General features: G+C 34.5%; 7 protein-coding genes across 12 annotated transcripts; 3 read left to right on the top strand and 4 right to left on the bottom strand.

Annotated features, from left to right (window-relative positions):
* The first annotated feature begins 22,059 nt into the window (after positions 1-22,059).
* On the top strand, positions 22,060-23,261 carry LOC141685639 (uncharacterized). The gene is made up of 3 exons (XM_074490735.1): positions 22,060-22,485; positions 22,599-22,683; positions 22,912-23,261. Exons 1-3 carry the CDS (start codon positions 22,060-22,062, stop codon positions 23,259-23,261), a joined length of 861 nt encoding a protein of 286 aa, XP_074346836.1.
* A 5,813-nt stretch (positions 23,262-29,074) lies between these two features.
* LOC141685633 (uncharacterized) lies at positions 29,075-31,049 on the bottom strand. The gene is made up of 6 exons (XM_074490728.1): positions 30,822-31,049; positions 30,594-30,692; positions 30,461-30,502; positions 30,230-30,359; positions 29,491-29,592; positions 29,075-29,379 (listed from the first exon to the last, which is right to left on the bottom strand). The coding sequence occupies exons 1-6, from the start codon at positions 31,047-31,049 to the stop codon at positions 29,282-29,284; spliced, it is 699 nt and encodes a 232-aa protein (XP_074346829.1). The 3' UTR covers positions 29,075-29,281.
* Positions 31,050-31,610: 561 nt separating this feature from the next.
* LOC141706988 (uncharacterized) lies at positions 31,611-41,012 on the bottom strand. Of its 3 annotated transcripts, none has more exons than XM_074509919.1 (6): positions 39,717-41,012; positions 39,473-39,571; positions 39,347-39,388; positions 39,122-39,251; positions 37,986-38,087; positions 31,611-31,960 (listed from the first exon to the last, which is right to left on the bottom strand). In XM_074509919.1, the coding sequence occupies exons 1-6, from the start codon at positions 39,942-39,944 to the stop codon at positions 31,860-31,862; spliced, it is 702 nt and encodes a 233-aa protein (XP_074366020.1). In that variant the 5' UTR covers positions 39,945-41,012; the 3' UTR covers positions 31,611-31,859. The 3 variants fall into 3 exon arrangements, with proteins under 3 accessions (XP_074366020.1, XP_074366018.1, XP_074366019.1); XM_074509917.1 differs by lacking the exons at positions 37,986-38,087; positions 39,122-39,251; positions 39,347-39,388; positions 39,473-39,571; positions 39,717-41,012 and adding exons at positions 32,072-32,173; positions 33,040-33,169; positions 33,266-33,307; positions 33,394-33,492; positions 33,657-34,221; XM_074509918.1 differs by lacking the exon at positions 31,611-31,960 and adding an exon at positions 37,659-37,875.
* On the bottom strand, positions 34,617-37,463 carry LOC141706986 (uncharacterized). 2 transcript variants are annotated; one of them, XM_074509913.1, is made up of 6 exons: positions 36,765-37,457; positions 36,512-36,610; positions 36,385-36,426; positions 36,160-36,289; positions 35,126-35,227; positions 34,617-35,011 (listed from the first exon to the last, which is right to left on the bottom strand). In XM_074509913.1, the coding sequence occupies exons 1-6, from the start codon at positions 37,116-37,118 to the stop codon at positions 34,914-34,916; spliced, it is 825 nt and encodes a 274-aa protein (XP_074366014.1). In that variant the 5' UTR covers positions 37,119-37,457; the 3' UTR covers positions 34,617-34,913. The 2 variants fall into 2 exon arrangements, with proteins under 2 accessions (XP_074366014.1, XP_074366015.1); XM_074509914.1 differs by lacking the exon at positions 36,512-36,610 and having other exon boundaries at positions 36,765-37,463.
* A 146-nt stretch (positions 41,013-41,158) lies between the features above and the next one.
* On the bottom strand, positions 41,159-43,752 carry LOC141706987 (uncharacterized). Its single transcript, XM_074509916.1, has 6 exons — positions 43,356-43,752; positions 42,832-42,930; positions 42,652-42,693; positions 42,428-42,557; positions 41,734-41,835; positions 41,159-41,626 (listed from the first exon to the last, which is right to left on the bottom strand). The coding sequence occupies exons 1-6, from the start codon at positions 43,581-43,583 to the stop codon at positions 41,526-41,528; spliced, it is 702 nt and encodes a 233-aa protein (XP_074366017.1). The 5' UTR covers positions 43,584-43,752; the 3' UTR covers positions 41,159-41,525.
* A 5,900-nt stretch (positions 43,753-49,652) lies between these two features.
* LOC141706985 (chaperone protein dnaJ 1, mitochondrial) lies at positions 49,653-57,907 on the top strand. 2 transcript variants are annotated; one of them, XM_074509912.1, is made up of 19 exons: positions 49,653-49,826; positions 49,916-49,958; positions 50,817-50,903; positions 51,032-51,123; positions 51,369-51,452; positions 51,641-51,679; positions 51,823-51,939; positions 52,033-52,074; positions 52,166-52,253; positions 53,735-53,799; positions 53,896-53,958; positions 54,031-54,103; positions 54,345-54,433; positions 55,048-55,119; positions 55,297-55,353; positions 55,586-55,634; positions 55,737-55,806; positions 56,454-56,540; positions 57,351-57,907. In XM_074509912.1, the coding sequence occupies exons 1-19, from the start codon at positions 49,770-49,772 to the stop codon at positions 57,376-57,378; spliced, it is 1,302 nt and encodes a 433-aa protein (XP_074366013.1). In that variant the 5' UTR covers positions 49,653-49,769; the 3' UTR covers positions 57,379-57,907. The 2 variants fall into 2 exon arrangements, with proteins under 2 accessions (XP_074366013.1, XP_074366012.1); XM_074509911.1 differs by having other exon boundaries at positions 49,655-49,826; positions 57,387-57,907.
* A 903-nt stretch (positions 57,908-58,810) lies between these two features.
* On the top strand, positions 58,811-62,925 carry LOC141705814 (protein DETOXIFICATION 27-like). 2 transcript variants are annotated; one of them, XM_074508702.1, is made up of 8 exons: positions 58,811-59,122; positions 59,876-60,417; positions 60,815-60,901; positions 61,012-61,068; positions 61,449-61,687; positions 61,790-61,908; positions 62,552-62,641; positions 62,742-62,925. In XM_074508702.1, exons 1-8 carry the CDS (start codon positions 58,868-58,870, stop codon positions 62,811-62,813), a joined length of 1,461 nt encoding a protein of 486 aa, XP_074364803.1. In that variant the 5' UTR covers positions 58,811-58,867; the 3' UTR covers positions 62,814-62,925. The 2 variants fall into 2 exon arrangements, with proteins under 2 accessions (XP_074364803.1, XP_074364804.1); XM_074508703.1 differs by having other exon boundaries at positions 58,993-59,122; positions 59,880-60,417.
* Positions 62,926-70,524: the final 7,599 nt, after the last annotated feature.

The raw sequence follows: 70,524 nt of genomic DNA, 5'->3' as shown, positions 1-70,524 counted from the left end.
TTAAAGAAGGGCAAGCACTTGTCTCCGGATTTGGAGATGAAACGTCCCAGAGCTGCAACCCTTCCGGTGAGTTTCTTAACATCCTTTATAGAACGTGGTGGTTCCATATCTAGGATAGCCTTTATTTTATCAGGATTAGACTCATTTCCCCTCTTGGAGACCATCAGGCCTAAAAACTTTCCGGATCCCACTCCGGAAGCACACTTTGCAGGATTAAGCATCATTTTGTGATATCTCAATACCTCAAAAGCTTCCCTCAAATGGGTTATGTGATCAGCCTTTAACAAACTCTTGACTAACATGTCATCAACATAAACTTCCATAGTTTTGCCAATAAGATCCTCAAAAATCTTATTTACCAACCTTTGATAGGTAGCTCCTGCATTCTTGAGACCAAATGCCATAACAAGATAATAAAATGCACCAAAGTCAGTGATGAATGATACCTTAGGGATGTCATCCTTATGCATCTTGATCTGATTATATCTACTAAATCCATCCATGAAGCTCAGTATCTCATGACCAGCAGTAGCATCTATCAATGTATCTATTCTCGGCAATGGGAAACAATCCTTTGGGCATGCATCATTTAGATCATTGAAGTTCACGCACATTCTCCACTTTCCATTAGCCTTCTTCACCATTACAGGGTTTGCTAACCACTCCGAAAACTATATCTCTTCAATGAAACCAGCCTCTAAGAGCTTCTCAACTTCTTGCTTAATAGCTTTTTTCCTCTCTGGAGCAAAGCTTCTTTTCTTTTGCTTCACAATCTTTCGATTTGGATCCACGTTCAGCTTGTGAGTGATCAGTTCCGGGTCTATGCCTGGCATATCAGCTGCCGACCATGCGAACACATCACGACTCTCTTGTAAAAACTTCACCAACTTCAATAGGCAGAACCTGCCCCCCAACTCCATCATCCCTAAGAGAGGCCACATAACAACTCATTGCCATTTTTTGATCTCCTCTCTCTTCTCCAATCCCATTCCAGGTGCGAAACTTTATAACTGAATGGTAGGAAGAAGGGACTGCCTTGAAAGCATGTATTCCCATTCTTCCCATGATTGCATTGTAAGTTGATCCAGCCTTTACCACTATAAAGTCCAACATTTGTGTTGCTTGTCTTGGCTCCTGACCTATGGTCATTGGCAACTTAATTATCCCTTCGACGGGGCACTCCACTCTTGTGAATCCATATATCGGCATATCGGTCGGGGTTAATTGAGAATCATTGTAACCCATCCTTAAAAAGGTATCATGGAGCAAAATATCCACCGAGTCTCCATTATCTACAAGGACCCTCGTCACTGGGTTGTTCCCTATTATCGGTGTTATGACCAGGGGATCGTCATGAGGAAATTTCACACCCTCTAAATCAGAATCAACAAATGTCATTGTTACTCCTGTCCTAGCCCTCTTCGGGGCTTCTCCGATAATATGCATAACCTCCCTGGTATATGCTTTCCCGGAGTTCCTGGATAATCTAACAGCAGTTGGTCCTCCAAAAATTATGTTTATCACAGGCCCTCGGGGTCGCGGTCCTCCAAAGATTGCATTTATAACCGGTCCCCTAGGTTGGGGATTCCGCCCTTGATCGTCTGGTACCTCCTACGATCTTCAAAATTCTTTCTCCCATTATTATTCATATCCCCTCCTTCCCCAGTGTACTTGCTCAATCTTCCTTTTCGAATGAGGAACTCTATTTCGTCTTTCAATTGCCTACACTCATCGGTGTCATGACTAGCATCTTTGTGAAATCTACAATATTTGCTCTTATCTAGCTTGGTAGGATCAGCCTTTAAGGGTTTAGGCCAGCGAATATCTCGATTTTTCTAGATTTCCATCAAGATCTGGCTTCTAGGAGCATTCAGCTTAGCATATTCAGTGAAATTTTGCCCAGGTCCTCCCTTCTTTGGGGTTGAATCAGGATTTTGCTCAGTTCTAGGATACTTGTCCTTAGCGATATATTCCGGATCAGTTTTCCGCTTCTTTCCTCCAGTGGGCTCGTTACTTACTACTGTCTTCCTCATGCTCTCCTCCATTTTGATGTACTTCTCGGCCCTATCTTGGAGCTGCAACATGCTTTCAGGGGGGCGCTTGGCCAAGGACATTTTCAAGAACTCGTCCATAGTTCCTTGTTGCAATGCTATCATGGCTACCTTGTCGTCAAGATCCGGGACCTTCAAGGCTTCCTTGGTGAAACGATTCAGATAATCTCTTAAGGATTCTTTTGTTCCTTGCACAATACTCATGAGGGATGCTGAGCTTTTCTCATGTACTCTCCCACTGATGAACTGCTTAATAAAAGCCTGACTTAATTCTCTGAAGGACCCAATAGAGTTCGGGGGCAAACGACTATACCATCTTTGAGCCATACCCAACAGGGTTTGAGGAAAGGCCCGACACTTAATAGCGCCATTCACGGGCTGCAACAATAGTGCATTGGAGAATGTCCTGACATGATTAGCGGGATCTCCCGTGCCATCATAAGCTTTGATAGTGGGCATCTTGAATTTCCTTGAGATATGGGCATTCATTATCTCTTCAGTGAATGGTGGAATAGGATCATCAGGATCTCCAAAAGGAAGAAGATTGCTTGGATCAGTTCTCGGGACTACAGCCCTTCTTTGTGACGGACCATCCAGGTCTATGATTGGAGAGGATTTCTCCCCATAGGTGGTAATGGGGGCCTGGGAGCCTGGTGCGCTTCTAAGTCGCGCTTCAGTCTTCGAATCTCAGCCTCATCCTGCACTTCCTGGGGATTCGTTCCTCGGGTGCTCCTGGGACGTTGGTTAGCATCAAGCATCGGTTCTTTGCCAGCACGCCTCCTTCTTGGGGCCACTTCATCATCCGAAGATTCAGAATCTCTCACAGTATAAGGACCAGAAAATTCCTGATCCTCCGGGATAGGAGCCAAACCTTGAATGTAGGGGGTGTTTGCCTTCGTGCTTCACTTTTTCCCGTATGTCCACTTCCTCCGACCTCGGGGTAAAGGGGTATCCCATACGGGGGGTTAGTAGTCATAACAGTTAGATATTCATACCCAACGGATTGGGAATTCACAGGTGCATGTAGCTGTTGAAGTTGGGGATTCGTACCTTGAGGAGCCAGGGGAATCGTCCCTTGAGATTGAGGTTCAGTTGCCCCTACCTAGGCTCCTCCTTGGGTGACGGCATAGGTTAAATGCGGAGGTATCTCCACTGTTGACGAAATTGCTTGGGTTGTCACAGCTGGTGTACTTCCATGGGTACTGTTGCCACTCCTTGTTCTCGCCATAATTATTATTGTGCTTTTCCACAAACGGCGCCAAATGTTATGGATAAAAACTTAAGATATATTAATTGCTGTATTTTATACTAAGGTTTGGGAGCTCTAGGCCTTTAATGGCTGCACTCGTATTTCGTAGCTTAACTCTGCCTTTACGAGATGCCTACATATCTCTGTGAATTAGAGAATCAAGGCAAAAACGTAGTTCTTGATGATGCCCTCGGGGCTATGGCGGCGAGGGCACACCAAAAACGTAGTGGCCTGAATGTCCTTAATCGCGGATTAAGCCAAAACGTAGTTCTGTTTGATGGGGTGAGTCCCTTTATATAGATGTTAAGAGTCCTTGAATTGGACTAGAGTTAGGAGACTTGGTGGGAAAGTCTCTGAATTAAAATGGACTTTGGAGTCCTAGGAAGCAGGAAACTGATTCCTTATCCTTTTAGGTCCCTTGGAGGCTAATCTACAAGGATTTATGTCCTCATTGGGACTCATCTTAACAGCTGATTTCTCCCTTATTAATTAATTACGAAATTAATTAATATTCAGGGTCTTGGGCCCTTTCTAATTGGGCTTCATTATTGGACCGTATCAGGTCTAATTAATTATATTCCTAGGCTAATTTTAGGCCCCTATCGAGGGTCTTGGGCCTCTTCTAATGGGCTTAACTTCCAGCCCAATGTTAATACGCAATCAGGATTTATTTTATTCCCTATCAGTAGGGTAGCTCGGGCAAATTATAAGTCCCTCAATGCTACACACTTAAATAAAGAAGTTAGCTAACCTCTGGATTATACAAGACCCTCTATCCTCTCAAGAGAGTCTATGAACAAATTTACATTTTGGAAAGCCCTACTCCCTCAGGAGAATAAGGGCAAAACTTACATTATTCAATGGTCCTACCCTCGAAAAGGGAGTCTAGGATACTTTACCTATTCAAGGCTCCACCAACCAAATTTGGGGATCGAACGAAGATGTCCTTATGAGGAGGCAACGACACTTCAACAGTGTGTACGCCAATTCGGGCTATATACAAAAAGCCAAGATCAGAACTTGTCAATAAAGACCACAATTGATTTCAAAAGGATATAACTTATACTCGCACTTTTGAAATCTTGGTAAAGTTATATCCTCTATATTGGTTCTCACATGATGTCATACTCTCACTCGTATACGGATTATGAGCACTGTAGTTCTTCATATGATTTACTGATCTATTAATTTTAGTTTTTTTGAGCGATTCAATAAATTTGGAAGCATGAAGAATTTTTAGTTCTCCACTGCAACAAACTACATTGAAGAACTGGGGCCTAGTTGTTATGCCACATTTTGGCATATCCTAATTATCCCCAAATTTCTAATATTATTAATTATTAATTCTGATTAATAATTATCATTTAATGCTCAAGTTTTATCCTCTCCCTGAAATGAGGAAAGAAATCAATCAGAACGAATAAATTATGGAAAATATCTCGAAACGATATCTTTTAAATCAGGAAGTTATCACAACACCTAGATTAAAACATATAAAATTGGTAATCAAACATTTTAACAAAACTTATCCCTGAAATCTCTTAGGGATAAATCCAATTTCACAGAACTGCGTAGCCTTGATCCAATATAAATTGGTACGCATGCATCTTGGCAAAGGGATCCAATACAATGAGACAAATCGAGACACCTCCCAAGTCCAGCCGCCCTATTTTTTATAAACCCTAATCCCTCAAATCAGTCACAAATCGCTCTAAATATCGTGTTGTTACGAAATTCCTCCAACAACATAATAATTTTATCATGAAACCAAAAAAGTAGATTACTTGATATTATCCCACTCGGAAGTAGGTTTGGTGAGGGTAAGATACAAACTGACCTTATCTATGCTCCAAGGATTTGAGAAGTTTTTCTCATTTTATAGACAATGTTAAATGATGGATGATACCACCATAACTTAGGGCCCATTTGTTAACAGTAGAATAGAATTTGAATGGGCTGAACTGAACCATTATGTTGTTCAGGCCATTTGGGTAAAAATATTTATTGGGCTGGACCAGTCAAAATCATCTGGACGACACCCCAAATCAACTGGACGAGTCGTATACAAACTCTTCCCTGAATCGTTCCTAAAATCCATTTTCCATAATTATCCAGCGGCCACTCCTGCATATCCCATCCGGAGGTCGCGCAATTTTTCTGTTATCTATACTCTCTAGTCTCCATCTTCCATACAAATTCTTCAGCTACTCTTGTATATATATATATTCAATTACAATTTACAAGTTCTGCTATCTGCTCCCTCCCCTAACTAACAACAGGTATGTTCTTATTCTTATTAATTTAGGTGAGCAAAATTATTATGTGTGTTGTATCATATGATATATGATTGTTTATAGGAACTAATTTTTCAATGTTTGCGATCTCAAAATTTTGCATCAGACAAACTTCCTTGCTGTGAACTTGGGAGTGGTGTCCCTGCTATCAACATTTAGGTTGCAAACAAGAGAAAAGGTAATTGTTTAGGTTCTCTTAACCAACCCATTCTTATAAGATGTTTTTACTTGATGTAGGATGCCTAGGTATTTTCTCTTTAGCAATAATTTGACCAGCTGGTTATTATATTCTTTTAAGACCTTTTGTGATCTGTTCCTTACAACATACTCGGGTTTTATAAGCTGCAAAATTAGTCAGTATGATAAAAAACAACCCTGCAGGCAGCCTGTATTTCAGACACAGAATATTAATTAGCCTTATTTATAGGAAAGAACCATTTAAACTTTAAAGAAAAAAGGGGAAATCAAGCAATCTGTTAGATGTCAATGAGCATTATGTCTTTCTTTAAGATATCAAACTCTGGTGCAATTTAGAAGCAATCAATATTTTGTCAATAAGACTCTTATATGTCTTTAAGAACTAGACTCTTATATTTCTTTAATACCGACTCTGAAATTTCCATAAGATTCACTTTATCTTTGTTGCACATTGTGTGTTTTCTGTTGATTTCAGGGTTTTTGTGAAGTTGAAAACCAAGCATATTGGTCAGCATATGATACTCATTGCCGGTATGTGATATTTAACTCAGTATATTCTTATAGCACTTTTTACTGCCTCTATGTATTGAATGAACTCGTATGTTCCTTCAACTATGCAGTGTAATTATATCATGAATTTGTGATACTAGTGTTGTTGTATTATTAATTTACTAGCTTAAATTATTTTGCTGATTTGGGTTTTAAGCTAAAAGATAAAAAGGTTAAATCTTGATCGATGATCTTGAGTTTAATGTGAAACTGGAGAATGGGTTGAATTTCTTGTAGGTGATTAGGAATGGAAATAAAACAGCGGTAGAAAGCTTCATGCTAGCATTTGAGAACATTCATGTGTCGTTATACTAGATATTTAGCCCCTATAAGAGCTATACCTATGTAAAAGAACCAAAAATGAACCTAATAGCACATCTATAGGTAAACTAGAAAATTAGATATTGGGTGAAAACTTGGCCTGACTAAGTGTACTAAGCAGTAAAACAGCTACAGTCAATAAACAGGCTGTCCGCCCAGATGTTAGTAACACAAAAATGAGAACATAAATTGCACAAGGCATTACCTGGTGCACAATGATCTCGGCTAGCAGTGTTTATAGTTAAATCAAGGAAAAAAGTACTTTCCTATAAATTTATGTAAGCATTTGGATACATAATTAATCAATCGTAATAAGCGGTAAAACAATAGTAATATATGGATTGAATTGATCATCACGCAAACAAATTACAAAAAGAAGAAATAAAATTTTAGTAAACCTTGAGCCATGTTTAGAATTAGTGTTTTGGAGTTTTGTTGTTGATGAATCTTGATGATGGTAATTATATATTGATAGTTATAGTGCAAGTTTGTGAATTTTCGGTAATGTTACTACAGGGGACTTGTCTATGATTTCTGTATAACTTATCACTAGTACTGATTTTGATGGCAACATCACCATCTCCAAACTCATCATCACCTTCTTCTTCTGCTGATCCACTAGTAAGCACCCCCTTAATCACCCCCTTGCCCCTTTTCCCAATTAAACCATTAATGTTGATAAAACAGACATGATCCTCGGGTTATTTGTACTATATATATATGTTAATGACAGAAGAGGCTATAGAAATTACAAACATTATTTGTACTCTATATTTTTACTTTATACCCTATGTGCATCAATTACTTCTGCCTATCATGCTTCCCTCTCTGTGTGCAATATATAGGAAGTTTGATTGTGAGATACTTTTAACTATAAATTGTTAAGACGCTTCATGTGCAAGTATATTATTTTATTTTTTACTTTTTAGGTATGGACCAATCAAACAAAAGCCAAAATCAACCCAATGAAACACAAAAGAAAGGAAAAGTATATTGGAGGGGCGAACAGTTAACAAAAACATTTCTTGAATCATGCATTGAGGAAGTTACTGCTAATGGTAGGTTAGGTAGCAATCTAAAACCACACCCATGGGTAAAAGTGGGAGAAATTCTAAAGAGAACTCATGACTTTGAAGTAGATGCGAGACAAATGAGAAATTGTTATGATTACTTAAAAAATAGATATGTTGCTTGGTGTCAACTCAAATCCAAGACTGGAAATCACTATAACCCGGTGACTAACTCATTCAACTTTACTGAAGAAGAATGGGATCAGCTTTGTAAGGTAATTCTTCCAAAAATAAACTTAATTAAATTCAAGTAATTTTATTTTGAACAAAATCTTTATACTACATTTTTGTATTCAGGGAAATAAATTTGTAGAAACTTTGAAATCAACCTCTTTGAGTTATCCTGATCTTTGCACCCAGCTTTACGATGGAACTGCTGCCACAGGAGTTAGTGGTTGGGGACCTAGCTCTAAAAGGAGCAGGAAAATTGACATAAATGATGAAAAAGAGATTCCTGATATCGAAGAAATTCAATCAAATCCGTCAAATAATTCAAATGCTCCAAATCTCGATCCTGAGGAAACTCCAAAGAAAAAAATTATGACCTAACACTGTAGAGGGGGTGAATACAGTGTAAAATACAATCAAATCGAACTTTTAATATTTCAAGTAACAGAAAACAAACTTTATTGAAACAATAAACTTTGTTACAGTATGGAACTGTTACCTCTCAGTGATGAACAAATATCACGAGAGCTGCTAGGGTTACAATGAATAATCTTCTCGAATATGATAACACTTTTTGGTGTAAACCCTATGTCTGTGTTTATATACTACACAGTTACAAGATAATCGCTAATTGATATGGAATATAATTCTGCTTCCTAAAATATATCAATCAGATATCTTTTCTTCCAAGTATTCTATTCTTCGTAGAATTCCTTCTTCATGCATATCTCTTCTTATGTTTATCTCGATCTTCTTTCCTTTAATCAGCTACTGTCCTTATCTGAACGTCCTTCAGCACTTAAGTTCTGATATCCATCTTCTGATGATTATCTCCTGATAATATAAGTATTGATATCCTTAAGTCCTGACTTCCAGTAAGTACTGATTTATCCTGTTAAAGTAAGATCTGAAAACTAAACATAAATCATATTAGCCATGACATTATCAAATATATCTAACAATCTCCCCCAACTTGTAAATTAGCATAATATACAAGTTTAACAGATATTTGATGATGTCAAAAACATTAAGTACAAATGCATGAGAATTGGACTAGATAACTACAACTTACAGTCCTTAAAGCTTTACCAATATTTAACTTCTGATAAAAACTTCAGTCTGTATCCATATCAGAATTTAAGCAGTTGTAGATCTTGATTTGGCTTCATCTTCTGATCTCTCTGATGTCAGGAGTTGTTCTGAGATAGTTCTTCAACAAACATCTCTCAGCATATCTAAGTTCATCAATCATCCTCCTTTTAGCATCTTTAAGCTCTGCATTATCTTCACCAATTTGAAAAATTGCAGCCCTGAGATCAATAATCTTTGCTTTTCTTATATCCTGATCCAGTTTGATCAAATAAGCTTTATCAGACTCAAGATTGAATTCCACAGCCCTGTAACCTAGAAAGGTAGTTATAATTTTAGCAGTGTTGGGCTTCATTTCAACTACATCACCCTTGTGATCTCTGTACTTTGGAACATATGTGCTGTCAGACTTAACAGAATAAAGCCTTTTCTGTCTCTGAATCTGATCCTTCAAATAGTTTGCAGCACTTCCTGTCAATCTGTCATCCACTTGAAGTAAGAATAGTACATGCTCCAATTCTTCAAAATACTTCAATGGAATGGAATTTTGCCTTATATGATAAACCCTACCATCTGTCATGAAGTACAACAAGATATGTTCTTTCAAGTAGGTATGGTAAACCATTTGTACAGATTCTACTTGATTCAATCTCTCAGGAGTTGCTCCAATACCTGGTTCACTCAAGGAAGTTGGATCATTGGTAGTGTTCTGTATTCTTCTTTCATCAGCACTTCCCAATCTAGTTTTATCTCTTGCTTCCTTTCCAGTAACTACTCTTGCTTCAAAACCACTTACAGCAGTCTTCAAAGGTTGAGTCTGTTTTGCTTTAGTGAATCCTGGTAGGAGTGTCTTTGGTCTATCTTCTGATATCAAGTTAACTTGAGCTGTGTCAGAGGTTACTTGCTTCTTTGGAATATCAGAACTTACTGTATCTTGACTCTGAACAACTTGAGCCATGTCAGAGGTTGTTTTAAGAACTTTTCTTGAAGTCAGAGCAAGATCATCCTTTTCATCAGTGATTTCTTCATTCTCAGGAGGCACATAAACCTTGATAGGTTCACCAACCTTTTCTTTACCCTTGGATCTTGGATCTATCTACGGTTGTGATTTAGCCAATGTTGCTTCAGCATTTGTCCTTTCTTTTATCACAATGCCTTTGAGTTTTGGAAGTGGCTTTTTACCAGAAGCTTCAGATTTAGATGTGACTTTTTCTGATTAAAGTCTGGCTTCTTCTTCCATTAAACTCTCCAAGTCCATTCCTGGATTTTCCTGAAGAAATAACTGTCTTGACATTTCTTCATCAAGATCTAAAAGTTCATCAGAACTTATCCTTTTACCAGTAGCAGAACTAATTCTTTTTCCAGCATCAGAACTTGTCCTGTGACTTGTGATTTCAGCTTTTCTTGATGAGAAACCTCTACCTTGACTATGACCTCTACCCATTCCAGAGTTTCCTTGGTCATCCTTTTCATCATCCTTTCCTTTCTGTGTCTTATCAGTCTTGCATTTGGACTTAATTACTTTCTCCCCCTTTTTGGCATCAGCAGGTAGTAGAAGAGAGACAAGCAATTCCACTGAGGCTTGGATTTCAGTAAGTTGAGATTGCTGAGAAGCTTGATTTTTCAGAACATCATCAATCTGAGCTTGTTGTTTCTCTTGAGTCTTCTCAATAAAAGCAATCATGTCAAAGGTAGGTTTGAAGAATTGTTTCTTATCAATCTTGTGAACTTGATCTTGTTTGATAAATTCTTCCCGAATCTTGTGTAGCTCTGCATGAGTAGTTGAATGAAGACCTTGTAGATGTTTAGTACTCAATGTAGTAACTCTAAGCTGTGTTTTGAAATCATCAGTAATTAACATTTCATCAGCTTTAGTCAAGTGCTCAGCAAGATGCTTTGCAGTTGGAACACGGGAAACTGAGTTCCATTCCTCAGTCCACTCCTGTCCTGCAGGAGTTTCACTCCAAGGCACTGGTGCTTCTCCGGTAACAAACTTCTTAACAAGTTCAGACTTAAGAATAGTTTGTTGAGGAGCATGTCCTGAAGGACCTGCTTCATCAACATCTGCATTTGGAGCAGCATCACCAGTATCTCCAGCATTTGCAGCATCAGAACTTAAAGAATCAGTATCTTCTGATAAAACAACAGTGTGAGTAGCAATAGAGGCTTCAGCATCCTGTAATTGCTGATCTGGTTCTAAGTTTTGATCAACAGCCATATTCTGATGCTCACCTATATTCTGATCATCAGCATCTAGATACAGAGAAGGTGTAGTAGATAACTCTGGAGTTTGTACAGCATCAGTAACAGGTGTTGTTGATGGATTATTTGTTGTTGGAGCTTCTAAGAGAATTACTTCAGGCACAACCAAGTTTTGAACATCAATATCAGCACTTGTGCCTGGATCAACAGGAGATACAGATGGTGTGTTGACCTTTTCAGAAACAGCTTCCTGAGATGGAGTTGATGAAGAAGAAATGACTTTAGCAAATTCCTTTTCTTGTGAGATCAGAGATTCCTGATCCACTTCCTTAGCTGCTGCTTCTTCATCATCTGAAACTGGCCTTTTTACCCTCTATTTCTTGTATCTCTTTGTAGGTATGGATTCCTTGGGAGTTTCAGGAATAGTCATTCTTCTTAGCCTCTTGAGAAGCCTAGATCCCCCAATTCTAGAATCCTTCTGAGAAGTCACTTTCTCAGCTTCTTTAATAACAGGTTCTGAAGAAGGAACATGTTCCTCAGTATCAGATTCATCTCTCAAAGCAATCCTCCCTCTCTTTTGAGGTGTTTGAGGAACAGTCTTTGTCCTCTCAGGTTTGGAAGATGAAGGCTTCACAGTAGGTGCTGAGGATGAGGGTTGAACTGTCTGTGAAGTGGAGAGATAGGATTTGATATATTGCCTGAGGGTTGGTTGTGTAGAATGAGTGGTAGGTGCCGATGGTTATTGTGGTGTTTGGGAGGTTGTTGTTGGTTGGACATCAGAATAAACAGATCTATAAGTATCAGGATCAGCATTTACTAAGATCTGTTTTACAGACTGAGGAATCTGTAAAGGTCTAACCACTGATTTCTTAGTGTCAGCATTTATCAGGTCATTAAAGTAACGTTTTGCAACCTTAAAAGGTGAAGTTGAGGAACTGACTAATTGAGGTTCATCAGTACAAAAAGTATATATAAGTTGACAGAATCTAGCAAAGTAAACAACATTCCTATCCTCTGTCATCCTATCCCCAATAAAACCAATTATAGCAGTTGCAAAATCAAAATGAGTTTGGTTTATAATAGCATACCCGATGTGCTGACTCATTATAGGAATAGCATCAAAATTCGAACACTTGTTCCCAAAAGCTTTAGTGATGCAGTCGAAGAAGAAGCTCCATTCCCTTCTGATATGAGCCTGTTTCAACTGCCCAAGCTTTGCCAAACTCTGTTCATACCCCAAACTGGCCATTAACTCCTGAAGAGCTGATTCCTCTGGAATTGAAAAGGTACATCCTTCTGGGAGATGTAGAGCCTTGCGTATTGTACCAGGAGTAATTGTATATGAAGAATCACCCACTTCGAAAACAATACTGGGAGTGCCATGTGTACCACCATTATCAAAGTGCCCAGTCCGCCAAAATGTCAGAACTTGTTGGCTCGAAAAGACTGAAGGATGGGTCAATGCATACCCAATCTCACTGTGTGCAAGAAGATCTTGCACAAAATGCAATTCAGATGGAGCTTCAGCATGATCAAGAATTGCAGCATAGTTGTTTGGAACAAATTTAGCTCCATCAATGATTAAATCCTTTGGTGCCATGAGAAAAATTGAGATTTAAGAGTGCCTGTTAGGTGTTTGATAAAATGTCTGTATGAAAAACCAACGTGAGAAGAAGAAAGTGAGTAAAAGCAAGTAGAGAGAAAAAGTATAAAAGGAAATAAAAGATTAAAAAATCCTCTCTCTGTCTTACTTATACTCAACAAAAAAATGTTACCGTTGGACACCTGTCAGACATGCAGTAATAACGGATAGTTACTGGGCGCGAGCAAACAGTAATCATTACTTACCCACTTGTAGTTTTTCAAGGAAAAACCGTTTCACTTACTCAGATATTCCATTAATCAAGATGAAACAGTTTTAATTCAGAATTGAAACCGTTCCCACTTATTTAATTATTGTTCACTGCAGCATCAATATTCTGAAAATAAATCGAGTGAAAATGACCAAGATAAATCAGATGAGTAAGTACTGATAAAGGAAAATCAGAACTTAAATTAAAACAGAATTTATATGGTCATCAGAATATGAATATGTATCAGGATTTAACAATGCATTAAAATATCTCAGAGACAAGATCTTGAAACAAAAACAAATTTCATTAATATATCAAGAGAATACATTCATGAAATTTAAATTACATCAGAACTTGTACAAGATTTCCCTAAGCTTCTAAACCTAACGTCAACAGCCTTTGTCCTAGCTCAAGAAGCAGGGCAAGGCTGATGATGAAGAAAAACAGGAAGAAGAAAATAAATCATTTCTTCTTCCTACTCTCGACAAACAGAATGGCGAGTCGTATGATTCGCTCTTGCTGGCGGAGAGCTTTCAGCCTTTCCTCCTCCAATCGCTCCAGATGGCGATGGTAATCCATATAGAAGAACAGGAGGTGGGTGAGTACCTCCTGGGGAACAGAGTCCTATATCTCATCAGGAATGGCAGTGACGTGCCATTCCTGCTGCCAATCGGTACAGCTTAGCTCCATGTTGAAGGTTTCGTAGTTCAAAAACATATTGTATCTGACCATGGTGTTTTTGATAGAAAAAGTATGAAGATGAGTTTGTGATAAAAGATTTGATGGGAGGGCTGATGTAAAGTGGTTGCTTATATAGGCAAGAGAATGCCAGGAGACGCAAAGAATTTTAATGCTGACAGGTGGAATTAATTCTACCTCGTCTCCCCAGACTTGGAAAAAGAAAAACATTCATTGGAAAGAGAAAACATGGTTTAATGCGCACAAGAAGCAAGTAAAAGTTGACTGTTCATGTACGAGTACCACTATCCCTAACTATAGTGACTGTTAATCTTCCACTTCAACATATTCAGGTTTGAACCGAGACTGTTTCCAAATTTTATCCACAAATAAGTCAAGTAAAGAATCATACGTTAATATCAGAACTTAGACTTATACAAGAACTTAACAGTCATCAGAACATAATTTCTTAACTCGAAAAAGAAATGCCTATCTTAGTAAGTCCTCTCACAAATTCTGATTTATATTCTTCAGAACTTAATCATCAGAACATGTAATCAGAACTTGTCCTCAGAATTTGTGCAATGTGACACAATGACTGTTCATCTAAAATAACATAGATCACCACAGTGATTTTCATCATTCATATGGAGTGATTAGTGTGTGCATTAAGTTAAATATCAGACAAAGAGTAAAGTCTGATTCACTTCAGTACATCTTAGAAATAAGGCATAACTAAAACTTTGCTAAAGAGCTGTCATTATTCTGAAACCTACTGTTGAATGAGTTCATGCTTGAGTCCACCTCAACTATTTTATGCTAATTTTATGCATCTTTTTAAATTCCATTTTACAGTGGCTTCTCAGTGTAAGTGAGTCACGACTGCTTATCAGAATTTATGCTATTATCAGAGTATTTCTCCAGTAATCATAGAGTGTGAAAAGTCACCAAGAAAATATTTTATTTGTTTTTCTGATGCATATTACTTAATACCAGCAATGCACTTGGGTCTTCCCTTCCACATTTTTACTCTAGATCTCAAAGGAGTGCCTGATTTTTAATCCTTGTTTCACTTTCTTTTTCTTTTGATAAGTGAGGTTTATCAGCACTTAGTTCATTCAACAGATTTACTAGCATCAGAACTTAACAGATGAGTAGCATTAGTCTAGTTTGTGACTTAGTAAAAAGATAGACAAAGTAAACTCAACTAAGCTCAATTATCAGAATTTGCTTGTGTCAATAGATTTCCACAGAAATAATTACTTCTTACATGGGATCCCTTGTTTATTGAAGACTACTAGTTCAGCATCTAGCACAATTATCCTCAAAGGATTGAATAGTTACTTAAACAGACATATCACTTATCAGAGTTTAGAAACATATATCAGACAACAGTCAGTACTTAAACATATTTTTCAATTAAGCACAGAATACACAAAGAGATTAAATTCTGTAAATACTGATCATAAAGTCTGATGCAACAGAACAAAACTAAGCAGATTTAGAAAAAGAACCTGAAATCATTCCAAGTTCATTTACCAATCTTGTAAAGGTAGCTTCACACAATGGTTTTGTGAAGATATCTTCTAGTTGTTGATCTGTTGGAACAAAGTACAACTCCACTGTACCTTCATCTACATGTTCCCTGATGAAGTGGTACCTGATGCTGATGTGCTTTGTCATAGAGTGTTGAACTGGATTACCAGTCATAGCAATAGTACTTTGATTATCACAGTAAATAGGAATTTTGAAATATGTTAACCCATAATCCAGTAACTGATTCTTCATCCAAAGAATCTGTGCACAACAGCTTCCTGCAGCAATATACTCTGCTTCTGCAGTTGATGTGAAGATTGACTTTTGTTTCTTGCTAAACCAAGAAACTAATATGCCTCCAAGAAATTGGCAGCTTCCACTTGTGCTTTTCCTGTCAATTTTGCAACCTGCAAAATCTTCATCTGAGTAACCTATTAGTTTAAAATCTGATTCTCTAGGATACCACAATCCCAGATCAGTTGTTCCTTTAAGATACTTGAAAATTCTTTTCACAGCTGTTAAGTGAGGTTCTCTTGAATCTGCTTGAAATCTTGCACAAAGACAGGTAGCATACATGATATCAGGTCTACTAGCAGTTAGATAGATTAGAGAGCCAATCATACCTCTGTAATCAGTAATATCTACTGATTTACCAGTATCCTTATCCAGTTTTATTGCAGTGGTCATGGGAGTGGATGCATTTGAACAATCTTGCATTCCAAATTTCTTCAGCAAGTTTCTGGTGTACTTAGTTTGACAAATAAAAGTGCCTTCTTCATTTTGCTTGACTTGAAGGCCCAGAAAATAGCTAAGTTCCCCCATCATACTCATCTGATACCTTGACTGCATCAGTTTGGCAAACTTCTTGCAAAGTCTGTCATTTGTAGATTCAAAAATGATATCATCAACATAAATCTGGACCAGAAGTAAGTCATTTCCATGGTTGAGGTAGAACAGTGTTTTTTCTATTGTTCCTCTGTTGAATCCACTTTCCAGAAGAAACTGAGCTAAAGTCTCATACCATGCTCTAGGAGCTTGCTTAAGTCCATAAAGTGCTTTATCAAGCCTGTAGACATAATCTGGATGTTTGGAATCTACAAAGCCTAGAGGTTGTTCAACATATACTTCCTCCTCCAATTCTTCATTGAGAAAAGCACTTTTCACATCCATTTGAAAGACAGTAAACTTTTTGTGAGCAGCATAAGCCAAAAATATCCTTATGGCTTCTAACCTAGCAACTGATGCAAATGTTTCATCATAATCAATTCCCTCCTGTTGAGAATATCCTTTTGCAACCAGCCTTGCCTTATTCCTTGTAATTATGCCATCACTGTCAGTTTTGTTTCTGAATACACACTTTGTACCAACAACAGATCTATTCTTTGGTCTTGGCACTAGGGTCCAGACTTTGTTTCTTTCAAATTCATTTAACTCTTCCTGCATTGCTTGCACTCAATCTGCATCTTGAAGAGCTTCTTCCACTTTCTTTGGCTCAGTCTGAGAGAGAAAAGAATTGTAAAGACATTCGTTTGAAGTACCTGTTCTAGTTCTGACACCTGCATCAGGATTTCCAATTATCAAATCAGGTGTATGTGATTTAGTCCACTTCCTTGCAGATGGAAGGTTTTCTCTAGAACTGGATGCTCCCCCATGATCCATGATGTGTTCAATTTCATTTTCTGATGCTCACCCTGAAACTATGCTCTCTGAGTTGGATTCTTCAGAATTTAGATTTTCAGCACTATCAGAACTTGGCTTATCAGAACTTGACGAATCAGAACTTGAAGAGCCAGATGTATGTTCTGATGCTTCTTGAGATGTGGTAAGATCTTGAGTATGCTTCCCCTGCATAGGTGCATCTTCCTTTGGCATAGTTACCACAGTTTCAATAACATCAGAGTTTAATCCATCAGAGTTTACAGTATCAGGACTTAGACTGTCAGGATTTTCAGTATCAGAATTTGAGTCTTCGTTTTCAAATCTCAGCTGATCATGATCAATAAAATCTTCAAGACCAGTAATCTTCTTGTCATCAAAAGAGACATTGATAGATTCCATGACCACTCTTGTTCTCAAATTATAGACTCTGAAGGCTTTTGTGGAAAGTGGATATCCAACAAAGATTCCTTCATCAGCTTTTAGATCAAATTTGGATAGCTGTTCAGGATGAGTCTTGAGAACAAAACATTTGCATCCAAATACATGAAAGTACTTCAGATTTGGTTTCTTTTTCTTCACCATCTCATATGGTGTTATTCCTTGCTTGTTAATGAGTGTTGCATTTTGTAGTAAAACAAGCAGTCTGCACAGCTTCGGCCCAGAAGTAGGTTGGAAGCTTTGCTTCTTCAAGCATTGTACGTGCAGCTTCAATGAGAGTTCTGTTCTTCCTTTCAATAACTCCATTTTGTTGTGGAGTTCCAGGAGCAGAAAATTCCTGCTTAATTCCATGGTTTTTGCATAACTCTTCCATTATCAAATTCTTTAACTCAGTGCCATTATCACTCCTTATGGTTTTCACAGAATCTTTGACCAATTTATCCAGATGTTTGACATGATCAATCAAGATAGATGCAGTTTCACTTTTTGTGTGCAAGAAATACACCCATGTGTATCTGGTGAACTCATCCACTATGACCAACGCATATTTCTTCTTTGCAATAGACATGACATTCACTGGACCAAATAGATCAACATGTAATAGATGATAAGGCTCAAGAATTGATGATTCAGTCTTGCTCTTAAATGAAGATTTTCTTTGTTTGGCCTTCTGACAAGAATCACAAAGGCCATCAGGAGCAAATACTGGCTTTGGCAGTCCTCTCACAAGATCTTTCTTGACTAGTTCATTTATATTGTTGAAATTTAAATGAGAGAGTTTCTTGTGCCAATTCCAGCTTTCTTCAATTGATGCTCTACTCATCAGACAGATTGCAGAACCATCAGTACTTGTTGAAAGCTTAGCTTCATAAATGTTACCATGCCTGTATCCTTTCAAAACAACTATGCCTTTGGATTTACTCACAACTTCACAGTGTTCTTCAAAGAAATCAACATGATAACCTCTGTCACGGATTTGACTTATACTCAGCAAATTGTGTTTAAGTCCTGAGACCAGAGCTACTTCTTTAATGATGACATTCCCAAGATTGATATTGCCATATCCCAATATTTTTCCAATGTTGCCATCTCCATAAGAAACACTTGGGCCAGCTTTCTCCACAAAGTCTGATAGCAGGGCTTTATTTCCAGTCATATGTCCTGGACATCCACTGTCCAGAACTAGAATATTTTTCCTGTTGCCCTGCATTCACAAAGACCACTAATGATTAGTTTTAAGGACCCAGACTTGCTTGGATCCTTTGGCCTTATCAAGTTTGTTAACATTTGCAGCGGATTTAGCATCAGAATTTACACTATTAGACTTTGTATCAGAATTTACACTAGAAGGAACAATGGAAACTTTCTTCAAAGAAGGTTTTATTTGATAATAATCATAGTACAAACTATGATATTCCTTACAAGTATAAATGGAATGCCATAAACTACCACAATGAAAACAAGGATTTTGTGGTTTATATCTAACAGACTGACTCTTAACTCCTGATTTTGAAGGTAAGGAGTTAATGTTCTTATTCTTCCTGCAAAAAGAAGCCAGATGGTTAGAATTTCCTCAGTTATGACATGTTTTCCTAGGAGCATCAGGAAGAGGTTTATAATCATTGCTTTTATTCACACCTTCCTTTCCATTCCTATTTTTCGTAGATGATTTTACCTTGTTTGCATTCTTAACATCTTTCAGCTTATGCTTAAGCGGCTTCTTAGTCATTAAGCCTATGTTTACTTCAGCTATCTTTTCCTGTTTTAGTTTGTCAAAAGTTAATTCCTCTTTAACTTCTGATTTCTCATTATCAGACTTACAGTTACAAACTTAACAGGTTTTAACTTTGGCTTTTGCTTAACAACAGGCTTAATTTCTACAGTTCTTTTATCATTATTATCCTCTCCATAACCTAAGCCCTCTTTCCAATTTTCACTACTTAGCAAATTTTGAGTTGTTCTGCCAGAGTTAGTCCAAGTCCTGATAATCTCTCTTTCCTTTTCTAACTCAGTTTTTAGAGATTCATTCATTTTTAGCACTTCATCCCTAACATAAAAAGCATCATCTCTATCCTTCTGAGTTTGATGGAACATAACTAACTCTTTTTCTAAGAAATCATCTTTTCTTAAAAGCAAGATTTTCAGAAGTTAATCTTTCACATGTTAGAGTTTGATCTCTATAACTAACAAACATGGTTTTAAGATATCTTCTCAACTCATTAATATCATCAGTATGAAAAGCATAAGTAGTCAGAGGTACCTTTGTTTCAGCAGCTTCAGAACTGCTCTCAGCACTTTCTTTATCAGCATTTGCCATCAAAACATAGTTCTCCTCACTTTCAGAGTCTGAGGTGTCTGTCCAGCTTTTCTTCTTTGTGACAAGAGCCTTGCCTTTGTCACCCTTCACTTTCTTGCAATCAGGAGATATGTGGTCTTTCTCACCACAGTTATAGCATTTGACATTGTTATAATCTCCTCTATCAGACTTTCCTCCTCTGCCCTCAGATCTTCTGAAATTCTTTTTATCAGAACTTGTGACTTTCCTGGAAAATTTCTTTCCCTTCCTGAACTTCCTGTATACAATCTTTGTGATCCCTTTCACCATAAGAGCACACAGTTTCATCATCTCCTCATCAGCATCAGTCTCAGGCAAGCTTTCAGAATCTGAGTCATTATCACTTTCAGAACTTGATGACTCGGTATCAGACTTTGTAAAAAGAGCTTTACCCTTGTCTTTCCTTGAGGTAGCTGCTTTGGGGGATTCTTCTTCAGCCTTAAGAGCAATTGTCCTTGACTTTCCTCCTTTCCTCTTGCTTCTTTGTTCCATCTCAAGTTCATGAGTCTTGAGCATTCCATAAATTTCATCAAGAGTTGTTTCATCAAGATTGTAGTTGTCTCTTATTGTTGTTACCTTCAAATCCCAGCATTCAAGAAGAGCTAACAGGAATTTAAGGTTTGAATCTTCAAGATCATACTCCTTATCAACCAATGATAAATCATTCAAGAGTTTGACAAATCTATCATATAAATCAGTCAATGACTCATTAGACTTTGAGTCAAAGTGTTCATACTCTTGCGTGAGTATTGTCTTCCTGTTCTTCTTAATTGTATCAGTTCCTTGACACCTTGTTTCCAGAGTATCCCATATCTCCTTAGCAGTCTTGCAGTTAATTACCCTGTTTGACATTACATTATCAATGGCACTATGCAGTAAGTGTCGTACCTTAGCATCCTTAGCAATTGATGCTATATCTTCAGCAGTATAATCACTCTTCTCCTTTGGTACAGTCTTTGCTGCTTCACCTGCAACTGCAACAGCGAGCTTGGTTGGTTTGTGAGGCCCTTCCTTGATTCTATCAAGATATTCTGGATCTGTTGCTTCAGGAACATGGTCATCCTCACCTTCCATATGGGATATTCAGATGGTCTCAGTATGGGAACTCTGATGGTCTCATACCGACTCTGAATTTGTGTCTTTGGTGGTTCTTCAGTTTTGGTAGGCTTAGTTGGAGTTTCTGTGTCAGACATGATTGTGTTTGGATCTTTAACTGTATGTGCGTTAACAGATAAGCTCTGATACCACTTGTTAGGTCACACACACTGTAGAGGGGGTGAATACAGTGTAAAATACAATCAAATCGAACTTTTAATATTTCAAGTAACAAAAAACAAACTTTATTGAAACAATAAACTCTGTTACAGTATGGAACTGTTACCTCTCAGTGATGAACAAATATCACGAGAGCTGCTAGGGTTACAATAAATAATCTTCTCGAATATGATAATACTTTTTGGTGTAAACCCTATGTCTGTGTTTATATACTACACAGTTACAAGATAATCGCTAATTGATATGGAATATAATTCTGCTTCCTAAAATATATCAATCAGATATCTTTTTTCCAAGTATTCTATTCTTCATAGAATTCCTTCTTCATGCATATCTCTTCTTATGTTTATCTCGATTTTCTTTCCTTTAATCAGCTACTGTCCTTATCTGAACGTCCTTCAGCACTTAAGTTCTGATATCCATCTTCTGATGATTATCTCCTGATAATATAAGTACTGATATCCTTAAGTCCTGACTTCCAGTAAGTACTGATTTATCCTGTTAAAGTAAGATCTGAAAACTAAACATAAATCATATTAGCCATGACATTATCAAATATATCTAACATAAAGCATCACCAAAACTTGCTAAAACCACAGAATTTGAAAAAGAGATGACTAGCGCACTAAAACTTATGGTTCAAACTAATAGTGGACCATCACTTAAAGAGTGCAAAGAGAAGCTGAATAGCCTAGGATAGGGAGCTACAAATCCTCTCCACCAAATGGCTCTTGGGATATTTTGTGAGAGTGCGAAGTACAGGGAACAATGGATGCTTCTTGAAGAAAATGAAAACGAATATTGGGTTAGAATGGTGGCGGGTAAATTAGGATTTAATGCGTAGTTTATCTCTTTGAAGTCATTGTTTTATTTGCATCTTGAAACTTGATATTTTTTAGCGGTAGTGGATGTAGTTTTTTTTGTATCTTGAAACTTTTTCTTAGTTGTAATGCATGTAGTTTCTTGAAACTTGGATTTAATGTGTTTTTAGTTATATTTTTTGTTAATTTGATATGTAGTCTTTACTTATAGTGTCATTTTCATTATTTAGGCTAGCAATGGAAATCTAAGATTAGCTTTTGTGTTTGATGATTATGTATTGTTATCTGAGAAATTTGCGCTCGAGAAGTGTGCCAAGAATAAAAGATAATAATTCAATTTTGCCTGGATATGCTTATACATCGGAGTTGTTAAATGGTTCTAATACCCAGTGTCAAGATATGATGCGCCTTTCTCGTGTTGCCTACATTGAACTTTGCAACCTTTTTAAAGAACGTGGTTGGGTTCAAGGTAGTCGATATTCAACAGTAGAGGAAAAAATAGCTATGTTCTTGCATGTTATAAGCCACAATGATCGCTTTATAAAGATTAAAAATAGATTTCAACACTCCACACAAGCAGCACATAAATATTTTCATGAGGTTTTGAATGGAATGATGGAGTTTGCCAAGGAAATTATAGTGCCTACATCAAACTCAAATATTTCAAGGAGACAAAGAGAGCTGCTAAAAAAATTTCCAGTAAGCATTGATTCATTTTTCAAGTTTCTCGAGTTATTTTTTAATAATTAAATATTTAATTCTTTATTAATTTTTAGTGACACGTTTAACATGTATATTTTCTTTGTTATAAGGGGGCAATTGGAGCACTTGATGGTACACTTGTTCATGCAATCATTCCAGCCGACCAGCAAGCTCGATATAGAGGCCGAGGAAGAGGTGATTGTTATCAAAATGTTTTAGCTGTATGTGATTTTAATATGATATTTACATTTGTTTGGGCTGGATGGGTCCAGAATATTAACAGAAGTTGCACTTGATCCGTATTCCGGGTTTCCGGTTCCCCCACCAAGTATGTAATTCCTTATCTTCTTACTAAAGTCAAAATTGAAATATTTTAAGTACATTGTACATTATATAACTATCATATTATACTTTATATGACAGATAAATATTATCTTTGTGATGCGGCATATACAAATACTCGTGGATATTTAACCCCATATCGTAATACAAGATATTGGTTAACAGATTTTCGTCGTCAGCGTGCTTTAAGTAAAGAAGAAAAATTTAACCATGCACATGCAAAATTAAGAAATGTTATCGAGCGTGCTTATGGTGTGTTAAAGGCAAGATTTTCGATCCTCAAACAGATGGCTCCATATTCATTCTCTACGCAGCGAGATATTGTGATAGCTTGTATTGCAGTTCACAATTTCATAAGAAAGAAAAAACTAGAAGATGAATTATTTGATCGATGTGATCAAGCTTCCTTGTCGGTTAGTGATGGAGAATGAGATGAAGAAGATTTAGAAGGACCAATGAATGACACACAGTGGGGATCTCAAGTCACACAATATATGAATGATCTTCGTGATCAAATTGCTCAGAAACTTTAAGGAAAGTTCTTGAAAATTTTATAGTTATGTTTTTTCATTGAATAATTTTTAAATTGTATTAGCATCGTTAAGTTGATTTGTCATTTTTCAAAACTATTAAAAAAATACTATTTTGGTATCATTCAGTGATAAATAGATACTGTTTGTCAAACGATATTAATCATTCAGTAATAGCAGGGTGCAATAATAAATTACTACTATCCAGATAAATTTTAAAAAGAAATTAACAAACAGCATGAATCATTTGGGTGTTCAGAATAACCATTCGTTCAGATTGTCCAAAAAATTTACTGGTTCAGCAAATGTGATTCAGATTTAACAAATGGGCCCTTAATCTACTGAAACCAGAATTAAGACTTGGAAATATGTATGCGATTATTTGCATCATTTAGCAGCTAGCATGAAAAATAAAACAACCATAAAATTCTTAGAGAATGCTAGTTCATTTTGATTATAATTCTTGAACATTGTTCTATGTTGACAGCGCAACTCTGAGAGGTTTAAAGTTCGATTAAAAAAAATAAATAAAAGTGTGTGTAATATCAGGTGACAAAGTGGAGGTCCAAGTAGAGCTCTAGAGTAAATTTCTCTGTCTAAATGTTTACCAAACTGTGAACTTCTAGTTAAATTAGAGAGAGTCTCAGAGTTTTAATATGAACTTGTTAACAGTGGTGATTAAGGCTAAGTAGAAGACTGATATACCACTTGTGCATGATAAGTAGCCGTTTCAGACACCGGAATTTGCATCTTAAGTCTTAAATTTCGGAAAAGAAGCTAGACTATGATGTAAAGCACATCTTGGAAAGAAAAAGTAGAGTGCTAAACTGATATGGATATTCTTGTTTCTCTATATTAATCATTAGACAGAGCGCTGTACAAAAATTCTAGGGCCAGATTAATCAATCATCCGTATGTGTTAGGGGACTAAGATTCGGTTCCATACCACCCCAGATATTTTCATAATAATACGAAATGCAAATTTATGCCTCAAATAATATGGGGCTCTCGAGTGAGAGGGAGTATTAATTATATGATCATATTGGATCCTTTAACCTTAACCGGTTACTCTACAAGCACAACAAGATTTTTTATTTATTTAAACTTTTTCGGTTTTGCCTAGGGTGCATGTCACAGCGGCACGGGCATGCCAAGATGAGCATGTCATGACGTCAATTAGCGCGGCATGCCTTTTCATGATTCGGCATGCCTTTTTACTATTTTTTTTTAATAATTATTTTAATATTAGAAATATCAAGAAATAACAAATATAATTTTAAAATATTTACATATATTTTAATTATATCCTTATTATATCCTTAAGACGAATCTTATCAAAATATTTGGTAGTTATGGTCCTGTACCGCCAAAATAATATCAATCGTTGAATCATAAAGATAACATCCTAGCCGAATAGAAAATAATCACACTGTTCTAATACTATTCAAACACGAGAATACGATATAATTTCCGAATACGATTCTAAATAGAATATGATTAGAGGTTCAATCAATCATAAATAAAAAGGATTGTTCTACTAATCCCCGAATACTAAAATATGATGTAATGATATAACTGTAATATGATGCAATGATATAATTGTAATAGCTATATAATATACATGACAAAAAAGTAATTAAATTCAAAATTCGTATACTTTTCAATATCTGCATATTTGTTGAAATAATATTTCAACAAACTGTAAAAAAATAATAACAATATAAATACAAACATCAAGAGTAATAATATCCTATATTAAAAAATTCTAAAATAAATTTAAAAAATTTAAAAAAAACAAATAAATTTTAAAAAACCGTGCATCGCACGGGTTATAAGCTAGTATCTAAAAAGTTATTAATTTAAATGAGTATTATGATGGTATTTGATTGTTACTGTCAACTAACTTTAATTTTATATTCAAATTCACTATATATTAGTATAATAATTATTTATTAAATTTTATTATATTTAATTGATAAATGGCAAAAAGCATGCCTATAGGCATGCCTTCGGGGAGTCCCCTAGTTTTGCCACTTTAAAGTTACGGTAAGTGTCCAATTAGAAGGATTAAGCTCTAGAAGGTCTGTCGACAACCTAGCTTTGCTTATAAAAGCAATTAAACAGCCATTTAGGCCCTTGTTGTGACCCTAATTTGTTATTTAGAGACGTATTAGTGGAGTATTCTATCTTAAATCTTCCGTTCTCTGAGTCTCCAGGATATTCTATACTGTCATACTCTCATCTCATTGTTTCACAAGTTCTAAAACAGGAGGTATTCGATTCTTGCCTTTCCTTTTCACCCTTAAATATGTTGACTCTAATTTAGTAAATAAAAGTGTTGGAAATAATAATTCAAAATTATTTGAATTGTTTTTTTGATTAATTTTAATTAGGTTGTTAAAAATAGAGTTTAAATATTTATTAGATAAAGTAGTTTTTGAATTTTAGATAAGGTTAGGGTTACCTATTTATTAGGTGTATTGGTTGAATGTATACTTATATAAAGAGGAGTATTACAGTATATTCTAATATAACTCATGGCATGGCATCTGATAATAAAATTTAAATTCCTTCTAACAGAATTCGAATTAAGCAAAAGGTGTATGTCCCTGTTATACCACGCATGCAGCATTCATGGAGTTTCCAGGATTACAGTATGAAGAACAACTGAAAGTGATTCTTGGTGAGAACTTTATCGGTACCTCTCTTAAGCCCATGGTACATGATCTTACTCCACTTGCTTTATTGCTTTTTAAATTATTTCATACAAATCTTTTGCCTCGAAAGAGCGGTCGTGACCGTGTAACTTATCAAGATGTTGTTTTAATTTCGGTTTTCATGACTAAAACTCCTTGTGATATTGCTTCGTTGATTATCAAATACATGAGTCATTGTGCGTCTCATGAGTCTATGAACTTGTCATTTCCTGCTTTGTTGACAAAGATCTTTAGACATTTTTCTATTGTTTCTGATGATGATAACACTGAGCCAGTGTCTACTATGTTTGATATGTCTGTCCTGTCTGCTAATAATATTGAGATTATTGAGTCTGGTGTTCTTATTTTTGGTGAGGGTCATAAGTCGTTTGGTTCGTTTCCTGAGTCTCCTCACTATATGTCTGATCCTGATCAAGAGGACTCTGTTTTATTGAAATCGTTGTTGTCAAAAGTTTCTGAAAACAACCATCTCTTGGAGTCTCTTAAAACTCAGTTTGCTTCTATCGAGTCCTTGGCATCCCTGACTTCACAAGTCAGTATGATGCGTGCCTCCTATGAGATGTTTAATAAGTCTGTTATTGCTTCTCTTGAATCAATAAATGCTAAGTTGGAGATTTTACATGTCCATGATAAGAAGGTGAGTAGGGCTATAGATTTTGAGTTTGGTGTGCTTCATGAGGGGATGGTTACCACTGCCAAGGCTTGGGAGGAAGAATTTGTCAAGCTCTTCTATAAACTTGGTACAGAAACCAAGTACATATCTCAGCAGGTCTCTACTCGTAGCATGCCATGGCACCAGAAAAAGGACTGGCTTGGTGATATGACTCTGGCCGAGGTTACTTCTCTTTTGCCCCTGCCTGCAGTTCCTCCACCCGAAGCTTTTGGGATGACTCGTGCTGAATATCGTTCGTATATTTTGGAATGGCTTCGCAAGAGGGATGGGAAAGCTCCAGATGAAGGCAAGTTAGACAAGCTGTTCTCCGAGTATGGTGATCCTCCAGTTTACCACAACAAGGGAAAGAGAAAGACTCGAGATTCTGCTCCTGTCGATGTTGATGATTCTGACTAGTTTCTTTACCCGCCTTTTATGATGTTGAGGGGGAGAATTTTTTTTAATGTGTTTGTTTAAGACGATCGCTTTATCTGGTTTGTGTTGTGTGTATTGGTTAAGACTTGGTTTTTGAATATTGTTTAGGTTGGATATCACTGGTTTATGTGCTGGATTAAATATTTAAGGTTTTATAACTTTAAGTACTGTTGAGTGCTTGGTTTTTAATCTTGGTTTTTAATCTTATTTGCTGTCCCATTTGTTTACCTGTCTCATTTGATTAGTCATATGTTTCATTTGCATATTCTCATGATTATCAACTGATTGTTGCATATATACACTGTTTTCATCTAACATATTGCAACAGGAGATTAAAGTATTTTTGATAGGGGGAGCATAACACTTCTTTACCCTGGGCATCATCATAAAAGGGGGAGAATGTTAATCCGTGATTTCTGATGATGCATTGAAGAAGTCTACAGCAAATCAGATTGTTAGTTAGTTAGATAAGTATTAGAGTTTTGTTTAAATGTTAATTTAGTTAACTGGATAACCTTTGACTTATCTTTTCAAAACAAACTCTATCTTAGATAAACCTAACATATTACAAATTCCTTATCTCTCTCAGGTTTATCTCTTTCAAGAAACAAAACTAACGGATAACTTGTTTTATACATTCAAATATTTCAAACCTAATCTTATCTATTATTATCTTTAAAAGAGTTTGAAATACATTATATCCGTTACATGTTTTCTATATAAACCGATTTGATGTTTTTCAGAAACAGACAACTCTCTGCACTTTCCATCTTATATCTTTCTGAGAAAAACATCCTCTTAATTACATTCATTGATTATCCAGTTAATTAAGAGTTTATAGTTGAGTTGTAATCTTTCACGTTATTATCTTTGTATTTGAAAGAAAGGTGTATTGTATCACTTGTCCCGGGTTGTGGGAATATTGATTACAAGATCAAGGCCAAGTAGTTGTGTGCTAGGGAAAGGGTTCTTTCATTCAGGGTCAAGATTGTAATCAAGGAAAGTTTGTAAGTACTTTATTTAAGTGGATATAATACATTCTCTATGCTAGTTGGCATGGGGACTTGGATGTAGGCCATAGACTAGGTATAGGGGCTGAACCAAGTGAAAAGATTTGGTGTTCTTGCATTAACATATTTCCAGCATTGCATGTTTATATTTCTGCAATTTACATTCTGCTGAATATATGTCTCATTTAGATACAGTCTGTCTCATTTGCTAAGACAAAAGAGACTGTCTCATTCGTAAACAGTTGCACTTTAACTAATTCTGTTGAGCCTACGAATTTCAAAGACATCAATGTATAATATGCAAATCGGAGACAGTGTTGCTTCTCTATCATATGATCACTCAATGAGAATGCTAATGGTTTAGCATAACATGGAAATGTTCAAGTGTACAAGATTGCACGTATGTTTTTCTTGAATCTGAAAATTTTATACCACTTATCCTGTTGAAAATGAAACATACCAGAAAGGCAGTAACTATCATTTTTCTGTAATTATGCACAAAAACTTTGTTAATCTCAAAAAGGACTTCAATGGTTTAAGTGACTGCATTGCACCCACCATCTAGGGACTGATTAATGCTACATCTTACTTTCATCTACAGAGCAAAACAACATTGCAAGTGAAAACATATATGCGACACAGTTCACCAACTACGTGTCTAAGATAGGTAGAGTTGATGAAAGAAATTAGCGAGAAACAGGAACATTGGGTCAGAATTCAGTTCAAGGGATATGTACATTTATCTCCATTCAAATTTTAGTTTCAAGCCAAAGCAAGAGCAGAGAACATACAGATAAAAACGAAAAGACGGGATCACTAATCTTGTGTACATTAATCTTGTAGTTTTCTGGACTATGTATGCCAGAAAAAAAACAACTGAAGCAGGATTTTTCCCATTAATTAACTTGAATACAGTTAGTATGATGCAACTTTGACAAAGATTATTCACTTCCACATCATACATTGCTGCTTATTCTTAACACAGATCGATACTCTGATGAAGTTGGGAAGCATTTAATTTCAAGATCAGACTTAACTGCACAATCTTTCAAATTTAAACTTATTTGTATATATTTCTATATCTTAAGGAGCTTCCTCTAAACACTTTTATTGAACTTCCTGGTTGGTATCTCGACCTTCCTCGTTGGTAACTTCCATTTGTATCTTTTCAAGGAAACTCAGCATTGACTCTAAACCCTTCTCATCTGTAATACAATCAAAATTTTGGTTACAAATAGTATTATCTGTACTATGTAAACAAAAAAGAAATTTTAAAGACCGGAGTCTCTTAAGGACAGTAACTTTTTAAAAATTACCAAGTCTTGGCATTGTATGCCCCCTGTGATGATGAATCACTACAGGATCTACAAATGATTTTAAGAGATCAGTCCCCTGTGGTCTCAGGAAGTCCATCTCTCCTGTAATAAAAGCAAGAAAACAGAGATTTTTCATATGTTTTCTTAGAGAACTGTTGAAGCTTGGGATCTCATTTATTTTCAAGTGTCTCGTGAATTAAGTACTGTATTTTTGTGAGACCAAACCAAACTAAACATTGCTCGGTATGTCCTCCTACTCAGAAGAAAATTATGGGGAATGTAAGATGTACACGGACCTTACTACTGCTCTCTTGTCATGATTTATTGTTAAGTGATAAATAAATTTACCATGGCATAACCGACTTAATGGAGAACTAGAGGTAGGACTAAAAAAAGTTTTTTCGTTTTTTGCATCATAAGCTGTCTAGATGCATTTTGGATATCATGCTTGATCATTCTTAACAACGAATATTGTGAGAGCATCGAGCAGTTTGTTCTCTCTTTCGCCCCCTATTCCTGTTTTCGGGAGCATCGAGCAGTTTTCCTTGTGGTTATTATATCTGGCACATTCACTTTTAGTTTATCATGTTGATTGCTTACTAATAGATCAAGCTAAATTCATTCACTTTCAGTTTTTCATGTTTTTCTTATTTAGAAAAATTATGTGTCCCTGTTTGTGTTAACATCACATACATGTGATTATCTATCAAGTAAATTATAACAGAAACCAAATATTTACCTAAAAAGTGCAGAGACGGGCAACTAATTGCGTCTGAGAATGCCTTCTTAGATAAATCTTCAATCTTCAACTTTCCGCCACTGATTATAATTAGAAACTTTATTTTTGGTACTTTTGTGAGAGCCAAACCCTACACAAAATTTAAACACCACAACGTACTTCCATTATAAAATGTCTAAAAATACTGCAGATTATGAATACAAAAGTATCAACAAATAATCTATTGCATACCTTGGCTTGTAATCCAGGCAGTGCAGCTGATAAGAAGGACCCCTAAATAAATCAAGAACCAAACATATAGTTGATAATCATAAACAGAGATTAGTGAAACAAAAAAGTAATTCTGCGCTATAAAAGAGTGTACCTGTGAAAAACCAAGCAGACCATCAATAGGTCCATGCTGAATCATACATTCTTGTACATACTCAAGACACTCATCAAAGTTAGTATACTCTGTGAACTCCTGTAAATTTAAACATTTATCATAAAAAGAATTTCTATGTTTTTTCGAATAAAATGAATCCATGCTAATATAGAAAACTGAATGTCTTGTATACAATATAATACAGCAGTACTGGATGATTAGTTTGACCTTGTTAGGTTGGTACCACTCATAGTATGGAGGGTCAAAGATTCCAGCAACACCTGATATTCCAGTACAAGGAAAAGGGGCATCTGGGAATACTAAATCAAGCTTATCAAGAACATATTCAGGCCATTTTTTAAGCTGAGTTTTGAGAATATGACCACTTGTTCTGAACCCATGCAGGCACAAGAACCTTGATTTTCTTCGCTTTATAATCTCAACTTCACTGCCCATTTTACTCTTGATTCTTGAATCTTGTGAGTTCTTAGTTGTCGACTTAAAGGATTGCTGTGCAGAAAAATGTGAAGGAGTGATTGATTATTTATATGATGTTAAAGTTGTGTGAACTTGTATGTTTGTTTCTTTAAACAGGCTTGGTTGATATTGAAAGATATTTGAGCCATTGACATGGAAGGTAGTTGAGCATATTTAAGCTTGTTTAATGTATGTTTAATATAATATAAGTTTTTGTTAAGTCCTTCTCCAGCTTTACTAAAACGTGATGTTAAAAGGAGAGCTTTACAGATTCTAATATTAGTACTCCATTACAGACATAAGTGCATTATATGCATATCCTGTTTGGTGGCCGGGACATTGGATGTAGTAACAACTAAAAACGGAGACGATGTTGCTTCTGTATCACATGATCACGATATTAGCCTTTGGTTCGATACTACTGAGAATGCTAACTATAAGGAATAACGTAAAATGTTAAAGTGTATACGTATGTGTTCTTTGAATGTGGAAATACCATAGCACTTGCTCTATTTGAACTGAAAAAAGCACCAACTCATGTGTACATCAGTCTTGTAGTATTTCTGACACTGTATGATAGAAACTCAGAGAAACTAACCAACTGAGAAGGAATTCCCCCATTAAATTATTAAGAATATCAGTTCGATTACAATTACTATAATGCTGCTTATTTCATATCATAAGTTGCTGCTTATTCTCTACGCAGATAAAAATCTGCAGAGAAAAAAATATTTTGATAAATGTTGGGAAGCACGTAATTATAAGATCCAAACTGAACTGCAGAAGCTTTCAAGGAGCTTCCGCTATGCACTTTTCTTGACCTTCCTGGTTAGTAACTTCCCTTTGTATCTTTTCAAGGAAACTCAGCATTGACTCCAAACCCTTTTCATCTATAATTAAATCAAAATTTTGGTTATAAATAATATTCTCTCTGCTATTTGAACAAAAAAGAAATATTAGGGACTGTAGTCTCTTCAGACACCATCTATTTAGAAAATTACCAAGTCTTGGTATCGTATGCCCCCTGGGATGATGAACCACTATAGGATCTACAAATGATTCCAGGAGATCAGTCCCATTTGGTTTCAGGAAGTCCATCTCACCTGTGAAAAAGAACGAAAACAGATATTTTTCAACAGAAGTGCCAGAAAGAGGAAACAGAGATTTTTCAAATGTTTTTTTTTTGCTAAAATTTTTCAAATGTTTTCTTACAGAAGTCTAATAACTTGGAATCTCTTAAAGTTTCAAGTGTCTCTGTGAATCGTGACTGAAGGACTTTTTTTTTATTATAAACTAAAGCAAACAAAACATAATATGGTCGTGTCCCCGCCTGCTGGGGAGTAGAGTTGGGACTTGGGAGGGTAATATCTACGCAGGCCTTAGTTTGGAGGGAATTTTCCTTTCTCATGAATCAGTGATAAATTATAAATAATTTTTACATAGCATAACTAACTTAACAGAGAATTAAAGGCAGGCGTAGGACTAAGAAAAGCTTTTTTTTACAATATCTACCATCTAGCTTATAAAAGACAAACATCAAACAACAATAATTTTTGAGAGAAATAGATGCATTTTAAATATCGGTTCTCAACAAAAAGAAAATAGTTTGGCCACTTTTTCGTCGACTGTTTTTGTCCCTAGAATAATCTGAACTGTGTATTCTCATCTCAATAGTACATGTACTTAAATTTCTTGTGTGCGTGTCTTTACAATCCTTTCGGTATGTGGAAACCATGAAAGGTGTGGGAATCTTGACAATGTTGGTTGCTACATCTAGTACATTCACTTTCAGTATTCATGTTGACCACATTAATAGATCAAGCTAAATTCCATTAAACAGCCCTTTTAATTAGGCAAAAAATTGTGCCCTTGTTTCTGTGACATCAGATTCATATGATTACCTATCAGCTAAACTATATCAGATGTGTTTATATACAGATGCTAAATCCAACCGAGGCCAAAGATTTACCTATAAAGTGCAGAGATGGGCAACTAATTGCGTTGGAGAATGCCTTGTCAGACAAAGCTTCATTCTTCAACTTACCACCGCTAATTATAATTAGAAATTTCACTTTTGGAACTTTTGTGAGAGCCAAACCCTGCACAAGATTTCAAACACAACAACAAATTTCAATTTCAAAATGTCGAAAAATACTACAAAAAAGAAGAGTATCGATACAAAAATTATTGCATACCTTGGCTTGTAACCCAGGAAGTGCAGCTGATAAAAAGGATCCCTGAATATATAAAGAATCAAACATATAGTTGACATTTGACAATGTGAAACAAAAACATAACAGTTCTACCCTGTAAAAGAGTGTACCTGGGAGAAACCAAGCAGACCATCAAAGGGTCCATGCTTAATCATACACTCTTGTATATACTCAAGACATTCATCAAAATTAGTATACTCTGTAAAATCCTGTAAATTCAAATAAAAGAACCTAAGAGCTCCCTCCATTTCTCGAATACAATAATTGATGATCTCAAATCTACCATCTTTCTTTTCTGCTAAATAAAAAATACCATCTTTAACAAATACATGCATACTTATAAGTATACAATAAGAAAGCTCTAGTAGTTGACCTGGTTAGATTGGTACCACTCATAGTAAGGAGGATCAAAGATTCCATCGACACCAGATTTCCCGGTACAAGGAAAAGGAGCATCTGGGAAAACTAAATCAAGCTTATCAAGAACAAACTCAGGCCATTTATTAAGCTGAGTTTTGAGAATATGACCACTTGTTCTGAACCCATGAAGGCACAAAAATCTTGGTTTTCTTTGCTCTGTTATCTGAACTTCACCGCCCATTTTAACTAAAAAGATTGTTGTCAGGAGAAATGTGAAGTGGTTAATTGTGTGGACTATATGTATGTATCATTCATATGTAGAGATGTTTGGCAAAAATTAGCTGTTGGATCTTGAATGATGATGTTTGTTGAGCCATTGACTTGGAAAGGTAGGTGAGTGTTAAGACTAATAAATATAATATAAGATCCTGTTACGTCCTCGTCCATCTTTACTAAAACCTCATGCTGTTAGGAGGAGAGCTTAACAGATTCTTATATTTGTTACAACAGAAACATCATTGTTCTTCATGGCTGGGACCTGGGACATTGAATGTAGTAGCAACTAGTATTGGATACAATCTTGACTCTGTATCGCACGACCACAATGTTAAACTATGGTTCGGCTGCTAGTACTGAGAATGCTAATTATAAAGCATAACATGGCAATGTTTAAGTGCAGATGATTATTCGTATGTTCATTGAATGTGGAAATTTTATACTACTTTAAATTGCTCTATTTGAACTGAAGCAGACACCAGTAAAAACAGTAACTAGCTTATTACCGTCGGCCAATTTTTTTAAAAAAAAATCTCGAGGACCTCAATAGCTCAGTTGACTACATTGCGCTTCATTCATTTACATCTAATTTTCATCTAACACTACCTCATGTGTACATTAATCTTGTAGTATTTCTGACTTTGTACATTCATCTCGATTCAAATATTAGCCAACGGAAAAGAATTGCAGAAAGATATTAAAAAAAATACTACGTCATGTGTACATTAATCTTAAAGTATTTCTGACTTTGTATGATACAAACTCAGAGAAAATAATCACGGGGAAGGAATTCCCCCGCTAATTTACTAATCATATCCATTCGGTTACAATTACTATATTTAAACTTTGGCCAAAACTAATTCCTCCCATATCATAAGTTGCTGCTTATTCTCAAAGCAGATTAACAAATTTCAGCGATAAAAATACTTTGGAAAATGTTTGGAGGCACGTAGTGTAATATCCAAACTGAACTACAGAAGCTCTCAAATTAAGCTCACTTGTATATCTTTCTATATTTCAAGGAACTTTGACTTCCTTTGACCTCTTGTGTCTTTTCAAGGAAACTCAGCATTGACTCCAAACCCTTCTCATCTATAATAAAATCAAAATTTTGTTTATAAATAATAGTATCTTTGCTATTTGAACAAAAAAGAAATAGTATTACAGACCGGAGGATATTCAGACACCAACTATTTTAAAAATTACCAAGTTTGGGTACCGTATGCCCCTCGGGATGATGAATCACTATGGGATCTACAAATGATTCTAGGAGATCAATCCCATCTGGTTTCAGGATGTCCATCTCACCTGTAAAAAAGAACGAAAACGGAGATTTTTCAAATGTTTTCTTACAAAAGTGTCAAAAAAAGGGAAACATAGACTTTTCAAATGTTTTCTTACAGAAGTGTCGTAACTTGGGATCTCGTAAAGTTTTAAGTTTCTCCTGAATCGTGATTGAAGGACTGTTTTCATATTTTTAAACCAAGCCAAACTAAACATGATTTGGTATTGGGGTTGGGAAGGGATAAGATGTACGCAGACCTTATCATTGCTCCAAGGACTAGAGGGGATTTTCCAATCTCATGAATCAATGATAAATTATCAATAGTTTTTACATAGCTTAACCGAATTAACAGAGAATCAGAAGCAGGAGTAAAAAAGTTGTGTTCATTGTTTACATCATTAACCAGATGCTTGTAAAAGACAAATGTCAAACAACCTTAATTTCTGAGAGTGTTATATGCATTTTGAATATCGGCTTGATCATTCTCAACAAAAATGTTGTAAAAGGATAAAATAGTTTGGTCACTCTTTCATCCCAAACTAGACATATCCAGTATTCAATTTAAGTAAGTTTAAGGTTCAAACTATATCAATTTTGTTAAAGATTAGTTTATAGAATAAAAATTGAGCCTCTTACAGTTTTTCTTGGTGTGTGTTCTTTGTTGTCTTTACAACTATCAATGTCATTGCACCTCTGTTTAGCATGTGAAACCCTGAAAAGTGTGGGTATCTTGACAATGTTGGTTGCTACATCTAGCACATTTACTTTCAGTTTTCATGTTGACCACATTACATATTAATAGATCAAGCTAAATACCATTAAACAGCCCTCTATTAGGCAAAATTATGTTCCCTTGTTTATGCGACATCAGATTCATATGATTTTCTATCAGCTAAACTATATCAGTTGTATTTACATACAAATGCTAAAAATCCAACCGAGGCCAAAAACTTACCTATGAAGTGCAGAGATGGGCAACTAATTGCATTGGAAAATGCCTTCTCTGATAGAGCTTGATTCTTGAACTTACCGCCACTAATTATGATTAGAAATTTTATTTTAGGTACTTTTGTGAGAGCCAAACCCTGCACAAGATTCCAAACACCAGAACAAATTACTATTCCGAAGTGTCAAACAATACACAATTAAGAAAAGTATCAATATAAAATTTATGGAATACCTTGGCTTGTAACCCAGGGAGTGCAGCTGATAAAAAGGATCCCTAAATAAATCAAGAATCAAACATACAGTTGACATTTGACAATCACAAACAGATTTTAATGTACAAAAACATTAAAAGAGTGTACCTGGGAGAAACCAAGCAGACCATCAAAGGGTCCTTGCTTAATCAGACACTCTTGTATGAAATCAAGACACTCATCGAAATTAGTATATTCTGTTAAATCCTGTAAATTTAAACATACATAATAAAAAAGAATTTCTTTTGTTTTTTGAAGATAATGAATTCATATTAATATAAAATACTACTGCATGTCATGTATATCAAAAGTATAAACATATGTACTATATATTACAGAAGTAATAGATGATTAATTTGACCTGGTTAGCTTGGAACCACTCATAGTAAGGAGGATCAAAGATTCCATCAACACCGGATTTTCCGTTACAGGGAAAAGGGGCATCTGGGATTACTAAATCAAGTTTATCAAGAACAAATTCAGGCCAATTATCAAGCTGAGTTTTGAATATCAGACCACTTGTTCTGAACCCATGAAGGCACAAGAATCTTGGTTTTCTTTGCTCTGTTCTCTCAACTTCACCCCCCATTCTACTCTTGATTGCTGTGAAATCCTTGTTGCCAACTAAAAAGATTCTTGTGAAGAGAAATGTGAAGGAGCTATTGATTAAAATATTATAGTAAAAATTGTGGGGACTATATGTATATACTATCATTCAGATGTAGAGATGTTGACAAAAATTTGCTGTTGGATATTGAATGATGATGTTTGTTGAGCCATTGACTTGGAAAGCAAAGTGAGGCTTGACACTGTTTAAAATAATTTAAGATCCTTTTAAGTCCGCGTCCAATTTTAACAGTTTTTTTTTGCTAATTAATTATACATGCACGAGGAGAGCTTTGACATATTCTTATTTATGCACTACTAGTCTATTACAACAGAAACATCACTGTTTCACATGCATTATATTGTTTGGTGGCTGGGAGCCCGGATGTAGTAGTAACAAAATCGGAGACGATGTTGCCTCTGTATCCCATGATCACAAGACTAAGCTATGGTTCAGCTGCTACTACTGAGAATGCCAACTATAAAGCATAATATGAAAATAAGTTCAGTAGGTACGTGTTCTTTGAATGCTAACTATAAAAACAAAACATTCCAAATGAAAACACAAAATGCCACACTGAGCAGACAAGAGTGCAAACACATTCAGGATTTTTGAAATTTTAAATTAAATATCTTCATATTTTAATGAATTTTTTTATAATCGAAATTAAAAACACATCGATTTTCAAAATCAAACAAGCTCATTCTTATTCTGGATTGAATACACCCCAAACAAACAAGCTCACTTGTATTTCTTTCTACATTTCAAGGAGCTTCCTCTAAGTGCTTTTCTTGACCTTCCTGGTCAGTGACTTCCTTTTGTATCTTTTCAAGGAAACTCAGCATCGACTCCAAAGCCTTTTCATCTATAATAAAATCAAATTTTGGTTATTAATAATATCTCTCTCAGCTACTTAAACAAAAAATAAATATAAGAGACCCAAGTCTTTTACAACACCAACTATTTGAAACTTACCAAGTCTTGGTACCGTATGCCCCATAGGATGATGAATCACTATGGGATCTACAAATGATTCTAGAAGATCAATCCCATTTAGTTTCGCGAAGTCCGTCTCACCTATAAATATAAAATGAAAATAGATATTTTTCAAATGTTTTCTTACTGAAGTGTCAGAAAACAGAAACAGAGACTTTTCAAATGTTTTCTTACAGAAGTGTCATAACTTGGGATCTCGTAAAGTTTCAAGTTTCTCGTGAATCATAATTGAAGTACTGTTTTCTTATTTTTTAAACAAAACCAAACTTCAACAAAAAAACAAAACCAAACTAAATATTATTTGGTATTGTCCGCCTTCTTGGAAGAAAGGTTTGTGAAGGGTAAGATGTACGCGGACCTTATTATTGCTCCCTAGAGGAGATTCTCCTTTCTCATGAATCAATAATAAATTATCAATAATTTTTACATAGCTTAACTGACTTGACATAAAATTAGAGGTACGAGCAAAAACTTTGTTTCACTTTTTACATCATTAACCATCGTCCATCTAGCTTATAAAATACAAACGTCAAACAACCATAATTTCTGAGAGCGTCAGCTTGATCATTCTACGCAAAAATGTTGTAAAAAAACTAAAATAGTTTGGTCACCCTAGCGTCCACTGTTTTTGTCTCTAGAATAATCTGTACTTTTATTCTCATTCATATTACATCTTTTAAATTTTTCTTTGTTTGTCTTTTTACGTTGGTATTGGTACCCTGTTCTTTTTTTCCATTTTCGCCCCGAACTAGACATTTTCAATATTTAAGTTAAATAAATTGAAGGTTCAAACTGAATCAATGGACCTCTTACAGTTTTTCTTGTGTGTGTGTCTTACACTATCAATATCATTGCACCTCCATTCGGAATGTGGAAACCCTGAAAGGTGTGGGTATCTTGACAATGTTGGTTGCTACATCTAGCACATTTACTTTCAGTTTTACATATTAATATATCAAACTAAATGCCATTAAACATCCCTCAATTAGGCAAAATTATGTTCCCTTGTTTATGCGACATCAGATTCATATGATTATCTATCAGCTAAACTATATCAGATTATCAGTTGTATTTATACACAAATGCTAAAAATCCAATCGAGGCCAAATACTTACCTATGAAGTGCAGAGATGGGCAACTAATTGCCTTGGAATATGCCTTCTCAGATAATGCTTCATTCTTTAACTTACCGCCACTAATTATGATTAGAAATTTTATTTTCGGCACTTTTGTGAGAGCCAAACCCTGCACAAGATTTCAAACACACAACAAATTACTATTCAAATGTGTCGAATAAAACTACAAAAAATAAAAATATCAATACAAAATTTACGGCATACCTTGGCTTGTAACCCAGCGAGTGCAGCTGATAACAAGGACCCCTAAATAAATAAGAATCAAACATATAATTGACAGTTGACAATCACAAACAGATTTTAATGTACAAAAACATTAAAAGAGTGTACCTGGGAGAAGCCAAGCAGACCATCAAAGGGTCCATGCTTAATCATAAATTCTTGTATGAAATCAAGACACTCATCGAAATTAGTATATTCTGTCAATTCCTGTAAATTTAAAAAATGCATGTTAAAAAAAATCCCTTTTTTCAAGGTAATGAATTCATACATCTATAAAAGTACTGCCTGTCATACATATGAAAATTGTAAACATATGTTGTATGATAAAGAAGTACTGGATGATCATTTTGACCTGGTTAGATTGGAACCACTCGTAGTAAGGAGGATCAAAGATTCCATCAACACCAGATTTTCCAGTACAAGGAAAAGGGGCATCTGGGATTACTAAATCAAGTTTATCAAGAACAAGTTCAGGCCAATTATCAAGCTGAGTTTTGAGTATAAGACCACTTGTTCTGAACCCATGAAGGCACAGGAATCTTGGTTTTCTTAGCTCTGTTATCTCAACTTCACCCCCCATTCTACTCTTGATTGCTGTGAATTCCTTGACAACTAAAAAGATTCTTGTGAAGAGAAATGTAAAGTGGTAGACTATATGAAATTATGAATGTATCATTCACATATAGAGATGCTTGACAAAAAACTAGCTGTTGGATGAATGATATTGTTTGTTGAGCCATTGACTAGGTAAGTGTTGAAACTGTTAAACAATCTCATCCCAGTTTATCTGTCTTATTTTATGGTCCCAATTTACGTTCGATTTTCTATAATCAAATTGACTTAATTTTGACAAAAACTTTCATTTTAATAATTCCAAACTATTATAAAAAGTATATTTAATCTACTTCAATATGTAATTTATAGTTTTTAAATATAATATAAGAATGATTTTTAGTCAAACAACACAGATAAATTGGGACCGATGGAGTATTATTTAAGATTCGGTTAAGTACAGGACCAGCTTTGACAGATTCTTTTGTGTACTATAACAACAGAAACATCACTGTTTCAAATGCATTATATTGCTTGGTGGACTCCATTCCCTCACTGCCCCATTTTTAAGTTAGTTTTCCCAAACTACACCTGTTTGTTCAAAGTAAAAGTATGTATGAATATAAAAAGGAGGCAGTCTGGGAATGGAGTCTTGTTTGGTGGCTGGGAAACTGGATGGATTAGCAACATAATCAGAGACGATGTTGCCTCTATATCGCATGATCAAAATATTATGCTATGGTTCAGCTGTTACTACTAAGAATGTATTATCTAACTATAAGGATAACATGTAAATGTTAAAGTGAACATGATTGTACGTATGTGTTCTCTGATGTATAAATATTATACCACTTCAACTCGCGCTATTTAAACTGAAACATACACCAGCAAAGGCAGTAACTATCATTTTTCTTTCTAGGCGATTCCAACTAACCTTCAGTTGCTTCATAGATACTCTAAATTCACAAAGAGACATCGGCCAACATAACAAGAAAAGCTAACAAGCAAAATAAAAGAGGGAGAAAATGAACTAATTCATAACAGGAAACTGAAGAGGCTGTCAGTCCTAATTTCAGCTTAATTTAATTTTACCATCCACCATATGCCGGACTGATTCATTTTATATCTTATTTTTATCTAATAAACAAAACAAGATTGCAAGTGAAAACAAAAATACGGCACTGAACAGACAAGAGTGCAAACACATTTAGCATTTCTATTATAGTAACAATCAACAAGCAGTTAACTATCTGTTGAAGAGGGGTTGGATATATGGAAGAAAGTAGAGAGGGAACACGAACAATGGGTGAGATCATCAAGGAGATGTACATTTACTCAGAGATAATATCATATGAGGAGAGCTCAGAGATAATAACATACAAGGAGAGGTTCCTCCCATTACTATACTAATAACATCAATACGGATCCAATTACTTTGATGCAACTTTGACAAAAATATTGAATTACACAACATAAGTTGCTGCTTATTCTTAATGCAACAAATTGTAGAGATCAATACTTTGATAAAGCTAAGAAGCATGTAAGCATAAGAATCAAACTGAACTAGACGAAATTTCAAATTAAGCTCAATTGTATATCTTTCTATATTTTACGGAGATTCCTCAAAGCAGTTTTCTAGACCTTCCTGGTGGGTCACTTCCTTTTGTATCTTTTCAAGGAAACCCAGCATTGATTCTAAACCCTTCTCATCTGTAATAATATCAACATGTTGGTCATAAATAATATTCTCCCTGCTATAGAAACAAAAAATAATATCAAAGACTAGAGTCTCTTTAGACAAATATTTGAAATATTACCAAGTCTTGGTATTGTATGCCCCTTGGGATGATGAATCACTACAGGATCTACAAATGATTCTAGGAGATCAGTCCCATGTGGTTTCAGGAAGTCATTCTCGCCTGTAAAAAGAAACAAACGAAACAGGGATCTTTCAAATGTTTTCTCAAAGAACTGTCAAAACTTGGGATTGCATTAATTTTCAAGTGGTTTGTGATTAAACTTTTTTCGAATTTTGAAACCAAACCAAACTAAACAATACTTGGTTATGTCTGTCCTACATAGAAGTAGGGTTTGGTAACCGTAAAATGTACACATACCTCACCTGCTCCTAGGACAAGAGGGGATTTTCCTTTGTCAAGAATAAATGTTAAATGATGATTAATTTTTACAGAGCTTAACCATCTAAAAAGAGAGCTAGAGGTATGGCTTAAAAAAGTTGTATTACCATCTCGTTTTACACGTTTTAATCTGCCCTTATTTGTCTTTCATATCTAGCACATTCACTGTCGTATTATCACATCTAACAAATTCACTTTCATTTTTTTATGTTGATGAATATTAATATTCCAAGCTGCATCTGTTTGAAGAGCCTTCTAATTAAAAATATATATGTTTCCCTGCTTCTGTTGTATCAAATTCATATGATATCTATCAGCAAAACTATATCAGTTGTAAACTGACGCTTAAATCTCACCAAAAACAGATGTTTACCTAAAAAGTGTAGAGACGGGATACTAATTGTGTTTGAATATGCCTTCTCAGCTATAGCTTCATTCTTCAACTTAGCCCCGCTGATTATAATTAAAAAATTTATTTTTGGAACTTTTGTGAGAGCCAAACCCTACACACAATTTCAAACACCACAACAAATATGTATCAAAAATTTATATATTATACAAGTAAAAAAGACTATGAACGAAACATGTATCGCATACCTTGGCTTGTAACCCAGGCAATGCAGCTGATAATATGGATCCCTGAATAAATCAAGAATCAAACATAAATTTGTTCATCACCAACACATATTTTATTTATGTACATTTTTATTTTAAAAAAAGACTAGCTTGCTGAACAAAATAAAAAAAAATAAAGTTAAACCCCATAAAAGAGTGTACCTGTGAAAATCCAAGCAGGCCATCAATAGGTCCATGCTTAATCATACATTCTTGTATATACTCAAGACACTCATCAAAATTAGTATAATCTGTAAACTCCTGTAAATTTTATCAACAATACAAAAGGCTCCATTAAAATACAATCTTTCAGCAAAAAAAGGGCTCCATGAAAATGCTCTTTCACCAAAAAAGAGCTCCATACTCTCTCTCCCTCCCTCTCCTCTCTCTCTCGCCCCCCCCCCCTCCTCTCTCCCCCTCCCTCTCTCTCTCCCCCCTCCCTCCCTCCCTCCCTCTCTATCTCTCTCTCACACACAAACACACACACCCTCACCTCTCACACACACACACTCTCTATCTCACACACACACAAATAAAACTCCATTAAAATACTATCTTTCACATTAAAAAAAAGGGCTGCACGAAAATACTATCTTTCACAAATACATTACATCCACACATATTCACAAATACATTACATACATGTGACAGATATAAAAACAAAAGTACAAGATGATGAGATTGACCTTATTAAACTGGAACCACTCATAATAAGGAGGATCAAAAATTCCTTCAACTTCAGATTTTCCATTACAATCAAAAGGCGCATCTGGGAAAACTAAATCAAGCTTATCAAGCACAAATTCAGGCCATTTTTTAAGCTGAGTTTTGAGAATATGACCACTTGTTCTGAACCCATGCAGGCACAAGAATCTTGGTTTTCTTGGCTCTGTGATCTCAGCTTCACTGCCCATCTTTTTCTTGATTCTTGTTAACTCCTCCTTTTTTGTCAACTTAAGACAGAAATCTTGTACGTATAGACTGTGTGTGTATGGAGTTGTTTGGTTAATGCTCCTGATAGTTTGGACGGAACACGTTTAAGCACGTCTTGTTTGACTTGTCGGTTTCGAATAAAACGTGTGAATAGCGTTGATGGCCGGATTTCATGTTTAAATGTTTTTTAAATGCGTTATAAAAAAAAGTTCTTATAAACAAATTTGAACCATATAAAAGTTGAACAATGTACCAAATTGGCAGTTTTGAGTGCTAAATGGTCCAAAATGTCACTTTTAAAAATAATGACCCAAAATGTCACTTCATAATGGTAAAATGTAAAACGGTACTTCGTCTTCCGTTTTGATACTTTAATTTTTTTTTTTAATTTTTTTATAAAGTGCAAAACAGTGGTTGAAGTAGCGTTATCGCGTTTTGTACTGAAACGGAACTTTATCTACCGTTTTGCGCATAAAAAATAATTCAAAATGTCAAAATGTTACACGAAATTTCGTTTTATGTGTTTTGCATAAACGGTACACGATGTACCGTTTTGAAGTGACTTTTAGGTTCATTTTTAACCCCCAAGTGACATTTAGGGCCAACACCCATAAAAGTTTTTGTTTTTAGTACCACTTTAATTATCGTAGATACTTATTTCTTTAAAAGAAAACGGGGTATGCGATCGGAATCAGATATCTTAACTAAAGTTATAGTAACATTTTTATATACAAATGTTGGATGGCATTTTTGTAACAATTAAGTTCCCCCATATATTTATAAAAATAACCCTCATTTATATTATATGTGATACAGTTGTTAAATATGAAAGTGAGCCAACCATGCCTCTATAGCTTGAAATATCTACAAACTTTTCAGTAGTGTTTAATTCAAGTTTAGTTGCTGTGGTTATGGGAGTTTTTGCAGATGTGCAATCCATTAGATCAAATTTCTTCAACAGATCATTAATATATTTGGTTTGACTAATGAATATTTCATCACTAACTTGCTTAACTTGTAAATCAAGAAAGTAAGTTAGTTCTCCCATCATGCTCATTTCATATTTATTTTGCATCAATTTGGCTTACTTTTTGCAAACTTTTTCATCTCTAGACAAAAATATAATATCATATACATAAATTTGAACAAGTATACTAGAGCCATGAACATTTCTAAAGAATAAAGTTTTGTCAACAGTACCTCTAGTGAAGTGATTTTCTAAGAGAAATTTTGACAAAGTGTTATCAGGCTCTAGGTGCTTGCTTCAGTCCATAAAGTGCTTTCAAAAGATAGTAGACATATTCTGGAAAATTTGGATCTTCAAAATCAGGAGGCTGACTGACATAGACTTCCCCTCCAAAGCTCCATTCAGAAAAGCACTTTTAACATCCATTTGATAGACTTTGAATTTGGCATGGGCTGCATAAGCTAAGAAAATTATGATGGCTTCAAGTCTTGCAACAGGGGCAAAAGTTTCATCAAAATCTATTCCTTCTTGTTGACAGTAGCCCTTAGCAACCAAGCTAGCTTTATTCCTTACAACTATGTCATTTTCATCCATCTTGTTTCCAAATACCCACTTAGTATCAATAGGATTCTTTCCCTTATGTTTGTGTACCAGCTTCCATACTTTATTCCTTTCAAATTGGTTTAGCTCCTCTTGCATAGTAAAACCCAATCAGGATCCAACGAAGCTTCTTCTACCTTTTTAGGCTCTTCCTGAGATAGAAAGTTACTATATAGACATTCACCTTGAGTTGCTTTCCTTGTTTGTATTCTTATAGATGCATCACCAATGATCAGTTCAAATGGGTGATCTCTAGTCCATTTTCTCTGTTGAGGTAGATTAGCTCTAGATGAAGAGGCCTCATTGTTGTCTTGATGTGTGATAGAGTTTTGATTAGCAGAAACTCCCCTGAGTTTGTGGACCTATGACTTGTAGTTGGGGTCCTTTCTGATTGTGATTTATATTGGCCCTCAATTTCTATTGATGATTCAACGGATGTTGAATTTTGCCTTTCAATGGATGATGCAGATTGTCTTTCAACGAATGATGCACTTGGTCTTTCGACGGATGTTGAATTATATGCTTCATTAGTTGTATATTTTTTTGCATTTTCCTTAGAAATTGGTTCTTGATCACTTTCATCATCACTTTCTTCACAAACCATCTCAACATTATCAAATTTGAGGCTTTCATGAAAATCTCCATCTTACAATCCTTCAATCTTTTTATCATCAAACACATAATGTACATATTTCATAACAATGTTGGTTCTTAGATTATAGACTCTCTATGCTTTTCCAACAGCATATCCAACAAAGATGCCTTCATCTTCTTTGGCATCAAACTTCCCATGCTGATCAGTTTAATTTCTTAAGATATAGCATTTACAACCAAAGACATGAAAAAAGTTCAGTGTTGGCTTCCTGTTCTTGAACAATTGGTAGGGTGTCATGCATTTTGCTTGATTGACCAAAGAAATATTATGAGTGTAGCATGCAGTATTTACAGCTTCAGCCCAAAAGTATGTTGGTAACTTTGATTCTTCTAGCATTGTTCTTGCAGCTTCAATAAGAGATCTTTTTTTCCTTTCCACCACACCATTTTGTTGTGGGGTTCTTGCTACTGAGAATTCATACATGATCCCATTCTCTTCACAAAATGATCTCATCACAAAATTCTTTAACCCAGTTCCATTGTCACTCCTGATCCTTCTTACTTTAAATTCAAGATGATTGGTAACTTGCCTTATGTGATTGATGATGATTTGACTAGCTTCATCTTTCGATTTTAGAAAATATGTCCAAGAGAACACATTGACTAGTCCAAACAAATCCATGTGCAATAGTTGTAAATGTTCTTCAATTATTGAATCAAGCTTCTTTCTGAATGATCCCTTGATTTGTTTTCCTTTCTGACATGCATCACACAGTCCATCCTTTGAGAATTCCACTTAAGGGATACCTCTTACCAAATCTTTCCTGACTAGCTCATTCATAGTCTTGAAGTTAAGATGGGACAACTTCTTGTGCCATATCCAACTTTCATCTTGACTTGCCTTGCTGAATAGACAAGTGACGGATTATGCATTGGATGAGTTGAAATCAGCTAAGTACACATTCCTTTTTCTTACTCAAGTAAGAACCACTTTGTTGCTTCTCTTTTTGGTCACAACACAGGCTTCAAAATTGAATGTTACTGAGTTTCCCTTGTCACAAAGCTGGCTGATACTCAACAAATCGTGCTTGAGTCCATTCACTAGGGCAACCTCTTCAATGATGACATTATCTTTTGAAATCAAGCCATATCCCACAACTAACCCTTTCTGTCATCTCCAAAAATGATACTTGGGCCAGCTCTTTCCTTGAACTCAGCGAGCAGCGTAGAATCTCCATTCATGTGCCTTGAACACCCACTATCCAAATACCAAAGATTCTTTATATTTCCCTACACACAACAAAATCAAATCAAGTTGATTTCGGTACACATGTTTCCTTGGAACCTGTTTTGTTAGCCCTTTTCTTAGGTTTCTTGGGTTTGTCTTCATTTGATTTAGATACTTGAAGTTCATCCTTAGTCAATTGAGTAGAACCCTTAAAACCATTCATCATTGTAGAATTATCATGCACAGCTTGATTAACATGGAAAGGCATATTCTGTGCAAACATGTTATTCCAGCAAGGCATGCTAAATGGAATTTGTGGCATACTAAATGTAGCATAATATGGATTTTGTGCAAATGGCATGTTAGCATATTGTGCATTCAAATTATGTGCAGGCATAACATTCACAGGCATTGTAGGCATACTGGGAAATGAAGATAGTGCAGATCATATGGGAGCAGGCATAACAAGTTTGCAAATAACAGACAAATGATTAACACTACCACACTGAACACGGATCTTTCTTGGTGCCTATTTATCAGGTGTGTAGTTGTTATGTTTATTAATCACTACTTTCCCATTTCTATTATTTTTCCTTTTTGACTCTGCTTTCACTTCAATTTTCTCCAATCTGTCATTCAATTGCTTGATAGACAAATGACCTACATTGACTCTTTTGTTCTGTTTCACTTGACTTGTTTCTCCTGGAACAAAGTTCTTAGAGACTGGTCCATATTTTTCATTCAACTTAGCTAGCTTAGCTTTGCTAACTGGCTTACTTACACTCAACGGATGTGGCTCATTGTCTTTCGACGAATAATCCTTTTGATTATTCGACGGATAATTTTCATCATCCGTCGAATCCATATTCGTTGAAAGTCCTTCAACCAAATTTGAATCAAGCTTCTCATTATTCTTTTTCCAGGATGCATCACAAAAAGATTATATACCTTGAACTTTAGTAATTTGAACATGGACATAAAAGATGAAATCTGCGTTTTTCCCAGAAGGACGGCGCGCCCGCGCTGTGATAGCGCGCGGCCGCGCCAGTGCGAAATTAAAGAATCCTGATTCTAATTCGATTCTAAGTGGGGAGACTTCCAGATTGCAAAGGGCTGCTATATATATTCAAATAAGAACGTTTTTAGGGGAGAGATATACCAGAGACATACCAGAGTGCAAGGAGGGCGTAAAGCACGATTCAACGAAGGCGAAGAAGATCTTGTTTTTACTTGTGAATTTTTGTTTTAAGTTGTATTTGGATGCTAGTGAAACTCTTGATAATTTGAACAAATAGCTCAGAACTCGAAGATCGATCAGATTCCTATCCCCATTTTGCGGCAACTTGACATATCAAAATTTCGAGAGTCGAATATGATAACATATGAAAACACCCAAGTCAAATTCCAAATCTTTACAAAACTTAGTCAATTCCTAATTGTTCTGAAATGAGCTTGACTAGTCCAAAACTTCAGCACATTCCAAAAAATCATAATCCGTTATTGTACTTAGTGATACTATTTTACCTTATACGACAGTGGGGTGTTTTAAAACCCCCCCTTAAACCCCCGATATCATCTTCATACTTGAACGAAAAGCGTAGAGGTCGAAGATCGTATCTCCCTAATCACTGTAGAATTTTATCGACCGACTTCGTGAACCAATCTCCAACAACTTGATGCATCAAAATTTTGAGAGTCAAATATGATAACATATGCTACAACACGAATTATATCCCGAATATTTTTAAAAAATCGGTCAATTCCTGAATTCAAGTTTAAAATAAACAGAGAATATCTACCCAAATACATCTAACTTCGAAGGTCAATAGGCCCATCACATACCCCAAAAGATTTTAACTTATTGTGCACACGGTAACAATTATTTGTCTTATAAACTAGACTATTGAGGCGTTGTAAACTCTCGCATTTAAATTTCTAACATCCTTGTCAGCCTTAAACAAACAATTCTATCAAATTTGAATATCTTTAGCGATTGTGACATAATACCAGTTAATTTGATATCCCACCTCGAGACCTCTACTCATTATAAGATAATATCATACCGAGTTCCCACCGCGACCTCATGATGAGATGATTATGAAATAATATCATCTTGTATTCTCATTTCTGACAACTTTGATAAATCAAATTTTAGAAAATTGATTATGATAATGCATGTCAAATTTCAAATTTTTTTAAAAATCGAATCAAATTCTAGTTACGTGTTCGAATAAAGCCGAAGTACAACGATCTACCATAAATCTCAAAAACACGATTTATTGATGGTTAGTGCACTTAATAGTAATAATTTACATCAATTTCTAAATTTTATATATGGGACCGTGATGTTTTATACGAATGCACATTACCAATACATCTAAATTTGTTATTAGTGCCCTTGAATTTGAATGTAATATGTAATTTTTTAATTAACATTTAATTTCTTTTTATATATTTTTATCAAAATTAGGTTTCAGAAATTGGAAAATAAAGATTACAATTTTGACATATGAAAGTTACGCGTATAATAATTATATAGTTACAAAAAACAAAAAATGTGAATACAAAATACAAAGCCGAAAATATTTTCCTCAGTTGTCTTAAATATTTAATCAAATCAAAGGAAAAAAATATATGAAAAGAAAGCGTAGAGAAAAAGATATGAAAACGATGGCGTTTCGACCACAACAATGGTTCTTCATGTCCAGTAAACATTCCCAGGAACACCATTTTTCATCTCTAAAACCCTAAACCCCTTTAAACCCCCAATTTATCAAAATGAGAAGATTTAAATCTCTACAATCCTCTCTTAAATTAATAGTTCAAGATAAAACGGTAATTACACACACATAATCATCAATTTCTGTATCTATTTTTTATTTTATTTTTTAATTTACTTGATTTTTTTTATTTTATTTTTGCAGTTTCGTCCACATTCACTCGCTGATCAAGTTCTTCAAAATCGAGGTGATGATTCAGTTGTTTAACATGAACTGAAAGCGATAATCAGTGTCTATTCAAGATGTTTACATTTTCGCTGATTCTCGAAACTTATTTTCTATGATTAATGATTTTGAAATAAGTGAGGAAGTGAAATGTGATAGTAGTAGACAAGCTGTTTGTGTTTTGGTGTATTTAATTCGGAATTCCATGTTATAGACAAGCTAATATAAATTCCGTAATTTAAAGAAAAAACGTCGTCGACAAGCTGAGGAAAATTTTCAATTTAGAGAAAAATGTCGAAGTATTTGAGTATAGTGATAGAATTTATGTTGAATGTTTTTTGAATTGTATGCATATTCTATATGTTGATGGGATTGGTTTGATTTTATGGAATTTTAGAAAACCGAAGAGTGCAGTTATTCATGTTAATTTTCAAGACTTGTGGTTGTAAAAGCTAAATTTAATGAATATATAGATAAATATTGATCTTGTAATGAGTTGGATTGACAATAGAACTCATTATATACAGAGTAAATTGGAACAAAGTTTTGTTCTCTTGTTCAAATGTGTGTAAGTGCCTAAACGTTCATTTTTTTAAATGTATTGTCTATTTTTCTTCTATATTCTTCTGTTCCTTTTACCACGGATTTTGCATTTGTGAGCTAATTTGTAAGCCTTCTTTTATAGGCGTCTAGTATATCTCATAAAGTGTATTGTCTGCATTTAGTTTGTATCTTTTGCTTGTTTACATATAATAGTCCGTCTTCTACAACTGTCTAGCATGACAAGATTACTATGTAATTTGTGTGTGGGGACCTGCTACTTTAGCAGTATATTTATACTCGTAAGTCTCTGATTATTTTAAATGTACTTTTTCGTCAGTTTTATATGGTTGCGGGTTTGCTAGAAGACCTTCGGAGTTTGCATCTACAAGGCAGTTATTATTAAAGCGTTTCATTCACGGCACAGGTGTTTCTTGCTTCTAAAGAAAAAAAATCTCATGTTCCTTGCCACACTGGTTACACGATGTTTCAAAGAACTCTGCTTGTTTCCTTTTTTTGTGGATGCTAGTTTTTATTGCTTACTTTTGTTTTCAGGATCGTGCTACTCTAGTCGACGAGATTACTATGAAGTTCTAGGTGTGCCAAAAGATGCTAGCCGGGATGACATTAAGAAGGCATTTCATGCGGTGTGTATATCTTTCTTTCTAAAACTTTTTATATCTTTTGTTTTTTTTGCAAGATTTTTAATTTTAGCTGGTAATTTAGGGGGAGGGGGAAATGGTAGACAAGGCTAGAAACCAATGTAACAAAAAACTTGCATTTAAAATTAGAAAAACTCCAAATTTCACATTGGGAAATTACCCTACCTTCGAACTTTGTCAGCTTAACAAGCGTCTGACTAACTACATATATTTAATTCAACATTTTGCAGCTTGCAAAGAAATATCATCCAGACTTTAATAAAGACAATCCTTCTGCCAAGAGAAAATTTCAAGAGCTAAGAGAGGCTTACGAGGTCTGTGGTATTGGCGGAGTGACACTATTACTTGACTCTCTTCCTTTTCACTTTACATTATAAGTCTCCCACTTTGTTCCTCTCTCTCTTCCTCCCATTTTAATCATCAAAGAATTGAATTTATTTTATTGCAAGAAATTGTTCTATCTGATTTACTCTTTCGAGCTGTTGTGGGTGGTAAATGACAGATTTTACAAGATACTGAAAAACGAGCACAATATGACATGGTAACCACTTTGGTTTTAACTTTTTCAAGTTGAGCTTTTATGTGATACTCACTTTTGATTGTCTGATATCCACTTCTTGATTGCCACAACTAAAGAATCTGATCATAGTATTAATTTGTGTCTGGGTGTTTGATGAAGCACAGAACAAGGCTGGTTCTGCAAGGTCAGATGATACTGAACACGCTTCTTGGGGTAGACAACAGTCTAGGCGTGCGTATGGAACTGATTTCTCTAGTTCATTCCAAAAGATTTTCTCAGAGGTATTAGTATTATGAGACCGCACTTTCAATTTGATGGCCATAGTAATAATAGTGGCTCCAAAGTTGTTCTCATATTTTTGGTATATTTCACAGATATTTGAAGAGGATACAGAAAGCATTGCAACTGATATTCAGGTGGACTTGTTATGCTACTAGTACCTGTCCTGCTAGATGTTTTTTCCAATATAGATAGCTAATATGCTTCGAATTTTTTCCATTATTGTAGGTTGAGCTTGCCATATCTTTTTCTGAGGCTGCTACAGGTTGCACAAAGAATTTATCTTTTGATGCAAATGTCCCTTGTGATTCTTGTGGTTAGTATTCTACAACAGTTGGCTGTTTTCTTTTATGATGGACCACTGTTCACTTATGACGTGATTAATTTATTTGTAATGCAAGTTGCAAAAAATTTGATTTCAACAGAAGATTTAATTTCAAGGATCTATTTATTTCTCGAAGTACAAGGCAGTAGCACAATTTCTATGTTAAAATAGATATCATATTTTTGTTCATGACTGTATTATAGTGACATGAATACTATATACTCTCTTATGGAATTCCTCATAGAAAATACATTATAGCTGTGCTTTTTATATGTCCCATATACTTGTAGTATCCCTATGCTTGTTTCAGCAGCTTTAAAGTTTATATTCAAAGCGCTTGTATGTGTTGGTACTTCTGTCTGCTTAAAATACAATGTTCGATTCCTTGACATGATATGCCAAGAAGTTGTGCTTACCAACTGGATTAATTGTACTAGAGAGAACTAGGATCATCATTTATTGAAAGCTCTAGTCAGTGTAAACTTTTTTTTAAATCGATGTAAGTATCTAAAAGTGCGTGCTTATTATTTTTTTAATAGAATGAACACCAAATTTTTTTTTTTAATTCTAGCTAATACATGAGGTTGAGCCAATGTATCAGCTAGAATGATATGCCAAGAAGTTGTGCTTATTAACTGGATTAATTCTACTCGAGAGAATTGGGAATATTCAAAGTTCTAGTCAATGCAAAACTTTTTTTAATATTCAATGTAAGTAGCTAAAAGTGTGTGGTTATTTTTTTCTTTAATAGAAAGGACACCAACTAATTTTTTCTGATTCTAGCTGATACGTGAGGTTGAGCCCTTTAAATCCACATATAGAGCCTTGAATTGTTGCATGATTGTAAAATCTTAAAAAGGGACCTTTTTTGTACTGCTCATTTTTAAACATTCTTGTTTGTAACAATACATCTTAACAGTCCTCACAAATATTTAGTTTTGGTTCATGGAGTGTTACAACCAAGTAATTAAAATCTTGTTACAAAACTGTTCAGCAAGCTAAATTTTAAAAAAAAATGCTATCTTTCGCTATTACAAATTTCTTAAGTGTCAATGAAGTAAAAAACTATATAAACATTATAATTTGAGTGTGAATTGCAAACTTGCTTAAAATGTAAGATACTAACCAGGTTATGTAATTCAGTATAATATGAAGGTGTAATTTAAAGGTATTGCAATGATTCTTTTCACTTGTTCCTAGAAAAATTAGGCCTCGAGCTGTCTAGAGAGGATGTCCGAACCATTTATCTACAGTATAATTATAATAATTTCTCGCCATAACACTCATCCCTGTCTAAATTTTTAGTAAGTAATTAGGAATCCTCAACTTTCCATCTTATTTCTAATTGTGTAAAATAGGACAAACTATCACTATGTATCTAATATGGTGTTCTTTCTTTTAGTGTTATATGATTCCTCTTTCTTTTTGAACTAGAAAACTAAATTTCCCCCCATGCTTATGGTTTGATGCAGATGGGCTTGGTCATTCGGTAAATGCTAGCACAAGAATCTGTCCAGCCTGTGAAGGCCTTGGGAGTGTATGTGCCTAAATATGTTACTGCTGATTATTAGTTTCAAATTTATGCTTGGATGACCTTTTTTATATCATCATGACATGTAGAATTATTTATTAGGTGTCGATTCCTCCATTCACGTCAACATGCATGACATGTAGAGGAAGTGGTCGAATAATTAAGGTATGACATTCTCATTATAACATATAATGTGTACTTGATGCAGACAGTATCACTAATCTTTGAATAGTGCAGAACCACTGTAGGACATGTCAGGGATCAGGAGTGGTTGAGGGGATCAAGGAGGTTGAAGTTGCAATACCAGCGGGTTTGTCTTAAAACCTTGATCATCTAGACTTACAAGGATTATTGTTTCCTATAAAACTTTTTATTGAAACTTTTTTCTCTTCTCAATAATCTTAAATGAAATAGCGAAAGGACCTTGTTTGTATTATATCATTGAAAATTTGGCAAGAGCTCGTCTATATTTGGATTCTTCTTCGTGGTTTACTTTCAATATTCATAGTTCATACTTACTGTATTAATAAGCTCTGTCTTATGGTTTCAAGGTGTGGATTCTGGGGACACTATTCGTGTTCCAGGAGCAGGTAATGGTGGAGGGAAGATCCAACCTGGCAGCCTGTTTATAAAATTGAAGGTACATTTTTTCTATTATTTGTATATGTATATTTTTTGGAAATCAAGGGGCAACAATTTTTGCCTTAAAGCTAATGTCCAATTCGCACAGGGTTAGCTGATGTTATCTCAGTTGGTACCCTAATTGTGCAACCTCATAGAAAGTTACCTTTGTATTTGAATGTACACAAACACAGAGCAACTGACTGCTATTTCACAAAACTAAACACGTGTGAATTATAGTAACAGAAAAACCGTCTGGAATATAGAAATGAAGATTCCATGCAACCTATAGTCAGTTTGTTTATCTGTAGAAACTTCAGATTGACACTTCTTGTTCTTTAGGCAATTTCGTTCCATGTGGTAGTGCTCTTCCAAGTGTAGAGTTATACATCTATAGTGCAGCTTTATGTGTGCAATATGTTTAATGGCCTTAATGCACCATAAAGCTATTCTCCCGACAAGGATCTCTAAGTCTTAGTTCTGATATACACATCACTTCATAGTAGACTGTATGAATTGGAAGTACTTGCCTAGTTAGAGGTTTAATCAAATCCAGTTGTTCAGTTCAGACATATTTTCCCTTGAGATTATTCATTTGTCTTTGCTTCTGAAATTACTTTATCTGGTGTTTAGGTTGCGAAAGACCCAACGTTTGATAGGGATGGAGCAGATATTTACGTGGATTCCAATATTAGCTTCACACAAGTGAGAAAAAATCATTTTGTGTCTTTTCTTTAGCAATATTATATACAATTTGTAAATGTTTGTTCTGCATGACACTAATCATTTTACTATTCATATATCGTTAGGCCTTCTGAGAGTACAAGGAATAGTTGTTATTTTTTTCCTCTTTTTGTCTGTTATACTTCTCTTTGTTGACAGGCTATTCTCGGTGGCAAGGTTGAGGTACCAACTTTATCAGGGAAGACGCAAGTGAAAGTAAAATTTCATTTTATCTCTTAATTCAATTGATGTTTTGCTATGCTTCTTATTTGATATCTTCTACGTAGATATAGTTTATATATTAAGTTACTTGCACATTATTATCTTGTTTAAATATTATGTTACTAACACATGAATATCTTATTACTACTTCTTTTGGTTGTTTTAAATCGTTATACTTATATATTTTATTATTAAATTATTTATATATTTATTGTGGTTCTCTTAGATACCAAAAGGGGTTCAGCACGGATATCTTACTGTGTTGAGGGGCAGAGGTATGATAGAGCTGCACCAATTAAATATTCTCCTTTTCATTCCTATTTATTCTCTTTTGCTCTCTTTCATTATTACCATGATTCCTGCAAACCCTATTGCAGGTTTGCCGAGGAAAGGTCTGTTTGTTGACCATGGGGACCAGTATGTTCGCTTCCGGATTAACTTCCCCACGTAAGAATCAAACTTTTTCTCCCGAGGATTTGCAATTCTGAGATGTTCCGGGTTCAGTTGTAAAAAATTGCCCCCCCCCCAATAAAAAAAAGAAGTAAAAAACCCTAGCTTCTGCCTCGTTTCCTTCCCTTTATTCATGAGAGTACAGAGTCAAGTGATGTTAGACGCCACTGTTGGTTGGGCTCTTGTACCCCTTGCGGGAGGTTAGGAGTTCGACTCCTGCGTGTGTCATCAATTAGAAAAAAAAGTTAGACGCTACTGTGTCACATGTGAAGCTCAGAAGCTGAGCTAAATTGTTATGAGCTTTTTATACTTTTCAAATTATTATTTTTAACTCTTCTAAGATTGTCACCGATTTATAAATTGAAGAGCGGATGCATGATTCAGTGTATCCACGCATGCTCTGGCTAGTGTCTATATCTAAATTCCTATATTTTTTCTATGTCTCTTGGCTTTTATGGACTGTTATAGAATTTTCTTTAAACCTGCTAAACATCTTATCCTTCTGCTTGTCGTTTTCCAAGTTTGAATGTATGTGTCGAGTCATTCAATTTTGTGAAGTCAAAATGGAATTGTTATATTTCAATAGAACTAATCAATTGTGTGAGTCAAAGTTTAAACAACCTATCCTTCTTTTTTAACTGCAGTGAGCTAAACGAACGCCAGCGTGCTATACTAGAGGAATTTACTAAAGAGGAGATTGAGCATGGAAACATGTCTACTGAAGTGAATTGGTGAGCTTGGAATTGTATTTTTAGTTTCAGTCTTGACGTTTTTTTTGTTTCTTTGGAAGTGTTGAAATTTTGTGGCTAGAATATTGAAGTTTTTAGAAAATTTCTAGTAAAGATTGCTGGACAGCTAACTTGTTGCAGTAAAAAAAAGTAATATGAAAGAACTCATACAGCTGATTGTATTTTTGTGACTATAAGGGTAGGAAGTATACTAGCCCCATTTCTTTCTTCAGTTAAGAATCATACCATTGATGACTCTACTCGGTAATGTTAAGTACACTAGGCACCCCTATACAACACATACTTACAAAGCTTAAATTACTCTTGACATAGAAATAGCTAACATTGGATATAGGGTTACTCAAGTATCACATAGTTAGTGGCAAGTCATATCTTGCTGTGATAGGTCCAATATGAAGCGAGTCACTCTTAGCATGGGACTCAAGGATGTCTCATATTTATGCAAATAATAGGAAGCCAGTCTCTGCGATATAATAGGAAGCCAGTCTCTGGGTTTTCACTCTTAATTACCAGGATATCCTATTTATACCAATGTGAATTTAATTTTTCTTTTAATGTTTACCATCTACATTAATATATTGGTCGAAAAGGGTAAATTCCTTTTTAATTTAAAAACATCCATTTATTTTTTAACTATATGTTTGGTTATAGCTGGCTGAAAAATATTATCTTAGCTCTTGCTGCATAGTGACATTAAGAGTTCTTAATGTATTGATTAATTTCTTAGCTAGAAGTGGTCAACCCTTTAGTTGTCATTCTGAATGTGATAAACATTCTCAATATGGTTAACAGGCTTGATCAGCAGCTATCTACTGGTTGAACTTACAGGTGGAAGCATATTCTCGATCGTATTGCAGACCCCAAATTCATGTTCGAGCTATCGGTATTTATGGGAATCATTATACTGTTCAGCAAAGTTTTTGGATGATGGCCATCTCCAGGGATTGTTAAAGGTTAGATTGATGTCAATCATCTATGATAGAGATGGATGCTTTTGTCCTTAACATGAGGTATGCCGACAACGGTGTCAGATAATTTTTTCCAAGAGGCCAGGGTCTGCAGAAAATATATGGCCATTCTTGCGTCTCCTTAGCTCCCGAACTTCAACACGGGGAATTGATTTTACTTGTGGATAGAATATAGAATTTCAGCATCAAATATAGTATCATCTGTTGTAGAACAATTATGAGTATATGACTAATAAAAGATGCAAGTTTTTCGTCTCATAATTGTGCAAAGCTCTCTTACCAATAGCCCCTTCCCAAATTATTTGCCCATTTGACATTTTGCACACATTTTATGTAAATTTCTTTTTACAGAAAGAAGAATGTGGAGCGATCTTTTTTATACATCGTAGTTTGATTCCCCCCCCCTCCCTCGAAATTTATGTCTTGTAGTCGGCCATTTCTTTTACACGACAAAACGGCGCAGGTAAAAAAAATTATTCTCGTAAATGTTGCAGGTTGGGCATTGCTACGCAGGTTTAATCTTCAAGACGGCATACCTAGACGTGTTTCTGCTGGACCTGTTTTCTACCATCGTCTGTAAACTCATATCAGCCAGTTGGTTAAATCACTTGCCTTCTCCATGCTGTAAAGTTCACCATTTTCTAATACATTTCGCTCGGAAAATATAATAATAAGCGACAGATGCAGATGAATTAGTAAACATATTTTCTGGTAACTTCTTGTATTATGTATAAGATGGGCCTGTCACACTGGACGCAATGAAGATGCATCATTACCATATTAGCACTATTTTATACATTCATGTAACAAAACAAAAATTAAATCATTGTAAACGACACTCTCCTCTTATCGTCTTCCCAACCAACTACTAAGCAAAATGGCACGCTCGAAATATATTTATGCTGATAATTGAAGTCTCACATGAGCATTACCAATTCATTATACATGCAGAGTTTAATAATGCTATTATATAAGTTTCTGACAATTGTCCAATTTTTTTAGTCCGTGACAAAAAAAAGTTTTTTATTATTTATATTTGCTTTTCTAAAATTCTTAATTGAATTGTACAAAATTGAGGTTTCTCTTCAAATTGACAATTGACAATATTTAATATTAAAATTTAGTTATTTATTTATTTATAATTAACTGATTAAAAGAACCTAATATTCTCTAAAAAAGGAGTATCTTTTTAAATGACAAAAATAGAAGAACATTTATGACTTTTTACAATAGGCCCCTCACCTTTTCCCAAACTATTTATGTGGCCACTGTTCATATTATGCTTATACACATCTTATTTCATTAACCAGACAGAAAAGAATAAAAAGAGTTTAGACAACTATGGAAGAAAAAAAAGGTGACAATCTAACAGAGAGATTGTTAGGAGAAGCTGGTATAAAATGGACAAGTGTTGAGTCGTGGAAAGGAGAATCAAAGAAGCTATGGCATATAGCTGGTCCTTCTCTGTTCACCAGGGTGACATCTTACACCATGAATATTGTTACTCAAGCTTTGGCTGGTCACCTTGGCGACCTCGAGCTTGCTTCCATTTCCATCGGCAACACTGTTGTTCTTGGTTTCAATTTCGGGCTCGTTGTAAGTTCTTTTCTTAATCCTTTTTATTTGCTTTTGCTGCACAAAATTAGTTTCATTTTTTCATGAGTAATATATTTATAACTTACATATATCAAACATATTCGATCATCAGACCTTACCTCGCAAAGAGGGTGTCAACAAGCTGTTTATGTAAGCCGTAAGGACAAACAAGCATTTAAGTGAGACCTCCGAAAGTGGTTGTTTATGCAAAGACAAGAAGAGACTGTTTATGCAAATACAACAAGCATCAAAGTGATTTTTAATAGTATCGTATATATATATAGATGGTGTCTATCACAGATAGAAAAGGCATGAACTCTAGATAGTATGTTTATATATCATCTGCACTATTACATATTACAAAATAAAGCTCTGTTTTATCAGAAATTCATGATGGATGAATCAGATATCATAAGAGCTTTTATCTTTTTGACAATGTTTTAAGGTGTATAAAAATATTGTTTGTGCTCCTTCTTTTTATTTTTTACATAGATATTAACTTAATTTGAAATTTTTGTATTACAACAAAACACAAAGTTATTTTGTATACATGTTTGTTTTTATATATTTTGGAAAACAATGACATTTTTCAAACACAATGCCCTTGTGTGAGCTTGTGTTAAGATAGAAGTCCAGTGTATGATATGACACGGGCTTTGTACATTTATACAGTTTCAATGTATCATGTATCCGTTGTCCAGCCTACAGTTCACTTATTGAATTTAACAAGTTGTCGGTCTTGTGCAAATCAAGTTAGGAATGGCAAGTGCATTAGAGACCCTCTGTGGTCAAGCTTTTGGGGCAAAAAAGCACCACATGTTGGGAATATACCTACAAAGATCATGGATTGTTCTGTTCTTCTGTTGCTTCTTGTTGTTGCCGACATACATATATACATCCCCGCTGCTGAAGCTCCTAGGCCAACCAGATGATGTTGCAGAGCAAACTGGAATAGTGGCTTTGTGGTTTATTCCAATGCATTTTAGCTTTGCATTTCTATTGCCAATGCAAAGGTTCTTGCAGAGCCAGATTAAGATTGGGGTGATGGCATGGGTGTCACTTGCTGTTTTCATAATTCATGCGGTTGTGAGTTGGATTTTTGTGTACCAATTTGAATTTGGGGTGATTGGAATAGCTCTTACATTGGGTATGGCGAATTGGCTTATATTTTTCTTGTTACTCTGGTATGTTCTTCGAGGTGGCTGTCCTGAGACATGGACTGGCTTTTCAATGGAAGCGTTTTCAGGTCTTTTGGACTTCTTTAAACTCTCTGTGGCATCTGGTGTTATGCTTTGGTAGGTCTACCATATACTTGGTGCTAAGTGCTATCATTCGTTTAAATATTTTGTACAATATAACTTTGTGTTTGTATGCGTGCGTCTGCAGGCTACCTTTGTAAAAATATAGTTATCTAAATATGATCTATTAAGTACTCTTCAGACCTTAACGTTTTAGAAAAAATGGAAACTTAAATGATATGAAGGTCAAGTTTAGGAGAGTCCTATAGAATATTATCCCTAGACGTGCTTATTTTTGGTTCGTATTGCAAACTGAAATGACTTTAACAACTTAGAAAATATTTATAAATCGAAGGTTACCAGAGAAATTTTATATCTAACAGTGCTAGACAATTTTAAAGCTGCATTAGAATGAAATATCATATTTAACTAAGATATAGTGACACTAATGCAGCTTGGAGAACTGGTACTTCAGAATACTGATATTGATGACTGGTTACCTAAAGGATGCCACAGTAGCTGTTGATGCGTTGTCCATTTGGTATGTAACTTTCCATCAAACTACATGACAATTGAAATAATTACACTACGCACTGATACATTTCATATACACGGTTGTAAATGCTCTTTATTTTGGCTTAACTTCTGCAGCATGAATGTCAATGGCTGGGAACTGATGATTCCGTTTGCATTCTTTGCTGCGACAGGGTAAAACATTTTGAATTTCTCTGTACTTTAAATGCATTCTTTTAGCATGTTTTATGGTTCTAATTTAATTTTCCAGAGCAGAAAATCTGCCTTTTAATCTTTATGTTTTTAAAGTGTGGATGATTTTGTACTTGATCAACTTTGTAAAGGTAGCAAAAATGTCAATAAAGAATATTCATTCAATAATTATTTTAACTTTCTGCAACATTCTTCATTTGATTAATGGTAATCTTACCAAGTCCAACTCTTTTCTATGTTAAAACTACTAAGCATCTGACATAGACCACTTATGTGCTTGTTAAATTTTATTCTGAAGCAGGGATGTTCAGATTCTGTTTAATAAGAAACTTGTTTTGACAAAAATCTTGACTGGATTTCAGAGTCAGGGTTGCAAATGAGTTGGGTGCAGGAAATGGAAAAGCAGCCAAATTTGCAACTGTTGTTTCCGTCTGCCATTCCAGCATGATCGGCATCTTCTTTTTCATTGTTTTACTGGTATTACATGACAAATTCGCATTGATATTTACTACTAGCTCTCAAGTCCTGGAAGCAGTAGATAGGCTGTCGTACCTTCTAGCTATTACCATTCTTCTGAACAGCATTCAACCTGTATTATCTGGTACATAACAGGATACCCATATTTTCTAATCAGATTAGGTTGTTTACTATCTTTTAAAACTATTATAAAAATTTACTAATGATTCTTATTTAATTTTAAAAGGCGTGGCAGTAGGATCAGGATGGCAATCAAAGGTTGCATATGTTAATTTGAGCTGCTACTATCTTATCGGCATTCCTCTTGGAATAGTTTTTGGTTGGACTTTTAATTTTGGGGTTGAGGTATGCTATATATTTCTCTGCTCATTTATCATATATTCTACTTGCTGAAATTGCTCCTTTACCAGACATCATCTGAAACAAGACCGCAAAATGTTTTAGACTTAGGCTTCTTGAAAAGAATCCCAGTCACATACTAATCAAAGGATGACTCTAGTAGTTTTCCCTCAGAGACGAAAAACAGGAAAAGTAAAGATAATTGTTATACTTTACATTTACATACCCTTCACTGCTAGAGTAACACTTAGAAATAAAGAATTGACTAGTTTATTCTTACATATTAAATTAGTTGAGACTTGAGAGTGTAGTAAATAGTTGTCGTCTTGGTAATTTAAAATTAAATAGATTTGTTACTTCGGTAGCTTGCTAGACAACTACTGAAGAAGGCATTGTGAATATCAACAGCATCTATATAAGTAAAGCTAATTCTGTAGATATTCTGCTAGACATAGGACTGGCACTTGCCACTTAGTTCTGCGTTTTCTGTAATGATATGAAGCACGAACCATTGCTTAAAATTCAATCAAATTGAGCTCACCAATCTCCTAGAAAACTTTACATCTATGTTTGATTTCTTCTTTTTGTTAATTCATTAGTAACTGTTGATCGAGAATGATATATTAGTACCTGAAAATCTGCAATACAGGGTATGTGGGGAGGGATGATAATCGGAGGAACAGCCATGCAGACTATTGTTTTAGTTATTATGACACTGCAATGCAACTGGGAAAAAGAGGTAAACTTCTGAACTGACATTGGTTATCACAATTCTTTCAGTTAATCGAGCACACAATTTTTTTATCTCTGTCTTTAAACATCTGTAGTATCATTTGCAGGCTGAAAATGCTGTCATGCATGTCCAGAAATGGTCTTCTGTCCGTAATAATCCAACTGATGAACAATCATAGATCAAAATTTTATATTTGACTTTGTTATGCTAAATTATCTTAATTAAGTGACCTGTTAATTATACAGTTGTAATCTTTGGCTAGTAGCTATAGGATGACCAGTGATTTGAAATTTTGAATTGAATGTATGTTTAAGCTGACCCACAACCACAATCCATGCTCATTTGAGTTTGGGGTGATGGATAAGAATAACCTATTTTTAAACAAAATTTATTATAATGACCTCTTCTAAATAAGTGGTCAATTTTAACCGGTAAAATGGAATAATGAATAATACGCATTCTTCACTAGGGTGGGGTATATATCTTTTTTTATACATGATACGCAAATTGAAATAGAGTATTGTCAATATATAAGCATTGTCCAAATGCGATGTGACTACAACTTCTTTCTTATTTATATGTAAGCTAGAACAGTAGAACTCGTGGATGTCAACATGCTCAGCTCTCCACCTCACTCCCACACTCCCAAATACTCATTCGCCCACTATATATTCAAACGGCTATAGTTGGTCATTTACTTAAAAACTAGCTTTATTAACCGTGCAAGACATGGGTTTTCTTTATTTATAAAAAAAATCCTATATTTTGTGTATTTTTACGATATTTGCTTATTGTTTCATACCATATTGTGTGGTTCGTGTTAGAAGGACTACTGCAACGACGAACATCCTTAAATTTATATTGTGTCGCGAATGTAAAGCTTAGAGTGCACTCTTACCATTAAAAATAACTAGCATAATAACCCGTGCGAGGCACGGGTTATTTTCTAGAGTTTTTTTATGCATGCAATTATAATATTTTTAGTTATATTCTTATTTGTAAATGTTGTATAATGTCTAACGTATTTATCTGTGTATCATTTTCATACAAGACATATACTAAATTAAATAATGTTTCCAATATATCTCATTAAGAAATATATATATATATATATATTCTTGTTTGTGTTGTATAATTGTATTTAATGAATAAATATAAACAGGGTAGTCAGTGTATGTTTAAAATGAAACAAATAAACTTAATATGTAGAATGTCGTTGGTATGTTTACAAAGAAAAAGTTAAAAATTAACATATATGTTGAATACAGAGTTGACCAAAAATTTTGAATTTTATTTAAATAGACTATATAATTGGTCTATATTATTACTGAGTTTTCTACTAACTTACAATTAACTTACTCAATTTAAAATAATAAAAAATGAACAACTGAATTCAGAATTACTTGCAATCATAATATAAAATTTACACTACTGTTGATATAAAAGTTGATTTTAATGAAAAATGTTAGTTTTTGAAATTTAACGTATATATGTTTGGAAAAATGTTAGTTTTTTTACACTACTCTTAACAAAATAAGATTAAGTTATATGTGTCTACGTTCAGTGGCGGATGTAGATGGGGGCTCGGGGGCTTCAGCCCACCCCTGAGTCCGTAATATCTCCAATTCCTATATAAATTTTGGGCATTTTTTGTATAAGCCTACCCTTTTAAATATTAGCCAACTCCATTAGTATATTTGAGCTCAACCAAACCACTAATTCTTAAGTTGAACATGCACGGAATTGTTACAGTAAAGTAAAAAGATTACAAAAAAATCTACAACTCTACTCTGCTGCCGGTTTGTTGTGTGCCTGATCTTCCTCTTTCGTGGCATGGACTTCGGTAAATTTTTTATATTAATGAAGCCCCCTCCTTGCTAAAATCCTGGATCCGCCACTGTCTATGTTAACATGTGAATTATCGTATGTTACATTTCTTAGGAAATTACGATGGTTTCAATTATTTATATGCTAAATATCTGATTTATGTACATGTATAATCATTATTAATATCTAGTGAGACAATTGGTTACTTAAATAACACGTATTTATAATTATTTAAAAATTAAAATTATGTAATAAATAAATTGCAATAATTTATATATGTTATTCACATTATCACCGACAAACAATCCATATCTGTTTTTTACGCGACCGAGTATCAATCATGTAACATAAAACTAAATTATATATTGTAAGACTTATTATTGATGTTCATGATTTTTTTCAAGAATTTGAAGGAAAAATTGTAATTATATTGTTATTTAAACTATTTTTAAGTTTCTTTCATTACAAATCTAATATTTCTTCATATAATAATTTGATAATATTGTATACTATTCTCCTAAAATTAAATATTTTTCAATCCGATAAAGTTTTATAAATATTAGTTGAACTGGTTAATTCCTTCTAATTGTTGAACAATATTTTTTTTAAATAGTATAAAATTTATTGAATCAGATGCTACAATATAGTATAGATATGACTTTTATTTGAATAATTCAAAATATTAAAATAATTCAAAATATTTGTACAATATTATCTTGATCAATAAATATTGTTTATCTAAAAGAATTCTTTTTAAAATTCTAGTTTTTTAAAGTGAAAAATGAAAAATAAATCGATTTAATATATCACATAGTTTTAACAAATCTCGTGAGATCTCATATCAAATTTCAAATATTTTTAAAATTGGGACAAGTCCCAAAACACTATTGCGCTACCAGTGAAGTTAATAATTTTAATACAAATAATCAATTGACTTGATCCTATAAATACCTCAAACACATTAGTTTATATTAATATAAGATATAAAAAAAATCACATTATTGGTAAGATATTCTCGTCGAACTTGTAATTTAAATTTACTAAACGTAGAATGTGACAATGTTTTTCGGCTAGTCATGTAGTCAAATTTCGAGTATTTTTTGAATAATGGACCAAATTCTGATTTCAAATTCAATATAAACTAAAATTTATTTACTCATTATAATTCGAACTTATCTAAATATTTAATACCAATCTAGATTATTTATATATAGGCGATTCTATTTTCAATATTTTCTTTAAAAATTATATATGTACATTTTAATTATTTTTTATAATAAAAAATATGTTAAAAATATATGAGATGTATTTTCAAACTAAAAAATAATAATAAACAAGATAATAATTTATTTACGTACTATGCCTAACTTTATATCTGGAATTCAGTTCTTTAAAATTAATTGTACAAATATTCAATTAACTATCATTTTTTGCAGAATTCAAGTAGCTATCTTTAAAGTTAAATAAAATATTTCTTTAGCACACTTACATATTATGTGTATGATAAAAAGCACATGTGACAATATGGTGTAGTGATACGAGGTTGTATAGAAGAATGAAGCAACTCGAGTTCGATTCCCACAAAACACAACTTTTATATAAATATTAAAAATAAGGGTAGTTTAGTCTTTTCAATGAGACTTTTTAATCTCAAAATATTATCCCCTTGTTGTGCTATCATATATAGAAGAGATGGTTTTATATCAAGTCTCAATAATTTTTTCAACTGGAGATACCAAAAATAATATAATGTTTAGGTGTTATATTTATCAAAATATGAGGGCAAAATAGTAATTTTTTGCACGGTCGAGCTCGAACTTTAAATTACTCGGCTCATAAGGTTCACGACTCTTATCGAGCCAATATTATTTTTTAATAGAAATATATTTTTATCTAAATATTTAATATTTTATATATTTATTAGAATCAAATTCGAGCATAACCTATCATATTTCGAGTTTTTGTCAATATTTGGTGGAATTGATTCAAGTTTTCGAGCCGAACTTGAGGATACCGGACTATTTACGACCCGAGTTTCATGCTTGATTTAAGATTCGGGTGAAACCGATCTCGTGCTTGAGCCCAAACATTTTTAATCGAGTTCAAGTCTGAAATTTTTCGACTCGGCTCGGCTTGATTATACCCTCAGTTGTTGTAAAGTTGGTATTTCGAAGTGAGTTAATTAACCGAGTCTCAATATTTAATAAACTATTATTAAATGGTAATATATTATCAATAAGTTAATATGGTAACATAATATCAACAAGTTATTTATTTAATATTTTTAATTTTTTATAAATAAAAAATAATATTAAAATCACGTGGTTGTACATGAGTATATAGTTAGTATATTGTAGTGAGCTAATTACTCAAGTCTTATAATAATTTTATTATATATCAATAATCCAATATAAAGAAACAAATATATAACTCGGTACTTGATGTTATCAAAATATAATCAAATGAGCCTCTAGCTCAATCGATTGAAGTCACGTGTTTGGATATAGGTGTCACAGGTTCAATTCTACAAGCCAATAATATTTTTCCATATTTATTTAAATAAGGGCGCAAAATATTAATTTCGAATTATATATTTTCCCTAAAAAAATTGAAAGTATCGAATTTTTTACGACCTGAATCTCGAGTTTGAAATTTAAAGTTCGGTTGAAATCGAGTTCGTGCTCGAACCCGAACATTTTTAATCGAGTACGAGTTTGACAGTTTTCGACTCGACTCAGATTGATTATACCCTTTGTTGTTACACGAGTATAAAGTTAGTATCTCGATGTGAGTTAATTATCCGATTTTTGATAATTAATAAATTATTATTATATGGTAAGATATTATCAACAAGTTAATATGATAATATATTATCAACAAGAAGTTATTTATTGAATGTATAAATTAAAAAAAAAAATATAATCCCGTTGTTGCACATGAGTGTAAAGTTATTATATTTTAATCAGCTAATTACCCAAGTCTTAGAATAATTTTATTTTATAAAAATATTGAATTATATAGGATTAGTCACCCAAAATAAAGAAAGAAATATGTAACTCAATACTTGATTTTATCAAAATTTAACCAAATGAGCTTCTAACTCAATTGATTGAAGTCATATGTTTGTTATAAGTGTAAAGTTAGCATATCGAAATTAGTTATTCAATCAAGTCTCAAATCATTATGTTTGTTAGTCCCTTAACAATATAGCAAGAATTACAGAAGGGGGGTTGAATGAAATTCTTGAACCTTTTTCTCGAAATAAAAATGTTCAACTCGAATATAGATATAAGTGTATTGATTAGCACAATGCGGAATCGAAACTTAATTGAATCAAAACATAAGTAATTAAAAACAAGAGTCTTTAAAAACTTTCTGGTGGATTTAAACAATTCCACCAGAGATATATATTAAATATCGAGAGGACTCTGTGTGCAAGAATGCTCACAGCTGCTTACAAATTGAACTACTGAGAATACAGGGAAATGCTAAAGATTCTGCTTACAAAGATTTCTCTGTTTTTTGTATCTCAGCTCTCTTGTTTCTATTTGCTACGTTCTTGGTTTATATATTACCAAGATTACAAAGTCAAAAAGACTGAATAAATATAAAAACTATCAGTCTTAAGCTTTACTACTTTTCGTCCTCTATTACCCAGTTAATGGGCTTCCACAGTAGACTTTGTATTCTCGACGGCTGTGCTCAGCTTTCACTATTCAACTGCTGTTTGAATTCTTTATATGATCATCCGTTGGACTTTATGAATATCCGTTGGATATATGATCATCCGTCGATTTTCTGAACATCCGTTGATGGCTTCATTGATCATCCGTTGACTGCTATATTAAACATCCGTTGATAGTCATTTGATCATCCGTCGATGGCTTTGTTAATCATCCGTCAGTAGCTATTTTGGCACTTGACTTCATTTCACTTATGCAGAATTACAAGACATCATTTATATACAATTAATCAACCTATTCTGCATATCTAGTTAAAGTCAACATGACTTATAGGCTACTACAGAATCTATACAAAGATGTATACAAAACTGTGCTACAGACTCATTATTACATAAGCTACTCACTCGATGGATAATAAGTCAACATCCGTCGGGACTATAATGATTTATCCGTCGGGACTATAATTCTTATCCGTCGAGTGCTACATTATCTCACTAAGTAAAATCTACTTAGATATTTTGTTTATGAAATCATCAAGTACACAACATATGCACAACAATCTCCCCCAATTTATGTCTACTGGAATTGTAGGCATAAATTAAGAGATACTTGATGATAACAAAACATCCTAAACATACAGCTTTAAAGACAAGTAGATAATACTGAACGTGCTTCAATTAATCAAAATGTGCAAAGTTTGGCTCACAGTCATTTCAAGATGCTCCTCTAGCCTGAGCAGATTTTTCTAGTTTCTTGAAGGTCTGGATCTTCTTCCAAGCTTCCTGTTGTTTTCATCAATCTGATTTTGGAGCTGCCTGTGGAATTCCAGTTCATCAGATTCTGAGAGATCTAGCTTTTCTTGCATTTCCAAGAGAGTCTCATTGCTAGAGATACTCAATTGGTCTTCTAACATGAAGAATCTTCTCACACCTTTGTCATCTATGAACTCCATCAGCCAGTAGGGCCTTAGATGCACTTTTCTCCCTGTGTATGGGATGATTAGAGTCTTTGGGAGTGCATCTTTAGCTCTAATACTCCTTAGTTCTTCAATCTTCTTCAATACTAGTCTTCTTGCAGTGACATTGAACCCAAAGTTCTTCTTGAAGGATGAATAAACTTTAATCTGTACAGCTTGGCTCTCTTGAAGAATCTTGTGAAGTGGCCACACAATCTCCTTTCCTCCTTTGTACTTGAACACTAACCTTTCAGGTAGGTTTCTATATGCATCAATTCCCCTCACTTCATCTAGTTCATCCAGATAAAGATTTAGATCTGAAAACTCTTTGATGTCACACAAGTACAAGTAATCTCCCCTGTTGACTTTGGGTTGAGTTTTAACTACTGATTTGGATTTGAGAGGTGACATCTTCACTTTCTTGATTGCCCTTAACTTTGTCCTTTTTGGCTTGCTAAGGATTGGTAAACTGAAGTCAGGAATTGGTATGTTATCCCACTCTATTGGCTCATCCTTGGGCACAATAGGTTCACCATGAATATTCCTATAGGGATCCACCACCCTTATATCTTTAAATACCACAGAGGGCTTTGATGCTTGAGTTGTAGCTGGTGTGGGTACCTTAGAAAATTGATCTTCCAATTCTTTGTCAACAATATCCAGTTTCCTTTTTGTTCTTCTAGCCAATTCTTTCTTTCTTGGAGATTTATTCTGTTCTTCAATTTGCTTCTTTGATTCAGCAGCTTCAGATGGTTGAGAGGTAATTTGTTGAGATGAATTCACAGCCTGTAGCTTGGCCAAGATAGCAGTCTGCTCTTTCTTTTGTTTAGTCTTCTTTGCATCTAGAGAAGCTTGCTTCTTTTCCTACTTTAATCTGGCTTTTTCTTCTCTCTTTGCTTGAGCAAATTGTGGATGTCCAGCTACCACACAAATTTCCTTTCCATTTCTGAATATCTTAGCAATTCTCCTTTTTGAAGTTGAATCGGCTGGATCTTTATAGAAGACAATTGATCTTGACAGAAGCTTCTTCTCATCAGGCTTGGGTGTCTCATACACAGTGTCCAAGGGGTTCTTCAAAGATGATTTTGGATAGTTTGCCCTTGGTTTAAGAATTATTTCAACCTTTGTAGACTTGATGCAGGAAGATTGTCCTCTTTCCAGATAATTCATGCTCATCTCATTCACACTGATTTGCTTGACTTGAGAGTGATGGATGGCTGACTTAACTGGCTCCTTGACAAGTTCAAACTTTTTCTGTATCTCCTCATCAATCTTCTCCCAGTTGATCAAACTCAACTTTCCTTTCTCAGCAACTTTTAAGTTTGCTGCTGCTGCTTTAATTAGATCTATACCATCTGCAACCGGTGGCTTGGAGACAGTAATTGAAGGTACAATTACTTTGCTGATTTGTACTTGAAGTTTCT

This window comes from Apium graveolens, chromosome 2 (genome assembly GCF_009905375.1).
Source record: "Apium graveolens cultivar Ventura chromosome 2, ASM990537v1, whole genome shotgun sequence".
NCBI lineage: Eukaryota > Viridiplantae > Streptophyta > Magnoliopsida > Apiales > Apiaceae > Apium > Apium graveolens.
This window is presented reverse-complemented; position numbering and strand designations above follow the sequence as displayed.

Bases quoted from the DNA above. Each gene is read 5' to 3' on its own strand.
- LOC141706988 (XM_074509919.1), bottom strand. From the start codon at position 39,944: ATGGGGGGTGAAGTTGAGATAACAGAGCTAAGAAAACCAAGATTCCTG. The intron at 39,389-39,472 runs GTACACTCTTTT...TTATTTATTTAG, and splicing joins GTCTGCTTGGCTTCTCCCAG to GGGTCCTTGTTATCAGCTGC. The intron at 39,252-39,346 runs GTATGCCGTAAA...AATCTTGTGCAG, and splicing joins TCGCTGGGTTACAAGCCAAG to GGTTTGGCTCTCACAAAAGT.
- LOC141706987 (XM_074509916.1), bottom strand. From the start codon at position 43,583: ATGGGCAGTGAAGCTGAGATCACAGAGCCAAGAAAACCAAGATTCTTG. The intron at 42,694-42,831 runs GTACACTCTTTT...TGATTTATTCAG, and splicing joins GCCTGCTTGGATTTTCACAG to GGATCCATATTATCAGCTGC. The intron at 41,836-42,427 runs GTAAACATCTGT...TTCTTTTTACAG, and splicing joins CCCGTCTCTACACTTTTTAG to GCGAGAATGACTTCCTGAAA.
- LOC141706986 (XM_074509913.1), bottom strand. From the start codon at position 37,118: ATGATAGTATATACATATAGTCCCCACAATTTTTACTATAATATTTTA. The intron at 36,290-36,384 runs GTATTCCATAAA...AATCTTGTGCAG, and splicing joins TCCCTGGGTTACAAGCCAAG to GGTTTGGCTCTCACAAAAGT. The intron at 35,012-35,125 runs GTAATTTTTAAA...ATTTTATTATAG, and splicing joins GCATACGGTACCCAAACTTG to ATGAGAAGGGTTTGGAGTCA.
- LOC141685633 (XM_074490728.1), bottom strand. From the start codon at position 31,049: ATGGGCAGTGAAGTTGAGATTATAAAGCGAAGAAAATCAAGGTTCTTG. The intron at 30,693-30,821 runs GTCAAACTAATC...TTAAATTTACAG, and splicing joins AGTGGTACCAACCTAACAAG to GAGTTCACAGAGTATACTAA. The intron at 30,503-30,593 runs GTACACTCTTTT...TGATTTATTTAG, and splicing joins GTCTGCTTGGTTTTTCACAG to GGGTCCTTCTTATCAGCTGC.
- LOC141685639 (XM_074490735.1), top strand. From the start codon at position 22,060: ATGTATTGTTATCTGAGAAATTTGCGCTCGAGAAGTGTGCCAAGAATA. The intron at 22,486-22,598 runs GTAAGCATTGAT...CTTTGTTATAAG, and splicing joins AGCTGCTAAAAAAATTTCCA to GGGGCAATTGGAGCACTTGA. The intron at 22,684-22,911 runs GTGATTGTTATC...TTTATATGACAG, and splicing joins ATATAGAGGCCGAGGAAGAG to ATAAATATTATCTTTGTGAT.
- LOC141705814 (XM_074508702.1), top strand. From the start codon at position 58,868: ATGGAAGAAAAAAAAGGTGACAATCTAACAGAGAGATTGTTAGGAGAA. The intron at 61,909-62,551 runs GTATGCTATATA...TCTGCAATACAG, and splicing joins CTTTTAATTTTGGGGTTGAG to GGTATGTGGGGAGGGATGAT. The intron at 62,642-62,741 runs GTAAACTTCTGA...TATCATTTGCAG, and splicing joins AATGCAACTGGGAAAAAGAG to GCTGAAAATGCTGTCATGCA.
- LOC141706985 (XM_074509911.1), top strand. From the start codon at position 49,770: ATGAGAAGATTTAAATCTCTACAATCCTCTCTTAAATTAATAGTTCAA. The intron at 49,959-50,816 runs GTGATGATTCAG...CTTTTTCGTCAG, and splicing joins TCAAGTTCTTCAAAATCGAG to TTTTATATGGTTGCGGGTTT. The intron at 55,635-55,736 runs GTATGATAGAGC...ACCCTATTGCAG, and splicing joins TACTGTGTTGAGGGGCAGAG to GTTTGCCGAGGAAAGGTCTG.